This window comes from Artemia franciscana, chromosome 18 (genome assembly GCF_032884065.1).
Source record: "Artemia franciscana chromosome 18, ASM3288406v1, whole genome shotgun sequence".
Classification (NCBI taxonomy): Eukaryota; Metazoa; Arthropoda; class Branchiopoda; order Anostraca; family Artemiidae; genus Artemia; species Artemia franciscana.
In genome coordinates, this window is record NC_088880.1 from 8,243,855 (window position 1) to 8,315,943 (window position 72,089).

The 72,089-nt window shown below is 35.5% G+C and overlaps 2 protein-coding genes across 3 annotated transcripts in view; both read right to left on the reverse strand.

Annotated features, from left to right (window-relative positions):
* Positions 1 to 404: 404 nt before the first annotated feature.
* LOC136038564 (uncharacterized protein CG1161-like) lies at positions 405 to 60,541 on the reverse strand. The gene is made up of 6 exons (XM_065721736.1): positions 60,524 to 60,541; positions 42,487 to 42,645; positions 18,253 to 18,362; positions 7,994 to 8,108; positions 5,391 to 5,534; positions 405 to 673 (listed from the first exon to the last, which is right to left on the reverse strand). The coding sequence occupies exons 1-6, from the start codon at positions 60,524 to 60,526 to the stop codon at positions 503 to 505; spliced, it is 702 nt and encodes a 233-aa protein (XP_065577808.1). The 5' UTR covers positions 60,527 to 60,541; the 3' UTR covers positions 405 to 502.
* A 10,584-nt stretch (positions 60,542 to 71,125) lies between these two features.
* LOC136038565 (zinc finger protein 287-like) overlaps positions 71,126 to 72,089 on the reverse strand; it is an 18,080-nt gene continuing 17,116 nt past the window's right edge. The window contains exon 5 of one of the 2 annotated variants that reach the window (XM_065721738.1): positions 71,126 to 72,089. This exon is cut by the window's right edge and continues 1,271 nt beyond it. The gene's annotated coding sequence lies outside the window, so the exon portion shown is untranslated. The other variant, XM_065721737.1, reaches the window with a different exon arrangement.

A 72,089-nucleotide genomic window follows, 5' to 3' on the forward strand; every position in this document is an offset into this window, starting at 1 on the left:
AGACCTCGTCACAAGTGCCATATGAGCTGTTAGCTCTTGTTTATATTTTTATCAGTTTTATTCTGCACTGGGGACGGTCAAGCGGAGGTCTTGACCGAAATATTTGCATATTTTTTTCAATTTTTTCACTAACTGTTTATTGTCCTCGTTTTCTTCGTTCCTTCGCGTTTTAATGTTTTATCACGATTAGCCAGTGTGGTATCAGAAATTATTTGCTTATCAATTTAGAATATCCATAGCCTGTTTTTCTGTAAAATTACCGAAGGTAACTTTTCTTTCCAAATTCTCATACTTGACGCTTAACTTTTCTCAAAGGATACTGTAAAAGGTATACAGCTTTATGAGTTCATAAATGATGAGTTAAATAGCTTTAAAGCTTTTTTTGTACAACTCACAATGCTGAGTAGACACAGCAAATTTTTAATCATAAACTTCGTTCGAATAACTTCCACATGAATATACAAAATGAAAAGGTACACAAAAAGAAGAAAATTCACTAAAATCAATTTAAAATTGTCTGACGGTCATATATATGTCTTCGTTGCTCCTGGACTTGCCTTCTCCATTTATCCTGCTGGTGTCCAACGCGATTGAGCACTCCACCACTAGTTGTCGTCCGTGGACGAAGGGGAGGAATGGGTCCAGACATCTCGTCCTGCGTACAAAGTTCAAACTACATAAATGATCTCAGTATAAGAAAGCAAATAATGGACGACAACCTTACTGCATTATAAAAAATACGATGAAAAAATAATGAAGAAAACTATGTAAAAGGCAAAACTGCGACAACAATACAAAAACAAATTTCTGTTAAAATCAGGCTAAGACACAAATATATTCTAAGCAAAAGCTTCAATAAACATTCAGTAATAAAAGAGGTAAGGAAACCCAATCCCCATACAGGATAAACTCTGTAATATGGGAAGAGGCTGTAGCCATAATAAGATTAAGCTGCAAACACGTTCTCAACATCCAAAACATGAGTCTCCGCTTTTCCTTAGATCCAGCTTTTTATATAGACTGGCAATGCTTACTCCCCCCCCCCAACCAAAAAAATATTTTTGACTCTAAAAAAGAAAACAGATTGCTTCAAAAAATAGGCTTTTCTTTAACTCATCACAAATGAAGGCAGATAGGCTACTTCATAATACACTGTTTTCTTTATGCAAGCCCCCTATTTACGTTTTATTTTAGGTTTTGCAAGCTCAGTGACTAAGCGGGTGAAAATACCAGAGCTGTGGAGCCGGAGTTTTAGTAAATTTTTGCTGGAGTCAAAATTGGAATCGGTATACTGAACATGTCTGGAGTCAGAGCTGAAGTCGGTTATAACTTATAAAATCTAGTCAATCGAAGCTTTAATGAAGTGTTAAAATTGAAAACGCTCAATTATTTTCAATCTAAAGTGCATGGTATAAGTTACAAAGTACCATTGCAGCAGTGAGGTTCAAACTTTGGTCCTTCAATGTGTTTTCCCTTGCAGAGGCAACTTTAAGCAGAACAATATACATGTTGTATCTTGCTTGGGTCAAAATTACATTGGAGTTTTCAATGTGCAGATTTTAAGAACTAAAGCAGGGAATTGGCCCCTCTTGGGTCTAGTCCTCGAGACCACGCCGAAATAAAACTCGGCAGCAGCCAACGCAATTATTTGGTCAGCAGCAGCACACGTGGTGGAAAAAATTTCTGCGGTGCGTCACCAAAAACTGATCGGCGGCGTGCCGTCAATTGATCGGCATTTGTTCTATTTTTAAAATTTGTTTGCTTGTTTTTTTCTTGGTTACTATGACCAAACCTCGAAAAAAAAAAACGACGAGACATCAATCTTAACTTCTCTCTAACATCCTTTTAATCTAAATGATTAACGAGAGACAGTAAGACCTAAAACTGACTCAAAATTGAATGAATCCAACAAAATAGAGAATTTAAAATTTAACTGAATTTAAATTCTAAGACTAAAATTAAAACAAATTTAATTACACCATATCTGGTGCGAGAAACATCAAGGGAGTCTTATGTATATATCTTCCCCCATGTCTGGATTTTCTGGTCCTGCAGCCTACACTTCACTTCTTTGACTACCTATACCTATTTTCCAATTCCGGATGTCTCTTACTTTCAGCATAATACTAAGAAAAACAATGTTTACGTCCAATTTACCATTGTTTTTTCTTCAATGGCATCGCAAAGAAAACTAAATATGGAGATAAAGAGCAAAGCATCTTTATAGGTCCTACTGGCGGTGCTGATCTCCGTTTCATGCCCCTTCATCAAGGAAGTGCAAAGAGGGCCAGTCATCCTTTGTTTCCGCACACCCTTCCTAAGAATTCTCTGGGTACCCATTTAGAGCTAGTTCGACAATGGCTAAGCACATAAAACGAAATAAATAACACCAATTTACCATTCTTTTTTCTTCAATGGCATCGCAACGAAAACTAGATGTGGAGATACAAAATATAGCATTGAACTTAATAGGTCCTACTGGCGGTGCTAATCTCCCTTTCATGGCCCTTCATCAAGGAAGTGAAAAGAGGGCCAGCCATCCATTGTTTCCGCACACCCTTCCTCTTTACCTTCCCTAGAATTCCCCGGGTACCCATTTAGAGCTGGTTCGACTATGGCTAAGCACACAAAATCAAGTAAAGAACCAAAAACACCAGAATTCGATCCCCTGGCCTGAAACACAAAGTCTAGCGAGCTAATTTTGACCGAACTTCGCAAGAAAATTAGGAGATAGCTAATTGGCTTGGGACTTCTAAAAAACTATATGAATATCGTCCTAATTTTAGAGGTAAGATTGCCGCACTATCCTCTACATTTGCCTCTAAATATAAAGTATCAGAGTCTAAACATAATGGAGCGACGATTATCCACTATTGCATTATTGAACGCAAGTTTTAAGAAAGTTGGGAAAATCAGTGGATTTCCTTTCTTTAGTGCAGGGTTCCGGAAAGTCTAAATTTGCCGAATTCTCGTGGGCGGTTATTCCAATCAATATGGAGAGAGGATTTAACTTCTAGTATCTTTTCAGCTCGAGAAACATATTTAAACTATGCACGTGATTAGACTGTAAAATAAAGTTTTTACTCCCCAAGTAAATTTTATTAGGTTTACTTTGATAGGATCTTCTTTATTACTATTTTCTAAATTTTGTTCGTGTCCTGGCCCAGTGGGTTCCGGCACTATAAAATACGGGGGATTCACCAGCAATAATATCCTCCAAGCAAATCCTAGGCGTGGCTTTGGGTACTACTTGGTTCAGAATTCAGCAGAAAGGTCGGCATCTTTAAACATAACGTGGAACATAACGTTATTTATGGGTGCTCAAACTAAAACCCTCCAACACCACTTTCTATCATTAGCTTTCGACATAAAAAGAGATTTTGTTATCATTGATTTGCTGTAAATTTATCCGACAAATACCTTAGGTCAATAATAGGAGAAGAATGATTTCAAAAGCTTCTGTCTAGAGCTTGTCCAAGCAGTTCTGGAACGGTTATAAATAACAATCCAACATAACTTTGCAGTTTGGCATCTATAAGTAAAATATTTTCTGCCATTTACTTGATAATTAACACAGAATTAAATTATGTTTACACATAGAAAAGTACTGAAAGCTGTCTGTGTTAAAAGTCTTGTGAGGCAAAGCAACATAGTCTTTGTTTTTATACACCATAAATTTATACGAAACGAGAAAATTGGGTTAGGTTGTATGTTCTGTGGTACAGTAATACACTAGCTTGAATATATAGTACATTTTGATTGTATCAGATTAACGACGCTTCTTGACTACTAAGGTCCCTGCGTCGACCCTGTAGTGCATTGCTGCAGCATGATTCGACCTCTGGGTCCTGTATTACCAAGCTAAGGTCAAACCCACTGCGCCACCGCAGGACATAGTGCATTTTAAAGAATCAGCAAAGATTGGGCTTGAAAAAATAGAACAAAACTGGTTTTTAGACGAAGCAGCGTGTTTTGATTTAAAGGAGAGTATTTAAGGTATTAAGGAGTATTAAGGGGGTATTTAAGGTATTAAGGAGTATTAAGGAGGTATTTAAGGTATTAAGGAGGTATTTAAGGAGTGTCCTTTTTTTCTCCCACAACACACTTGTCAGCATTGAGTACACTGATCGATGTCACTGAATAATAAATAAATAAATAAAAAACAGATAAATAGAAAAAAAAAAGAATCCAACCAATCGTACAAAAAAAGAAGAAATAATAAACACTTAAAACGAAACAAAAATTTTCAAAACGCTGTTTTCGTGAAGCTCAACAAGACCAAGTGATACCTCCAAGGCGTCACGCCATTCATATTGTATTCCATACAATACGATCCAACCAATCGTACAAAAAAAGAAAAAAGAAATAATAAAAAAAACACTTAAAACGAAACAAAAATTTTCAAAACACTGTTTTCATGAAGCTCAACAAGACCAAGTGATACCTTCAAGGCGTCACGCCATTCATATTGTATTCCATACAATACGATCCAACCAATCGTACAAAAAAAGAAAAAAGAAATAATAAAAAAAACACTTAAAACGAAACAAAAATTTTCAAAACACTGTTTTCATGAAGCTCAACAAGACCAAGTGATATCTTCAAGGCGTCACGCCATTCATATTGTATTCCATACAATACGATCCAACCAATCGTACAAAAAAAGAAAAAAGAAATAATAAAAAAAACACTTAAAACGAAACAAAAATTTTCAAAACACTGTTTTCATGAAGCTCAACAAGACCAAGTGATACCTTCAAGGCGTCACGCCATTCATATTGTATTCCATACAATACGATCCAACCAATCGTACAAAAAAAGAAAAAAGAAATAATAAAAAAAACACTTAAAACGAAACAAAAATTTTCAAAACGCTGTTTTCGTGAAGCTCAACAAGACCAAGTGATACCTCCAAGGCGTCACGCCATTCATATTGTATTCCACACAATACGATCCAACCAATCGTACAAAAAAAGAAAAAAGAAATAATAAAAAAAACACTTAAAACGAAACAAAAATTTTCAAAACACTGTTTTCATGAAGCTCAACAAGACCAAGTGATACCTTCAAGGCGTCACGCCATTCATATTGTATTCCATACAATATGACTCACCATTAAAGCATTGAAGTCTGGCCGTATGGAAGAATCAAAAAGAGTGTCCGTACGGCTTATATTACTAGATTATAATTAGTTTGACCAGGGTAAGACGGAAAAGATGGATCAGAGATAAAAAGACATTTTATTTGTCCGCATCAGCAAAGCCGAACATATACTGCTGCTACATTTCACGCTACACAAGTAACATAAATCTAGTTTGTGCTTGTCCGGACACAAAAAAGCATAACGAAATAAAAAATAGCAACCAAAACCAAAAATGTGAGTTAATTACATGTAATAAAGGTACCTCCTCATTAGTTTGCTCCTCATAGGCTGTTGTTCTTTGCTTGCCGAGACATAAAGGATCCAAACAGACCAAAAACAGCATATAAATTACCAATAACGATATAATCCAGATAACAATAATGACAACAACCTGTAAAATAAACGTATATAGTCACGTACACGGAACGCGATAAATGATTTAGTTAAATGGTGACACTTCCTCTTCAATATCTGGCACCGTTAATCCAGTCACGGTCTTGTTTGAGGAGCGTGCATTCCTATATGGCAACCTGTTACATCAGTAAGGTAAAAGAGGTGAACAAAAAAAAAAAAAAAAAAAAAAAAAAAAAAAAAAAAATACTGTTCAGCAGTATTGGGCCAAACAATTTTACTTTTTATTGAAGTACGAGAACCAAGTCCTCCAGGGAGTTTGTACTTAAGTATAAGTACCAAATACTTCTCCAAAAGTATTTTTGTTAAAGTACTTCAGAACTTAAGTATTGCGGTTCTAATTACAATCCCCAAGTCACCTCTATAGTATCAATTTGGTTTCCCAGTGCGTACTTAGAAAGACAAAATATGAAAGGTAAACAGGAAGGAATACCACTTACAGTTATCTCACAGAGTTGACTGTCATAAAAGTTCCACGCTGATATTTGTTAGAAAAACTCACAAGGCAATATAGACTGTGATCATGTTATGTGCTAGTTTCCCGAGGTCAAATGCTTGTCCACAGATATCTGATTCTGAACCCTACCAAAAAGGTATTTGGCAAAGACAATAGAAACAGGCAAGTTGTTTCATTGTTCTATATTGTTTTTTTTTTTTAGATTACTGAGAGGAAAATGTAAAGCAGAATCCACTATTCAATTCCACTTGCAAAAATTTTGCATTTCCATCAAAATGTTTTTTTGAATTCACTCGTCCACTATGGGCTTTAGAATATCCTTCAGTCCTCTTCAGTACAATACAATAACTTCTAATTAAAATGGGTTTCAACTAGTCTTGATATTACAATGTTCTTTGATTCTTTATAAATTTTCTCTTCTTTTGGTTAAACAAGTATATAATGAAAAAAGAAATCACCAATGCAACACACACATAAATAAAACATACACCATAAAAAAAAGAGAAACGGAAGACTGGAAGATCAGTACTTGAATGAGGCCTTAACCCTACTCATCCATCCAATTACATAGGTCAAACAGCATCGCCATACACAATCAACCATAAAGGATAATCCATGGACAGGCAGTCGTGTCGTAAGTAAGTATAAGTCGTCATTTACCAAATAAGTAAGTAAGTAAGTAAGACGGTACTAGACCCTTAAGGTCCAAACCGGCGATGCTGGTCTCCGTTTCATGGCCCTTCAGCCAGGAAGTCCAATGGGGGGCTGGGGGCCAACCATCCTGTGCTTTCACACACCATTCCTGCTTACCTTCCCCAGATTTCTCCAGGTACCCATCATTTACCATCATCATAATAATTTCATTTACCATATCATTTACCAAATATTAAAAAACAATAAAAAAGATAAATAATTCAGAGACGACAACCCGACACAAGGGCTCATCAGGAGAATACACACTTGCCTATAGGGTTTCGGCACTTTAATGTACGGCACTATATGTAAAATCTTCATCAAACTTCTAAGATCACAAGTATTCAACCTATTGTCTTTGCAAGGCACCTAGATACCCGTTAACCGATGTCAGTTATAGTATGGACTGACAGATTGAACGCTTGTGATTGAACACTTTCAATAATGTTGGGTAGCTATTTAGCATGATTAGTTATTTTTGCCTATCACCCACATATGGAAGAACCTTTACATTAGCATTATTTTCATCACGTTCAGAATTCTCTGGATTGTTTGCGGTAGTTTCTTTGTCACTATTGTCAAAGTATTCATCACCAGAAAAGTAGCTAGCTCTATCGGTTCTGACAACCTCACTAACAGCTTTGGGATTTAACCTTTCTTGCTTCTTCTACCAAGAAGTCAACAGCAACAACCCTACTCTTGTTTTGACTTTTAAAAGGACAATTTCTAATCAAATGGCATCCTCTGAATTTTACAGACCACCCCTTTCATATACTCAAGGAAAGAAAATAAATAACACGTTGCACGCCTCTTTCATACAGAAAGCAGTATAGGCGTTTCTTCTAATTATACCAGAATTATTAGATTTGTGTGGCGTTTTGATACTCTATTGGAATTGTTTCGAATAACAAGTATAGTTCTAAATTATATTGAACACATCAAACAACAAGCATAATAGTATTATAACACGTGTTAGTACACTGTAAAAAAATAAAGTACATCTAAAATGCTATTGAAACCACAAATGTAGTGTTTTAGATGTGACCATTTTATATAGCATTTTTCTTATCTCAACATTTTTTTTGGTGCGTTTCAGCCGCTTAGTCTTGTTTCATATTATCTTGTTGAAAATTCTACCAGAAAAGAAGACAATATATTTGGGCACTTTCTGTGCTATCTTCCACTTTTTTACTTTTAGCACTGTCTTACTCTTTTAATTTATATGTCAAAATATTTTCACTTTACTATCGAATAAAAAGGCTGTCTAGACTAAGAAATTATTTACAAACCTTAATTGTTGTTGTGTTTCTACTTTCATATCGACACTGACATCTGGGGCAAAATTCTTGCTCCTTACCAACTATATCTTGACCAACTTGAGGTAGCACCACATTAGTGCAGTCACTAAAATAGATTTTAAACAATTACTCCTTTTAATACCAAGTTACAAAACAATGTTAACTTTATGACACCAATTCATAAAGCAAAGAGTATGGAAAACTGGTAAGAAGGGATACCAAATCCATCTCTGAGAAAATAAAACAAGCAAAAAGACACAAAACAATTACCAAAAAATGTTATCTTTATGATAACAATTACCAAAGGAAAGAGTATGGGAGACTAGTAAGAAAGGAAACTAAATCCGCCTCTGAGAGAAATAAAAAACAAAACAAAAAAATTAACAATGTCACCTTTATGATAAAAGTTACCACTGAAAAGAGTACACAAAACACACATACGATACAATTACCAAAGCAAAGAGTATGGAAACTTGGTAAAAAAGGAAACTAAATCCATCTTGGAGAAAAAAGTTGTTATGATTTTGTCAGTCTTTCTATAGAGGAGAAATCTCTGCTCTACTAGAGATTTTCGATATGTTTTGTTGTGCTACAGTTTTGCAGTAATGTGGAAGTTTATTAAGATGTGAGTTTTATTTATTTGTCTTTTTCTATCCTGTTGTGTTGTTTTTTCTTTTTATTTAGATGATTTAACTAAAAAAAAACTTTTTGTCTTTTTCTTTTCCTTTTTACCCGTTCATAAAGTCTCTCAAACATGGATTCGAATTTCCTTTTTTTTATTAATGTTTTTTTTCACTGTTTCATTTTAATTAAACCCGCTTTTCTCTCAAAATTTTTGAGGAAAAAAAACATATAAGACACCAAACAATTACCGAACAATATTATCTTTATGATACCAATTACTAAAGCAAAGAGTATACGAAACAGGTAATTAAGGACACCAAATCCATCTCTAAGAAAAAAAACTGCCAAAAACACAAATACCAAATATTTACCAAACAATGTTATCTTTATGATAACAATTACCAAAGCAAAGAGTATAGGAAACAGGTAAGAAAGGAAACAATTTCCATCATTGGGAGACGGATTCTCTCCATCATAGGCAGCAAAATAGCGCTTCCTAAGCAGCGCGATGTGGACACAATGTATTATTATTCATTCTTTAATTATTTTTTTTCTCTGAAAGGGGCTCATTCGATTGAAAATTAAAAGTTTCAAAGCCATTTTTAATGGTCATAAGTTTTTTGGGGGCAACCCCCCAAAGAACTAGAATTGGAAGTTTAAGTTGACTTTTAAAGAGTTAAATTGATCATGGGTCAGATCCCCCCCGCCCATGTCGTATTTTCCCCAGTCCGAAAAAAGTTCAAAGATCACATTAAAAGGCCTTTGGGGTTGACACGACCTCCCATGGTAAGGAGGCGAAAACTGTAAGTTATGCCCCGGGGGCAAATAAGGTTTTTAAAGAAAGGTCGGCCGTGTAAACTTTAGGAGGTGGTTCATTTGATTTGAATGTTTACTTCTAGTTCCCGTTTAAGAATCAAAAGTCCAGGAGGGCAACTGTACCCTTCCCTCTCTGACATCCTCTTTTCCCCAAACACGTCTGATCGAAACGGTGAGATGGTCATTTTGTTCACAATAATCCAAAGGGCAAATAAAAATGTCTTAAGGGTCGACACAACTCCCTCCCCCCCCCAGATCCCAGGGGCAATGGTTTCAAGTTATGCCCTTGGCCTATAAGGTTTTATGGAATGATGGGTCATATAAACTTCCGATCGGATGAGCTCATTTGACTGGACGTCGGAAATTTCTTTTGCCTTTTTTAATAGTCAAAAGTGAATAGAGGACAGCCAGCACATCCCCCCCAAACATAATATTTCCCAAGACAGATCCAATGATAATTTTGAGTCATTTAGTTCAGTATTGTTGAAACGTCCAGTAATTATGTCTTTGGAGATATCGACTTACCCACCCCTCAGGGCAAAGGCTGTAAGTTAGGCAATTCATTCATGTTTACATATAGTATATGCTATTGAGAAAGGTATGCGTGTCTGAACTCTACTGAAGAAGTGCATTCAGGCGGGCCTTCAAGAGAATGTCGAGGGGGTGTTAAACTAAATCAAAAGACGTTTTGTGCATGTACATTGTCAAAAGAGCGACCGTATTTCAAGAATTGTTTTGGGTGTTAAATTAGAACTTTCAGAAAATACTTAAAGGGAAAGATCATCTGACCAAAGGGCAATATCTGCATGTTACTACAAATACTACTATCGCTGCTTCATTTACTGCTTCTACTTCTATTATAACTATAATAGTATAATTATAACTATATTATTATATAATTATAATATATATTATATAATTTATTAATTATATTATAATAATTATTATTATATTAATTATTATTAATTATATATAATTATATATTATAGAATTATAACTATACTTGTTATTCGAAACAATTCCAATATGGTATCAAAACGCCACACACATCTAATAATTCTGGTATAATTAGAAGAAACGCCTCTACTACTTTCTGTATGAAAGAGGCGTGCAACGTGTTATTTATTTTCTTTTCATACTTCTATTATAACTAATTGTAAGGCTAAGAGCATTGAGATGAAAATTACAAGAAACATACACAGTATCAAAAGAACATATCAGCAATGTTATAGCAATTACTAATTGTATTAAGCTGAAACTTCCAGGAATTGACGAGAGGAATATTCTGCTGACCAAAAGGCAATACATTAATACGAATGCTGCAACTAGGACTACAGCTATTACTATTAATACTACTACTAGTAATATCAATACTACTACTGTGACCAATATTATACATATTCCTAAGAGTGTGAAGGTGAAATTTTCAAAGAATTATGAGGAGGGAAGGTGAACTGAATCACAACACGCCCGTCTGTGTGCAAGTTTTCAAAAGACCATAAAGGCAATTTACTGCTACTACTTCTATTATAACTAATTGTAAGCATAGAGCATTGCGATGAAAATTGCAAGAAGTATAACATACACAGTATCAAAAGAACATATCAGCAATGTTATAGCAATTACTAATTGTATTAAGCTGAAACTTCCAGGAATTGACGAGAGGAATATTCTGCTGACCAAAAGGCAATACATTAATACGAATGCTGCAACTAGGACTACAGCTATTACTATTAATACTACTACTAGTAATATCAATACTACTACTGTGACCAATATTATACATATTCCTAAGAGTGTGAAGGTGAAATTTTCAAAGAATTATGAGGAGGGAAGGTGAACTGAATCACAACACGCCCGTCTGTGTGCAAGTTATCAAAAGACCATAAAGGCAATTTACTGCTACTACTTCTATTATAACTAATTGTAAGCATAGAGCATTGCGATGAAAATTGCAAGAAGTATAACATACACAGTATCAAAAGAACATATCAGCAATGTTATAGCAATTACTAATTGTATTAAGCTGAAACTTCCAGGAATTGACGAGAGGAATATTCTGCTGACCAAAAGGCAATACATTAATACGAATGCTGCAACTAGGACTACAGCTATTACTATTAATACTACTACTAGTAATATCAATACTACTACTGTGACCAATATTATACATATTCCTAAGAGTGTGAAGGTGAAATTTTCAAAGAATTATGAGGAGGGAAGGTGAACTGAATCACAACACGCCCGTCTGTGTGCAAGTTATCAAAAGACCATAAAGGCAATTTACTGCTACTACTTCTATTATAACTAATTGTAAGCTTAGAGCATTGCGATGAAAATTGCAAGAAGTATAACATACACAGTATCAAAAGAACATATCAGCAATGTCATAGCAATTACTAATTGTATTAAGCTGAAACTTCCAGGAATAGACGAGAGGGATATTCTGCTGACCAAAAGGCAATACATTAATACGAATGCTGCAACTAGGACTACAGCTATTACTATTAATACTACTACTAGTAATATCAATACTACTACTGTGACCAATATTATACATATTCCTAAGAGTGTGAAGGTGAAATTTTCAAAGAATTATGAGGAGGGAAGGTGAACTGAATCACAACACGCCCGTCTGTGTGCAAGTTATCAAAAGACCATAAAGGCAATTTACTGCTACTACTTCTATTATAACTAATTGTAAGCATAGAGCATTGCGATGAAAATTGCAAGAAGTATAACATACACAGTATCAAAAGAACATATCAGCAATGTTATAGCAATTACTAATTGTATTAAGCTGAAACTTCCAGGAATTGACGAGAGGAATATTCTGCTGACCAAAAGGCAATACATTAATACGAATGCTGCAACTAGGACTACAGCTATTACTATTAATACTACTACTAGTAATATCAATACTACTATTGTGACCAATATTATACATATTCCTAAGAGTGTGAAGGTGAAATTTTCAAAGAATTATGAGGAGGGAAGGTGAACTGAATCACAACACGCCCGTCTGTGTGCAAGTTATCAAAAGACCATAAAGGCAATTTACTGCTACTACTTCTATTATAACTAATTGTAAGCATAGAGCATTGCGATGAAAATTGCAAGAAGTATAACATACACAGTATCAAAAGAACATATCAGCAATGTTATAGCAATTACTAATTGTATTAAGCTGAAACTTCCAGGAATTGACGAGAGGAATATTCTGCTGACCAAAAGGCAATACATTAATACGAATGCTCCAACTAGGACTACAGCTATTACTATTAATACTACTACTAGTAATATCAATACTACTACTGTGACCAATATTATACATATTCCTAAGAGTGTGAAGGTGAAATTTTCAAAGAATTATGAGGAGGGAAGGTGAACTGAATCACAACACGCCCGTCTGTGTGCAAGTTATCAAAAGACCATAAAGGCAATTTACTGCTACTACTTCTATTATAACTAATTGTAAGCTTAGAGCATTGCGATGAAAATTGCAAGAAGTATAACATACACAGTATCAAAAGAACATATCAGCAATGTTATAGCAATTACTAATTGTATTAAGCTGAAACTTCCAGGAATTGACGAGAGGAATATTCTGCTGACCAAAAGGCAATACATTAATACGAATGCTGCAACTAGGACTACAGCTATTACTATTAATACTACTACTAGTAATATCAATACTACTACTGTGACCAATATTATACATATTCCTAAGAGTGTGAAGGTGAAATTTTCAAAGAATTATGAGGAGGGAAGGTGAACTGAATCACAACACGCCCGTCTGTGTGCAAGTTATCAAAAGACCATAAAGGCAATTTACTGCTACTACTTCTATTATAACTAATTGTAAGCTTAGAGCATTGCGATGAAAATTGCAAGAAGTATAACATACACAGTATCAAAAGAACATATCAGCAATGTCATAGCAATTACTAATTGTATTAAGTTGAAACTTCCAGGAATAGACGAGAGGGATATTCTGCTGACCAAAAGGCAATACATTAATACGAATGCTGCAACTAGGACTACAGCTATTACTATTAATACTACTACTAGTAATATCAATACTACTACTGTGACCAATATTATACATATTCCTAAGAGTGTGAAGGTGAAATTTTCAAAGAATTATGAGGAGGGAAGGTGAACTGAATCACAACACGCCCGTCTGTGTGCAAGTTATCAAAAGACCATAAAGGCAATTTACTGCTACTACTTCTATTATAACTAATTGTAAGCATAGAGCATTGCGATGAAAATTGCAAGAAGTATAACATACACAGTATCAAAAGAACATATCAGCAATGTTATAGCAATTACTAATTGTATTAAGCTGAAACTTCCAGGAATTGACGAGAGGAATATTCTGCTGACCAAAAGGCAATACATTAATACGAATGCTGCAACTAGGACTACAGCTATTACTATTAATACTACTACTAGTAATATCAATACTACTATTGTGACCAATATTATACATATTCCTAAGAGTGTGAAGGTGAAATTCTCAAAGAATTATGAGGAGGGAAGGTGAACTGAATCACAACACGCCCGTCTGTGTGCAAGTTATCAAAAGACCATAAAGGCAATTTACTGCTACTACTTCTATTATAACTAATTGTAAGCATAGAGCATTGCGATGAAAATTGCAAGAAGTATAACATACACAGTATCAAAAGAACATATCAGCAATGTTATAGCAATTACTAATTGTATTAAGCTGAAACTTCCAGGAATTGACGAGAGGAATATTCTGCTGACCAAAAGGCAATACATTAATACGAATGCTGCAACTAGGACTACAGCTATTACTATTAATACTACTACTAGTAATATCAATACTACTACTGTGACCAATATTATACATATTCCTAAGAGTGTGAAGGTGAAATTTTCAAAGAATTATGAGGAGGGAAGGTGAACTGAATCCCAACACGCCGTCTAAGTGCAAGTTATCAAAAGAGCATAACAGCAATATCTCAGGAACAATTTGGTGTGTGAAGTTGAAACTAACAGGGCTTGTTGTGGGGGATGTTGGATTAACCAAAAGAAAATATTTAACTGTATACAATATATTTTATGTTAGTCTATTTTAGTTTTTTTTTTGTTTTTTTTTTCTACGCTGAAGATGCCTTGTTAGATACGGGCGAAATATTCGTTTGACTTATGTTGTTTTTCTTCGTTTTCATTTACTGGCCATAGACACGTTTGTCGTCCTTATATTCATTTCTTTGTGGTTTTTGTCATGGCTGGCCAATTCGGCTTTAGATCTTTTATAAGAAATTATTTTCATCCTAATGCCACTGCTTCTACTCTTACTACTACTACTACTATTATTACTACTACTGCTGCTGCTGTTAAAACCAAGGGTATTAAGACGAACATGCTTGGATATATTGAAACTGCAAAGAACTAAATCGAAATACACTATGCACAGTCCAAAGTTATAATTGTCTCCTCGAACCAAACTTATGTTTTGGCTTAATTCGTAAAGTAGGTTTCTCTATAGCGGCGTCCTATATTTCCAAAGAAAAATTCATAGTTATTTTTATTTTAGTTTTCAGTTCAGCATCGCTAAACTTATTATGTAAACTACAAAAATATTTATAGTGTCTAACCAATAATACTAATTTTTTAATTCAAACTAGAAAATACCTGAAAATTTGACAGTACATAGTAAAGAGAAAAAACTCTAAAAATAATGGCAAAAAATATGTAAACTAGAAGATACTTTGCTATTATGTAAACTACATAAGTATTTGAATGGTCTAAGTAACGAATTTTGAATCATGTTTAAAACTAGAAAATTTTCTACAATTTTCAACTAAGTTTTAATTTATTCTAGCTCATAAGCTACTCACTACAGTAAAATAAACTCATTAAAAAATTTAATAATACAAATCATGGTAAACGAACTTTCAGATCAGCTGGGTGATTTAGGAAGTGGTGCTGGTAGAGGAGGAGGAAGTGGTGGAAGTATCCGCGAAGCTGGTGGATCTTTCGGGAAAAGAGCAGCTGCCCAAGAGGAACAATATTTCCGGAAGCTACAACACGAACAATTGGCAAAGTTAAAGCAGCAGCTTGATGCAGAAAAAATTAATATATTTAAAAATATTTTATAATTAACGAAAATAACACGAGTTATTGCTAGTTAGTTTTAGACTAATCAGGGTTGCAGCGGTAGCTAGCAACGTCGTAAGAGATCATGTCCCATAGTAAAAACTATAATACCCCATAACTCTTAAAAATAGGGCCAGATCAAAACACAAACCTGGGTTGCAGCAGCAGTAGCAACTTAGTAAGAGACTATCACGCCCAATACTAAGAAATGTAATTGCCCATAACTCCTGAATATAGTGTCCAAAAACAGTATCTAGCAACCTAGTAAGATATGATCACGCCCATAGTAAAAAATGAAATAGCCCATAACTCTTAAAAATAGGGCCAGATCAAAACACAAACCTAGGTTGCAGCAGCAGTAGCAACGTAGTAAGAGACTATCACGCCCAATACTAAGAAATGTAATTGCCCATAACTCCTGAATTTAGTGTCCAAAAACAGTATCTAGCAGCCTAGTAAGATATGATCACACCCATAGTAAAAAATGAAATAGCCCATAACTCTTAAAAATACGGCCAGATCAAAACACAAACCTGGGTTGCAGCAGCAGTAGCAACGTAGTAAGAGACTATCACGCCCAATACTAAGAAATGTAATTGCCCATAACTCCTGAATATAGTGTCCAAAAACAGTATCTAGCAACCTAGTAAGATATGATCACACCCATAGTAAAAAATGAAATAGCCCATAACTCTTAAAAATAGGGCCAGATCAAAACACAAACCTGGGTTGCAGCAGCAGTAGCAACTTAGTAAGAGACTATCACGCCCAATACTAAGAAATGTAATTGCCCATAACTCCTGAATATAGTGTCCAAAAACAGTATCTAGCAACCTAGTAAGATATGATCACGCCCATAGTAAAAAATGAAATAGCCCATAACTTCTAAAACTATAATCAGCCATGCAAAATGAATTCCATTGATGATCTTTTTCAGAGTTGGATAAACAAACTTGTGGAAATAATCAAAGTATGAAAAGACATTAAATTACGTAAAGAGAAAAAACTGATAATTGCAAAAATATTTTTTATACTTTTACAAGGGATTACAACCTTCATTTGGGAGATATGAGATAAAATTACAGCAAGTCCAATTTCTAACAATGATTTCTGCTAAGCTTAAAACTTTTGGTTTTCTTCTTTAAGGTTTTTGATTTGTTGTTATCCCTTGATGAAATATAAAAAAAAAAATTTGCAATTACTGGTGTTTTTGCTGTTTATGCAATTTAAGGTCTTTTCATACTGAATCAGTTCAAAGATATTTGATTATTGAAGTTAGTCCAATTTCTAACAACGCTATGTACTATGCTTCAAACTTTGGTTTTCTTTTCTGAGGTTTTTGAATTTTTGTACAAATATTTTTGCAATTACCAGTTTTTGGCTCTTTATGCAATTTAATGGGTTTTTTTAGTGCTGTCTTTTCAAAACATTAATTATTGAAGCTTCCTCGATTTCTAACAATGATATGTGCTAAGCTTGGAATTTTTGGTTTTCTTTTTAAGATTTTAGAATTATTGTAATTCCCTGTCAAAATATTGAACCATCTTTTGCAATAATTGCACTTTTTTTGGCCTTCCTACTGACATTATATAACTGGTTGCATTCAAACCTGTAAGTTTAATCATGTAGCATGTGGAATTTATCTAACAAAAAAACTAACTTTTAAAATTTTCTGACATTTTTCTAGTTTGAATTAAAGGATTAAAATCATTGCTCAGGTGCCATAAATATTTTTGCAGTTTACGTAATAACTACAGCATTTCTGAACTGAATTAAAAAAAATCAGCTATTTTTCATGTATTAAAAAGACATTGCTTATATTTTTAAGAAAAGAAGTTTGGCAATGATGCTTTTCTGACAACGATTTCTACTAAGCTTCAAATTTTGGTTTCTATGATTTCTGAATTGTTGTAATCCGTTATTAAATATATAAAAATAATTTTGCAACTATCAGTTTTTTCTCTTTATGAAATTTAATGTCTTTTTATACTGAAGTTATTTAAAGGTGTTTGATTATTACTGCAAGTTTGATTTCTAACAATGGTTTCTACTAAGCTTCAAACTTTTTGTTCTCTTTTTTAAGGTTTTTTAATTATTGTAATTCCTTGTCAAAATATATAAAAATATTTTTGCAATTACCAGTTTGTTACTCTTTAAGCAATTTAATATAAGCTTCTCCATCCATCAAAATCTCAAAAATCTTCAATGGAGAGTATACAACTTTTCACTACTGTACGTTACTTCTAATGTGTGCATAATCAACTCAGCATTAAATGACATACAGAAAGAAACCCTTTTACAATGCCCTGCCCAAGTGGCCAATGCTTGGATACTAGATGGGAGGGAACATCTTTGAAAGACTTGTAGCTACAAGCTTTTTAGAGGTTACCAGACAGAAACACCATTTTTGCAAAATGTTCTAGCTAGCATGGGAGGAACTAAGTCTAAATGAGCATATTACCTCAAATATTTATGAAGAGGGTATCAGTGATTTCACAGCAGGATATGGAGGTGCTGAAGACAAAAACTTGCGCGTTTTTTTTTTTTTACCATGGATTGTTATAATATACAAGAACTATCTTCAGATCAGTGTAGGGGAGAGGTATGGTTTCACTCCTTATGCAAGCATCCTTGAGATATTTAAAACAAAAAAGTACAAAAGCTTGAGGCTTTACCACTTAGTTGGAGGAACATTCCCAATAAACAATTTCCTATTGGATGTTGTGCCATTAACAACTGATGTATCAGGACATACACATTTGCATCTTACATCTTCATACTGAGCCTGTAAAAAACAAACTTATAACTAATTCTAGCTATCCTTACTTGGTTTACTATTAGTTAAATATAAGCATATAGTCAAAAAAAAAAAATCTTACAATTACAATTACACCACACTATGATTCCATTGACAATTGAAACGAAAATATATTGATAACGAATACAATTGTTAACACAACAATGAAAAATAAAAACTTTTAATACAAAATAGAACTAGAAGTCCCTATATTTTGGCATCACATCCAGAAGCCTTTATCAATAAAAAGAAAAACCAGCAAAACAAAAGATAAAGAAAAACAACAAATTTTATGAAAAAGAAAACAGCAAATGCTATAAAAAACAACAAGGAACAAAACAAAGGAAAAATCACATTCAAACAAAATCCAATGGTAAAAAAAACACAGCAAAGATCATTGCCAAACAAAGTAAGATGTCTGCTGTATCTGTACTGTGCATCTGAATTATCTTCTAATACGGAAATATTTCAACAAGTTCCAATGGCACATGAACCAGAGCACAAATAATAATCAAACAAAGCAAGATTTATTATTTGTGCTTTGGTTTCTTTGCTGTTGGATTTTGTTTAAATAAGATATTTATTTCTTTTTTGTATAATGTTTGTTCTTTTTCTGTATGTGTTTCGTTCAGTTTTGATGTTTTCTGTTGGTAAAGGCTTCCAGATGTGAAGCGAAAATATTAAAAATTTTGTTAAAATTTTGCAACAATTTTTTTTCACCATACTAAAAACTTGACCCTGTTGTTAATATATTTTCCTTTTACTTAGTCTAATCTGTCTTTTCTTACAATTCACAACATAAATTTAGAAATTAAAATGAAATAAAAAAACTATCAAACTAAGAATGCTGTCAACCAAAAGCAAAATAAAGACTAAAATATCATTTAGCTCATATAAGAAACTTTACTGAAGATTTGGAAAATTTACATAACTAGATAAAGACAAACAAGATAAAGAAAACATCCAGATAAACTAGATAATGAAACTCGTCTAAACGCATGGAAAGACTGATGAAATTAAACAGGAATTTTCAGCTAACAAACTGTGTTAACAGGATGCACAACTAAGTGGATATATCTGATTCACATCATCTGATTGATAGCCTGGAAGGTCATGGGGATGGCCTGTGTTTACCCCCCCTCCCCCTGCAGAGTATAAAAATAGAAAATGATGGAGTATAAAAAACAAAAAGATGAAAAAAAGTTCCCATGAAAAAGACCATGTCAATAAAAAATTAGCAAAAATTAATGTAAAAAACTTTTCCCACAAAGCAAGTTTCTCAAAGAAGAGTAAAGAGCTCCATTAAGCCAAAAATGAGTAGAAATAAATTCAAATAATTTTCCAAGCTGAAAACTATCACATATCATCGCCAATAAATAAATAAAACTAAAAGCAAAAAGGAATTACAATAAATAGCTGAGCCAAACTCAAAACAAGCAAAAGTTACCTTGATAGGACTGACAACCCCCATGCCTTTTCAGGACCAGAATATAATTTACACTTTACTGAAAATAGAATGCATATTAAATGATTTCACTTTTGATTTTAATCAACAAAGAAGTATTAAGACTTTAGGGAATAATTTTCAGAATATTTATATTAAACTGACAATCTACAGTTATCATTATTTTTTTAGTAAAGTGCTAATTATGTTCTGGTCTGGAGAAGACATGAGGGCTGTAAGCCCTACTCCTTTTAATTTTTGCTCATTTTGAGTTTGACTAAATTATATATTGTAATTTCTGTTCATTTTTAGATTAGCAATGCAACGAGCCCCTTCCAAAGTTTTTACAATCCCCCTTTCAATAAAAACCTTATATGCCCCCAGGGCATACCATACAACCCTTGCACTGAGGGCTCTGGGTAAGGGGTTCATCCTCAAAGACATAATTTCCAGACCTTTCAAGTATGCTGAACAAAATGGCTATCTCAAAATTTTGATTGGATGTGTTTGGGTAAACAGTGGGCATAGAAGGGGTGTTAATTGCCCCACAATCACTTTCAACAATTAAAAAGGGCACAAGCCCTTCAAATTTCCAATCAAATAAGCCCTTTTTGATGTTTCTACGACAAATTTTTCAATATGAAATGTGCTGGTTTAACAAAAAAAAGAAAGAAAAAAAAGATATATTATACCTCCATTGCTCTTTACTTAGGCAGCACTATTGACCTGCCTATGATCCAAGGCATATTACTAAGACCAAATCTTAATCATAGTCAATGCAATTACATTGACACAGTAGAAAGCTACATATTTCCTACATATCTTTTCCACAGACTCATATCACCAGATGGTTGTACAAATTACATAGTTAAAGAAACTTGGCCAAAGACTAACACTGGATGGGACACTGAAAATTCTAGCACCCTGTTAGAGCTGAAACCAATTAGAGGGCAACTTGACACCTCCTCAGTGCCTGAGCAACGCCATACAAAATTGGATCATAATTTGTTATTTTAACTGGGAGGGCCAGAAGATTAAAAAAATGTATGTGTGAAGGCAATAGCATAAGGGTGGCTAGTGGACAAAATTTGCAAATAACCTACTCAAGGCCTTTCCATTTTTCTATTATACTGTACAATATAAAAACGGGAAGGCTAAATCTTGGTGAAATCAGTCATGTAACAAATTTTAAATTTGTGTGGTTGAAGAGCCTTTGTAGAATGTGAGCCCTTACCCCATCAGCTCCCCACCTTAAAACTGTTTGCCAAAATGGTTTTTCAAGCGTCTTTGATCTTCTTGATCACAAATCTGGGACAACATGTGCTGAAGACATCCAGAATCAAAACTTGTCATGTGCACATTCCATAGGCCATCCAACTTTGTAAATAGACATGTGTTTTGTCTTTGACTAAGAATCATTGAGAAATTGACAATCTTTAAAAGAATCCTCCTCAATAGTTAATTTTTTTTTATTAAAATGATTAAAATTGCTGCAAAACTGTCCTAGTTCCAAGCACACTAAGTTTAAATGAAAAAGAAATTATTTCCATCAAAATTGGTTTACAAAGAATTATGTGCTTGCTGATTGCAGACATGAATTTTTCCTTATAGATGTACAAATTCAGAAAATACCAAGTACATCTTTAACAAATGGTAGACATAATATCAAAGTCATCACTGTAGAGCCAAAAAGGATCTAATCCTTCTATTGCTTTACTAATAACTCACTGTAACACAAAGCCACCTGAGAACATGGCTATGCACTCTCCCCTCCCATCACAACCTACAAAACTTCCATCTTTAAACCCTTCTTAGAAAGTTCCAAATTTCCTCAAATAATTTCTTATGATATTTTTCTACACTATCTGGGACAACCTGCTTTTTGTTTGGCCCTGGATAGTTGGACAAAAGGGATAATCTTAGGCAATCTACCATCCTTCATCCACAGAAGATGCCCTAGCCATCTCAATCTTTCTCTCATTATAGCCCTAGAAAGCAGGATGGACTACATTTTTTATACAGCTTACTGTTTGGAGAATCTGGAAAAAAAAGTCAGGTTATGGCTTGAAATCCTAGTAAGACCGCAGAAACTATGTTTTCAAAAAGTAGAGCAACACAAAGAGATAAACCCAAAAGTTAAGTTAAAACACATTATGTCAAAATTTATATAGGTTTACCCTTCCTTCTGTGCAATCTGCTAATGTAAAGAAAGCATTGGGCTTTACAGTTACTACAAACAATGCTGATCCCTGTTTCATGACTCATCAGCCAGGAAGTGCCATGAGAGGTTGAGGGTCAGCCATTCCATACTTTTGCACACTCTTATTGTTTACTTTCAAAGATCTCTCCAGGTACTTATTTAGAGATGGATAAACACTAGCTGAGCCTGAGCTTACAGGGTCACACCACTCCCCCCTATTCCAAACCAAATAACCTGAAACACCAGGACTTGAACCCCTGTCCTCATGGGCAAAGGATTTCAAGTCTAGCATGCTAACCACTTGGCTTTGGCAGCTTGCAAATAAGTAAAGCATAGGAAAAGTAGCTCAAGAACAGCTTCCTGGGGTAGTTTTTGGAGGAGGTATCAAACAGACATTGAAGATATTTGTATTCTATAAATTGTAAAAATAACATCTAATCACACTTAGTACTAAGCCTGCATATTTGAATAAACAGATAAAGCTACTTCATTTGCTCCTGAATGCAATCTGCCTAGCTGAATCTGCCAATCCTAACTAACCCATTCCCCACCATCCGCCAATCCCAGCTATCTATGTCATGTGAACCATTAGCAGCCTACTCTCCACATATATAACATATATTTTTAATCAAACTATTTGTTTAGTATTAGGCCATCATGAAAAAAGAGTGAAATGTCAAAAAGTGATCATGATGCCAAGAAAGAACATATAATAAGGAATCTAGTGGTATTATTTTCCCTTTATTAGCATGTTTTCTTTAGGGGTGGTAAACCACTATAGTAACAGTGATTCCTCATTTTATGTGCATCCCAAATATTATAGTTGGTTTTTTGACAAGGGAACACCTCTGCTCTTGATTGTCCCATAAACAGCCCTAATAATAAATTTGTTTGTTAACTGAATATTGTGATACATGGTTGGTTCCTTGTTGAAAGAAGGTTCTGCATTCTAAACATGATGATATCTAGTTTTGTCTGTGATTCATTATAAAATTGTACAAAACAGATTATTTGAATTGAAAATTGGAAGCCAATGAAGAAAACATAATAATCCCATTAATAGAAAGTTCCATCAGATTACAAATCCTCACCCCTCTTGGAGGTAAATCAATAGACTAATAATTTGAATTTCTAATCCTGAATGATTTTAATGACCACATTGTTAAATGTGTTTTGATTGCCAAGAAGAACACTTGCTATTCCAGATGGTGATGTTCCTGGCATGGTTTCACAAAGGGCCCCTTCCTCATCACTTGCTTCTTGTACTTCTCATTCAAATTCAACAGCTCTTATGTTAGAGCAGTCTTTCTTAAGGATTGTCACAAAAAAGTTGAACTTCATTATAAATAACAAGGAACAAGGAAGGGGATATCCTCTTGGGCACAGAATAGTTTCTGTTTATTTCAAGTTACAATGTAGCAACCTAATTTCAGTTGAAAAAATACTTTTTTATTTAGTTTCTGATTGTTTTTCAAATTGTTGCAAGGACATTTCTCACAATCTGTGAAATTCCTACACTATAAATTCCAATAACAAACACTTTATGTAAATTGTGAACAAATTGCATAACTTACAACCCATTCCCTAGGACTGTAGGTGGTCATGATACCCCTAGAGGCACAATTATTGGATTTTTCAAGAATTCTGAATCAAATGGAGATCTCAAAAGTTTGATTCAATTGGTTCAGTATAATAGCCCCTTGAAAAAAAAACAAAAAAACAAACAAACAAGTAAGAAAACCAACAAAAACATAGACATTAACAATTTTTCTTCTGGCAAAAACATAAACTTCCATATTTTGTAAATAGAAACCAGAAACCACTACAACAAGATTATTTAACAAGCTGAATCTGATGATTTAATTTTCATAAATGTCACTTGAGTTTTTGGGAGTGCTTTGCCTCATCTTCTAAAACTGGTCAAACTTTCTCAGGCTTGTAGCTTTTGATGTCTAGGATTGAATAAAATGAATTTTATACAATTGGAATCAGCAGAAAAAGCCAATTCTTTTGAAGTATTAACCATTATCAGAATTCTTGCTATTTTTAAGTTTCAGTTACTAGTGGGGTGAGTTGTTTTTACTTACAGTTCATGTGGGAGAAAAATGAAAAAAAAATTGCAGGAAACTGTCAAAAGAAACAAAATATTATGCAAAGATATAGACTAAAAACTCTTTCCTTCATGACCAAAAAAATGGAAACTGCAAAGAACAAGAAGAAGAAACTGTCAAGAGTCATGAGAAAGAACAAAAAGTTGTGAACAGCAACAGCAACGCTTAAAGAAATTTATAATAAAAGTTCTTGTGATATTTACCCAGATTTATCAGCAGTCAGTTGAACCAATCTTATACCAAACCATCTTCTAGACAACACTATAGTGTTTTTTTGTGGATGGTGAAGTCCTCCCTTTGAACGAGTGGCAGACAGTCTGGTTTTATATTATCAATTTTTCCCTTCTTTTTTTTTGATTGTATTAAAGCTTATTCCAATAGGCAATGCATAGAACACCACCTAAAAAAATCCCCCCTGACCCTACCCCAAGTACCACTGAAAACATTCAACCCCTTGGCTGGTCAAGTCAACTTTCTCAAAGCTCACATGAGGGGTCATTGAATAATACAATGGTGGAAGTCGGGGCGTATGTCACAATACAGGATGAGACTGAAAATGAATTTCAGGAGGTCCTATCAAGAAACTCAAAAAAAAGGAAAAAGATTTCACCAATCAAAAATAATACCCCTTCCCATAATCCAACATTCCCCTCACAAAACCTTGGAATTTACTTAAAAATCACTCCAGATACCCCCTTTGAGATAAAAAAGGTAGCTCTTTTGAGGGTTGCAATCTTTAAAATGTTAAAATCAATGTTTTCATTAAACATTAACCGTGATGGATCTCTGCTAATAGCCCTTCAAGATTCTAAATCAGCAGACATATTACAGAATTCAAAATCTCTTCTTAACATACCAATAAAATCTGTTCTCTGGTCCCCAAACCAAAACCCAACTAAAATAGTAGTGTATAACATCCCTCCAGAAATTCCTATTCAGGATCTAAAAGAAGGACTCTCTGACAGAACTGGTAACCCAATCCCAGTAGCTGATGTAACCCAATTGGGTAAACCAGATGCCAATGGCCAAAAGTTAAGCAAGTCTTTCTTATTCACACTAAGAGAAGAAAATAATAACCTGGATCAGATATTCCTATTTGGACAAAGGAAACCCCACAAGCCCTACAAGCCAAAACCTATCCAATGCCAAAAATGTCTAAGACTAGGACACACAAAAAACACATGCAGTGAAACATTACATGAATGCAATTCTTGTAAAAACTCCCACCCCACTGGAATGATAAATTGTAAAAACAATCAGCCAAAATGTATCAACTGCAATGGTCCCCACGATTCTACTAATAAAACTTTATGCCCTGTATATAAAAAACGAGCACTAACACTCCAAATAGCAACAGAAAAAAACATACCTTACCCTTTTGCAGCAATGGAAGCAAATGCAGCTCAATCACACCTGACCAAAAACTTTATGAAACCACCCAACCCTCTCACCCACAGACCAACCATTCTACCAAAAGCATCAAGCACCCCCAATAAGACTCCTTCCTCAAAGCAACCAAGCTCACATTCCTATAAGAGAGGTTCACCCTGGACAAACCTTCCAGCCTCTACAAGTAATGATAGAATATCAGAATGGCCACCTCTCCCGAGTAGAAATGAATCAGAAGTATTAACGGGTATTAATCAAATTATCAACAAAAAGCCAGATGAATATCCAAATGAATTAACACCTAACATGTGCCTATTTATACTAAATTCTAATGCAGTACAGTCAATGAACCTAAAACAACCACAAAAAGCAAAAATAATAAGCGAATTGGCAAAGTTGTACCTACCCAATCACATGCATATCCAAGCAAAAAAAGATCTTGCTCTGCTCCTAGCAAAGCTAAAGATTGATACACAGCAAAATGAAAATTAAAACAACAAAGCAGCATATTTCAATACTTCAGTGGAATGTAAGATCACTTTCAGAAAATAAGTTAAATGAACTTTTATCTTTTATGAATAAAAATTCCATTGATATTGCTTGCCTTCAAGAAACCCATTTGACTAATAACCAACAAACAAAGTTTCCAGGATATACTATCCTGAGAAAGGATAGGTCTTCTCAGAGAAAAGGAGGTGGCGTAGCTATAATTTTAAATAATAATATTAAATTTTGCGGTATTAATTTCCCAGATTTTTCAAATGATGTTGATGTTATTGGCATCAATGTTTGGATAAATAATACAAAAACATACATATTAAGTCTTTATAACCCCAATGGCCAGACTACAGATGCCATGGATTTTTTCACTTATATTACTAATTCTAATATGCTAAAAAACATAATCATCTGCGGGGATTTTAATGCCCACAGTCTTCTGTGGGGGGATAAGCCAGCAAATAAAGCTGGTAAGCTCATTGAAAGATTGATTTCAAATAATGCCGATTTAGCAATTGCTACCCCTCCTAATCTAAATACATATTTTAACCCCAAAAGTGGTAAATTTTCAACTATTGACCTACAAATTGTTTCAATAAATATACTAAATAAAATTTATATTAAGAAAATTGAAAATCTATGCACTGACCATTTTGCAATAGTATCCTCTTTAAATGAACCAGCCAACATTCTCCCACATATCCCTAAATATGTCAACACCAAAGCAAATTGGACCATGTTTAGAAATAAGCTTAATGAAGACGTCCTAAGTTTAACCCAGAAATCTCATACCTCAGTTGTAACTGCTGACACGTGTGCTGAAGCTATGACATCAATATTAACAAATGCAGCTAATCAAGCTATCCCCAGAACTTCACCTAGGAAAACCATCCCTAAACACACCCCTAAAGCATGGTGGACAAAAGATTGCCAAATTATGTGGAGAATAAAAAATGCAACTAGGAGAGCATACCTAAGAAAACCATCCCCTGACACATATTTAAGTAAATTACAAGCAGAGGCTAACCTCAAGAGAACAATAACTAATGCCAAATATAATTATTGGAATAATTTTGCAAATAATCTTTCCAGAGAAACATCTGAGCCAAGAATACATAGACTTATAAGCAAAATCTGTGGGAAAAAAACATCCTCCAACCCTCTTATGTATGAACTAATACATGAGAATTCCCACTATGATAACGACACTGATAAGGCAAAATTATTTGCCTCCCTTTTCTCAAAGAAGCTAACATCAAAAAACCAAAATATCACCACACAAATCATGACAAATCCTATTTACCAGCCCCGACCAGGTTCAGAATATATAAACCATCCCTTCTCGATACATGAATTGAATAATGCAATTCAGCATATCAAGGCCAATGCTACAAGTAGCTATGATAATATACACCCTATATGGATAAAGAATCTTTCCCCTTTGTACAAACAGGAGCTCCTAAATTGCTATAACCATGCATGGGCTACATCCACATTCCCTAATATCTGGAAATGTTCATCTCTTATACCAATTTTAAAGAAAAATAAACCTAAACATGACCCTCAGTCATATAGACCCATAATGATTACCCCAGTGCTGGGAAAATTAATGGAGAAAATGATTTACCATCGGCTGCTTTGGTTTGTTGAGAAGAATAATCTGATACCTCATACTCAAACTGGCTTCAGGAAACACCACTCATCAACAGATGCTTTCATAGTGTTAACAAATGCAATAAATGAATCCCTATCAAAAATAATGTCTTAACTGCTGCATTCCTAGATTTTGAAGGAGCTTATGATAATGTTGACCACCAGATTCTATTAGTTAAACTTACAAACCTTGGACTACCCCCCAAACTTGTATCCTTCATAAAATCCTTTATAGAAAACCGAAGTTTCATTGTTTGTGTAGGTTCAGCCTCTTCACCCAAAACTCCAATAACCAAAGGCCTTCCACAGGGTGCAGTCCTGAGCTGCCTCCTATTTTCACTTTTTCTGTGGGACATGAACCTCCCACATACCAATCTACAGTACGCTGACGATCTGGTATTATGGGCAACTGGCAATACCTTCGAGATTACGCATTCAAAGTTGCAAAATGCACTTTTCCAATTTGAAAAGTTCTCCCAAAAGTCCATTTTACCTACTGCACCCACAAAGTCAAAAATTATCCAATTCCACCATAAGCGAAATCATTATGATGCTAGGCTAACATTAAATGGAATACTTATCCCAGAGGACAATCAAATTAATTACCTAGGGCTCATACTTGACCAAAAACTAAATTTCCACCTCCACATCACAAATACAATAAAAAAGTGCTATAGAAAAACAAGAATAATTAAAAGGCTACTAGCCACACCTTGGGGCTGTAATGAGAAAACACTAATCCAATTTTATAAATCATATATAAGGCCCCATATTGATTATGGCCTCATAGTGTATGGTGCTTGTGCTAAGACCCACATGCAAAAAATCGAAACGACACAAAATGATATAATTCGTCTTATATTTGGTCTTAGGAAACCAACAAAAACTAAGTTTCTGCTTACTGAGAGTGGACTATCACCAATAAATGAAAGAAGAAGATCTCTACTAATTAAGTACCTTACAAAAATTGAAGCCAATGATTCTCATACCCTGCATAACTGGTTAAGAAATCCATCTATGTTTAGAGGCGTTGCAAATGAATATGCAAATATCCAGAAGAAGTTCCCAGTGCCAGTAAAATCTATTGCACCCACATTCCCCCAAACCCCCCCTTGGAGTTGGTCAACCCCCATAATAAAGACTGACTTCTCAAAGTGGACCAAAGAACTTACCCCCATTTCTTTTATTCAGAAAAAATTTGCCGAACTAAATAATGTTGCTTATAAAAATTATTTCCAAATTTTTGTAGATGGGTCCAAAATGAATGAGAAAGTGGCAAGCGGAGCTTTCTTCCCAACCCATAATATCGCTTTAGGAGAGAGATTACAAGATAATTCATCTGTAATGTCTGCCAAGCTAAACGCCATAATCATGGCACTAGATTTCCTCATGGTTAATGAATATATGAAAGTTAATATTAAAAATATTATAATATATTCTGATTCTTTGTCAAGCCTAGAGCTTCTTTCGTCAGCTTCTCAAAATAAGATGGATATTGACACATTTCTTTGTCTTAGGATTATTGATATTTTTGCTACAAAAGGTATTTTAACTCATATACAGTATATTCCAAGCCACTCAGGTATAATAGGTAACCATAAGGCAGATGAAATAGCCAAAAATGCTTTAAATATTGACCAGCCAAGTGGGAGACCAATCCCCATTAGAGATATTTACCGCTGGAGATTTACAGAGGTACTGATAATTAATAAGAATCCTACCCCATCACCTTTCCCAAGTAAGCACCTTTCCAAGATTTATCATAGGATTCGGTCAGGTTCAAATGGGCTAAATTTTCAGGCATTTTCATATCAGATTCCTAATTCAAGTGGCGAAGTTCCCTCGTCCCCCCTTTGCAGGTCATGTAATCTTAAGAATGAAACAATAGATCACTGCCTATTTGAATGTAATATGCTGACGTCTGCACAGTATACCCTGCGACGTAAAATGTTAGAATGCTTCAAACACCACAAAATTCCACCAACAGCCAAGAGTCTTGCTGACCATACTCTCCCGCAGAGCACAGAGATCAATATATACTCTCTTATAATTCAACTGCTGGTATCAAAAGATATACTTCAAGAAATCTGAGCAGATACAAATCATACAAGACAAACCAGCTCCATAGCTCTGTCGATCTCACAGAGTGAGCCAAAAGGAAAAGGGCTAAATAGTATCAACTGAAAAGCCCGTCTGCTGAATAAGAAGAAGAAGAACCCCATAGAGCTGACTGCTTAGCAGAAGTTTAGGGCTGTAAGGAGCAAAGTTTGAGCCCTAGCAAGAGAGGTGACAGAGAAGTATGAGGAAGTTATCACAGTAAATTAAACAACAAACCCAAAGAAGTTCTGGAACTATACCTCAGACACACAGTTACAGAGCTGGTTAGTAATAGAGTCTCATCAAATGACACGCACAAAAAATGGATGCCTTTAGCCATCAATTTACCTTAGTATTCACTTGTCCTGACAAACCCCCCTCCTGAATCCATCTCATTACAAAATAAGCTATTAAATGTCTACTATAATAGTCCACAAGGCTGAGCTTGACTACAAACTTAAGCATAACTATGGAGGCAGCATATTCAGCTGAAAATTGAAATTTCTAGCATCTTTGATGTGAGTCAAGAGAGATTGGAGGCCAACCAGCCCACCCTTCCCCCTGAATACATCCAATCAAAATCAGGAGATAGGCAATTTGTTCAAAATAATCTCAAGGTCAAATAACTATGCTTCCAGCATTGACAAAACCCCCTACAGCCCTTAGGGCAAGAGTTCTAGGTCATGCAAGTATATATAAGGTTTTTTATTAGAAAAAGGGGCAAGTTTGATCATGGGTCTCCAAATGGCTAAAAGTTTTAAGGTGACACTTCAAGAAAATTTTGAGAGGGATGCCAAACACAATCAAAACCAACTATCTGTCTTCAGGTTATGAGAAGAGAATACCAGCAATATCTAAAGAATTGCAGAAGATATTTAGTTGAAACTTTCAAGGTAGGCCTATGTTGAGGAGACATTGGAGAGAAATTGCAGGACCAGTCCCCTCCCTCCTTTCCATTTTTAGGTGTCTCTATGCTCACAACTGATAAAAATTTTGAAATTGTCATTTGTTCAAACTAGTCAAAAGGTCTAGTAGCTATACCTCCAGGGATACCATACCCCCACAGTCCCAGGACAATGATAGTAAATTATGCAATTTGCCCTTGTTTACAGGCAGGGTTTATCATAAGCAAAACAGGAAATGCTTGATTGTGGTTTTATCTGATGAAAATCTTAAAAAGCCATTTCATTCAAAATAGTTGTAATGTCTAATAGCTATGTTCTAGGGATGCTATGTTCCTATAGCCCAAGACAAAGGAATGTAGATTATGCAATTTGTCTACTTTTTACATACAGGATTTATTTTTTGGAAAGCAAAGATTTTTATTGAAAATGTAACTTTACCCCCTTTCCCTTAATGTAAAAATATATATTGATCCTGTGTACATCCAAAAAGGCCAAGGGTTTGGAGGTGAAATTCCAGGAAATGTTGAGAGGTATGTGTAATCTATTATTTTGAGAAACAGTCCAATAAATTTGAAAAAAAGAGACTCACACAGAATCCAGTGCATATATTTTTGCATTAGAGTGAAGGGGGTATAAGTTACATTTTAGCTTTTTTAATTAATTCTACAAATTTATTTTCACAGAAACATTTTGCAATTAAGAATAAGGAAAATACTATTTACCATTCCTGCATCAGCTACAAATGACACTTTTTTTTACTAGTCAGTTTTTTAGAAACAGTTTTTTTTTAATATTTCTCTACTATAGGCTGTTTGAGTCCATTAAGGCCTTGAAATGTAATTTCCTCCAGAAGTGCTTATTAAATTGCAGAAGTGCATAACACATGGTATAGCCTAGATGATATATTTGCTTGTATCCTAGCTAAATTATGTTATAAACTGCAAATTTACCCCATTGCTTAGCTATATCATTAGTAGTCAGCAATTTGTAAGGTCAAGACCCTTTAAAAGTGGAAGTTGATGAGGATGAACTTCAAAATACCTGGCTAAAATAGGCTAGCCTATATTTTAGGCACTGCATTCCTTTGTTAAAGTTTTATTCACCTTACCTCATTGCTTTTCTAGATAGCAAGAAACCTCTAAACTAGAATAAAATTTGAGTTTATTGACTTTTGGCTATGTTGGAAAGGGGTTATGTTAAGAAAATGAAACTTTCAGGGATGGGTCTAAAGGCTAAAGTATGTCATGGGAAGGTATTTTGAAATACCTATCTCTACTCCCTCTCCCTCTAGAGGTCCTGAACTTTGATGACCTTTAAAAATATGTGTGTTATAAAAGTGTACCCTAGCAAAATAGATCTTCTGTTTAAATGAAGTACAACAAAATTGTTTTCAGCTTCACAACTTTGCTTAATCCCAATTTATAAGGTTTTAAAGATATGCAAATACATTTCCTGAATTTTGAAAAAAAGATTGATATGGCTCAGAATTCTACTTAAATAAACAGGATCTGCATCTTCAGAACTAAAGGCAGAGAAAAAGAAACTGGTAACTGAATTTTAAATAAAATATTGTTTTGTCAAAATTTTAATAGGTATAGATCTGTTATGCATGCAAATTTCAGAGCCTCTAGAGGGAGAAGGAGTGGAGGTGGTTACTTCAAAATACCTTCTGGGGATATACTTTAGCCTTTAGATCCATCCCTGAAGGTATCATTTTCCTAACCTATCACCTTTCTGAGATAGCTAAAATTCAATAAAGTAGAATTTTACCCCAAATAATGCCCTAATTTTTATTTCATTAGCATATTTCCTTTAAAAGTAGGCGAGTAAAACATCAATTTTGTGTCCTAAAAAACCCTGTAAGTAGCATAGGCTATCTGTTTCATAACTTTTAACTAGATTTCAAGGTAAGATTCACTAAAAACTAAATTAAATAGTACATACATCAGCTGCAAAGGGGCAAATTATCATAAAAGTTACTAAGATACAACATAGAAAATTTGACATCTTCTCATTTTTTTTCGATTTCTTCAAAAGATCTTGAATGTATTAGTTTCAGTGTTGCCGGAAGTTTCTGTTAAAAAGGTGCTGTTTTTGTGGAAAAAAGGCGTCTAGTAAGGCTATTTACCCTTTGATCACTTTTGTCTTTTAAAAATAGAATTATACCTTTCAGTTTCCCATCAAACGAATCTCCTCCATGGTTGTTGAAATAATCTCTTCAGTAAAAATCTTGGTGAAGGTTCCTATTACCTGAACAATTGCTTTGGGTCATGAATCAATTATTAGTAGATGCATTTTGAGTTTTTGAACATCTTTTCTCTCTCGCAAATTTACCGCAAACTCGACGTTATTATATATTTGCACATTAGGGGGGGGGGTAAACCATAGAATATATTAAATATAGCAATGGTTAGTTTACGTATTTAATATATGCTATGCTTTATCCCCACCCCCCTGATGTGCAAATATATAGCCCAAATTAGTTTCTAAACTATTACAGATTCGCGATTTCAAATATCCGATCAACGAAAACGGAAATGATTCCAATTCTATATGTGTAAATACAGGATATTTGGGCCGGAATAGCTCCATAGCGTTAAGTTTGTGGTAGTTTTGCAAGAGAGTAAAAATGTTCAAAAAGTCAAAATGCATCTATACCCTACCGTTTGTACATTTCTTTGTTCGTTTAATTTCCAAGTAAATAATAAATATCTGAAAAGTTTAAAAATAGAGTTCTAGACGTTTGTTTTCTATCCTACTCTTGCTAGTACAAAAACCACATCCTTTAATCCAAGGTTTTTGCTCATTGCTTCCTTTTTTGAAAAACGATTTTTCTTGCAACCACAAAATATAAAAATACCTTTAATCATTGGCCTTCATTTCTTTTTGAAACTGTCCGAGTTAAAGACTCGGTTAAATAGACTAGTTTCTGTTTTGATAGGCAGGCCAGCCCGCTTGAAGGTTTTTCAAGAACTTCTAGCGAAAACCAAGTGTTCTTTACTCCTGTGAAGAGACTTCAGACTCACCAAAGGCAACAGGTGTTCTTGTGGAAATAAAATCTCGAAATTAGATAGTTCCTGGTTCAAAGAATCATCCTTATCCTTCGTTCCGTTAGTGTCAAAAGAGCATGTACAAAATTTGATTTTAAAAGTCATTTTCTTAGGTGTTTTGATCGTTTAGCTACAGCATTACGAAAAATTTGGTATATCAAGCAAAATAAAACATGATTGCCCCAACAATTAGCATATTTGGGGGTAGCCTGGTACAGGGAATCGCTAGATGATTCATTCACTCCTGCACAGCGGGAGCAACGCTTAGGGTTATTACAAGTGACCGTCTGATGATTGGCAGTTATAGCAAACTATAGAACTCTATAAGTTATAGAACTCGGAAAATCTCATAATCAGCTTTCACGCCAAGCTTCAGCAATAGCATTTTCGAATAACAGTTTAGCAGTAAAAGATTTTCCAATTCGCCTTGCATCCTGAATATCGCTACAATCAATAGGATGCTGACGTTAAAAGCATTTGATAAACCTTTCATAATACCGAAAGATTTTGTTTCATTTACTTTGACGTCACAGTTGCTTAGGAAAGAAGATGTTCCATTGGAATGGAATACATGATTAAAGCAATGAAACGTAATGCAGCTAAATATGGAAATAAACTCTTATCATTGCTGATTTTAATGGTAAAATGCTTTATCTGTTTGCACCTATGAGTTCTGATTCTAAAGCATTCGAATTTGAAAAGAAATTTAAAATATTAGATAAAAGTATGATTTTAAAGGCTATTGAAAGGCAAAATGAAGATAATAAAAATTAATTAGATATTGATAACGGACTGTCCACTAAATATTAAATCATATTAAATTGTTACACTTATCAGTAGCATACGAAAAATGGAATATAATTAAACTCTTATCTACAAAATTCATCAAATTCTTATTTCACAAGACCTATTTTGATCATAATGGTCAGAATGAGAAATTGTAGAAACGTTGGTAATCGTCATTTAAAATGGTGTGAACTCAATCAAAAACGGGATAAATTAATGCAATGATCTAGGTAGGGCCTAGAACCCGTGTTCTTATTGTGAAAAAGCATAAAAGTGAGACCAAATTTGATTTCCAAGGACCTGTTTTCATTTTGGATGCAGGGATGGAAAACGTTCAAAATGTGCAATATTTGATGTTAAAGATGATGTAAAATGAAATGAAAATGATGTAATTTGAATGGGGTGATCTAGGTAAGGCAGAATCAACAATTACAATACTATTATCGCCAGTATGGACTCCTTTGAGCTTCTTCAAAAACCTTGATATAGACAAGCATTTATTACACATATTATATTTATGCCAAGTTTGTGACAATCAAGAAAATTTGTATCGCTACTTTCCCAGGATGATAACAAAATTTTTAAAGAAACTAAACAAAAAAATACATACAAAAAAACCCCAACTAATCAGACGTATAGCTAATGAGCAGTGAGAATAAAGACCATAAACCAATAATCTAAACTACGATCTTCCTCATAACAATCAAATAAAAATCATCCTAAACTCAATCGCATTCTCTTTGATGTCTATAAAAATTTCTCGAGTTAAAAAAGTTTTTCTACACATATCAAGTTTGAAATGTTTCTCACTTGTATGCAGTCTTTCATGTGTATTCAAATAGCACACTTTCAAAAAATCTTCTCACAAACAGAGCATTAATTGGCTACTAACCTGTACGCACTCTTTGGTGCCTGCCCATGCTATCAGGTTAGGAACTACCCGCTTTTCAAATGCCTCACGTTTAAACTGTTTCATTAAACTTTATGCACTCTTTTGTGAATGTTCAAACGGTACGATATGAAACACAATCTTGTCAAATGCATCACATTTAGTAGTTTCTAACCTGTATGCAGTCTTCGATGCCTCTTCAAATTGGACAATTGAGAAAAGGTTTTGTCACAAACATCACACTTAAACGGTTTCTCACCCGTATGCATTCTTTTGTGCGTGTTCAGATTTGATGTGTGAGAAAAGGTCTTGTCACATACATAACATTTAAACGGTTTTTCACCTGTGTGTAGTCTCTGATGTGTGTTCAAATTTGCCGAGTGAGAAAAGGTCTTATCACATATATCACATTTAAACGGTTTTTCACCTGTATGCACTCTTTGGTGCAGGTTAGAATGTTCAGCTTGAGAAAAGGTTTTGTCACATACGTCACATTTAAACGGTTTCTCACCTCTATGCAGTCTTTGGTGCCTCTTCAAATTTCGTGCTTCAGAATAGATCTTGTCACATACCTCGCATTTATATATTTTTTTCTCTTTATGCTGTCTGTGACGTCTTTCCAATTTTGTGTGCATTCTACTTTGAAGGTGACTTTTCAAACTTTTTTTCTGATTATATAAGCCATTTGCTTCAGATTCCAATGAACACAAATTTGAGGGGACGCTTGTACATGGATCCTTTGAATTAACTAGTGAGGTATTTGCTCGTAAGTGTAGTTCAGACACGTGTGGAAAAAAGTAACCTACAATTTTTAAAATTCTATAAGATTAAAAAAAACATTTCTTTTGATAGGTTTTAACAACTAATTTTATTTTTGATCTTTCTTCTCTCGCTCCTGTAGATAATTATGTTAGCTTTTAAAATTAGTTATTTTGATGTAAGTAAAGAGCGTAAATGAAACCTTAAATAATCAAAAGGAACATCATGTGATATATCCAACGACAATTGGAGGAAAGGCAATCCTTTTCTCAACTAAATGAGGAAGAAATGAATGCGCATCATTTGTCGAAGTTGAAAAGTTTTTGGGTAAAAGCAAAGCTGCATACTATGTAACCCAGGTAAACGAGATTTTTATATGTGGTAGAAAACTTAGTTGTATTGGGAATCAGAAGTTTAAGTGTCCTTTTTAAGAGTAACTAATGATGACAATGTAACCGGCCCATTGCACGTTTTCCCTAAATGTATTCAGTCAAAATTCTGAGATAAATATACCTCCCACAGCCCCTCCGGACAAGGGCTGTAAATTATAAAAGTTGCTCATTGTTAATATCCAAGGTACACAAATAGTTACACAAATAGACAACTAAGTTGCACAAATAGACAACTGCTAACATATAAGGTTTTTATTATTAATAAAAGATGACATTTTTGATCTTGGATCTCCAACAAAGCTTAAATTACTAAGGAAAATCATCGAGGAAATGTTGAAACGGATGCCGAAGATATTCAAAACAAAATAGGATATAAGCAATATCTAAAGAACAGATGAGGGTATAAGGTTAAAAATTATCAAAGTATGTTTTTGGTATGCTGAAAAAAGATTGGAGGGTAACCTGATCTCTTCCCCTCTCCTTGTCTTTTTTGGCACCCTTTTACCCTACAATTATCGAAATTTGTGAGAAATTACCAAGCATGAAGCCTAATTTCAGCTATTTATTCCATGATCCGAAAAAGATATAGTCCCGATGCTTGCTAAAGACAAGTCGCTTGTTTGTCTTGTAAGAACAGGGAAGGATTTGATATTATTACGCAAGCGATTATCTACTTAATCCGAATGAATGGAATTTCATCTGCATGCATATAGACAAAGCTCAAGGCGACCGTGCTATGAGTAATCTTATTATTCTCAAGAACAGCTACCTTTACCATTTAAGCAGCCTTCACCAAGACATAAGGACTTCGGGGGCTCGCTACCAAGAAAGGTGATATCCTCATATGATGACAGATTAAAAAATAATGCATTTAATTTAGTTTCTGTGAGAATTTCTGTGATTTTTATTTTGTTAATTTTCTTATAAATAAAAACAGATGTTTAAATTTAACTGTTTTGCTAATTATATCTTCAAAACTTGAGGTCTTATCCCAAATTGTCTTTCATCAAATAGACAAGATATTTATACAGCCCAATCCATTCCATTCAAATGTATAGACAAAGGTTATTTTGAAACAATGGACAATGTACAATCAAATAGACAAAGGCTATTTTAATGACAAAAATAGATTATTTTTTAGTTACTTTAGTTACAAAGGTCCTTTACTTGTTAGCAGCTACCGCTGTAACAATGATAAAATTTGGCGATAAGTTTTCTCTTGTAACTTTCACTAAATAGATAAGATACCCAATCAGCCTAGTTCATTACGCTTAGATTTGCCCCCTTTTAACAAAACTAACTTAAATACACCAAAGTTTTTGATGAAAGTAAAAAAGCGAAGTGAAAACATAGAACTAACGAAAATTACAGCTTTTTAGCTTATGCAATGTATACCGGTAATATTTCCCTGCGTTAAATGAATTCTGTAAAGCCAGTCTTTTACTGAAAACTGGAATTATTAAAAAATTTTTGGGGCCTTCAAGCTACTTAAGGACTATTCTTTTTCTAATCGTGTCTGTTTTTCATTTTTCGGTAAAATGCTAAACACTACAGAAATATTCTTCCGTCAATTTAGGGAAATATGAAGATTCAGTGAATCTGGACCTATTTTAAACATATATATTTGTTGTATAGACTGCTGCTTGTTGAATATTTTGTTATATAAACTGTTTTTTCAAAACATTTTGTATTGATTTTCGACTTGGCTCATCACTTTCATCAGGAAACTGCTCTTTCAATTATTTTAAACGACAGCAAAGATGCCTGTGCTTTTAACAGCAAGATGTTGAGGAAGGAAGGAAATAAAGTGTGATCAAAAGTCGCAAAGAAACCCTTGTAATACATGTTGATCAGAGTAACATAGGCCAAGCAATAACTGAACTTGTTTAAACCCTTCTAAACTACAGAAGGTTTGCGGGTAGTTTTACTACAAACATTCTATTTGAGCAAATTAACAAAATCAAGGAGGCACACTCGTGCCTCTATAAAGAGGCGACACACGACAATGTTAAGCGATCTTCGGTTCCAGTGGTCGCAGACGGATGGGGAGGGATGCATTTCGTAGCCCGAGCTCCAACTAAGAAACCTGCAAAATTTCATCCCCCTCCAACTTTTTCTTCATGGGGAAAATCTGACCGAAAGTTTCGACCTGTCAACCCAAGCCCCCCTTTAACGTTGTCCGATCGGGCTGAAATTCACAAGTTAAGGTCCCCTAGGGCCCAGGAGCTTATCCGCGAAATTTCAGCTTGATCCGATAACTCCTTCCCTGTTTTCCAGAAACCACGCATAGCCACTTAAAATTCATTTACTTTTTTTTCGCCACGCCTACAGGTCACATCCGACATCGGATCTGGGTGTACGAAGACTCATTCGATGCGGAATTCTCCGAGTAAGTGCCCATGAAAGTTTCGTAGGAAAATCTTAACCCCCCGAAAGTTTCGACCCTCCAACCCTTCCCACCCCTTTTAACGTTGTCCGATCGGGCTGAAATTCACAAGTTAAGGTCCCCTACGGCCCAGGAGCTTATCCGCGAAATTTCAGCTTGATCCGATAACTCCTTCCCTGTTTTCCAGAAACCACCCATTAGCTATTTAAATTAACGGATTTCTCTCCATAAGAGCCCATGTTAATTTGAAATTTTTAAAAGGTATTGAGAAGTTATATTTACACACATGCAAGTTATTAGCTCAGTTGGTAGAGCGTGAGACTTTTAATCCTCTGGTCAAGGGTTCAAGTCCCTTAAGGGCGATTTTTTTTCACAACATCAAAAAAATTTTGATAACACCTGGACAGCTTATCATTTGAGAGATAACAGAATATTAGCTTCTTATGAGCAAAAGAAACATTTCGGTCATTCTATCTATTTTTTTTCTATTTTATACAATGATTTAAAAGCGGGGGTGGGTTCCTCTCCTAATTCCTGTACGAGGAGTACAGGAACTATTAAATTACATCCACCATGGATTGTAGAAAAACGTACAGAATTAATATGAAAAAAAATTAAACCTGTACAAAAGAGTCTTTAAAAGCGGGGGGTTTGCCTCTCCTAATAGTCTTCTTATAGTCCTAATAGTCTAATAGTCCCATGTTAATTTTTGAAATTCTTAAAAGTTACGAATATCAACATTCAAGTACATCAAAATAATCAGCTCGGCACGGCGAGAATGACTGCAAGCATCATAAAAATCCAGCTCCATTCCAGAAAAATTTTTGATAACACCTGGACAGCTTATCATTTGAGAGATAACAGAATATTAGCTTCTTATGAGCAAAAGAAACATTTCGGTCATTCTATCTATTTTTTTTTCTATTTTATACAATGATTTAAAAGCGGGGGGGGGCGGCAGCCACCCAAGTTCCTCTCCTAATTCCTGTACGAGGAGTACAGGAATTATTAAATTACATCCACCATGGATTGTAGAAAAACGTACAGAAATAATATGAAAAAAACTTCGTTTTCTTAAAGAGTTAAAGAGGCTGCGTCCCAAAGTCGAACCTTAAAACGTACAGGAATTAGAGGAGGCAGTTGGGGGGCTGCCGCCCCCCAAACCCCCAGCTTTTAAAGACTCTTTTGTACAGGTTTTTTGTTTTTTTGCTAACCCCCAGCTCTTGGCTTCGGAAAGGCCCTCTTTTAATTAACAAAAAATTGAAATGAATGAATAATGGAATAACTTCGAAAAATGTTAAACACAAGAGGACAGGAGAACCATTGCGCCGAAACTAGTAATTAGTAACAATGAAGTCCCCCCCAAAAAAAACCTGTACAAAAGAGTCTTTAAAAGCTGGGGGTTTGGGGGGCGGCAGCCCCCCAACTGCCTCCTCTAATTCCTGTACGTTTTAAGGTTCGACTTTGGGACGCAGCCTCTTTAACTCTTTAAGAAAACGAAGTTTTTTTCATATTATTAAAACTAAGACAACTAATTTAAATTTAAAATTAGTTTAAAACACAGTAAAAACACTAACATTTTAACATCATTAAATTGCATACTAAGGCATTAACAAATAAATCATTTAAGGTTCGCATTTAAGTTAATTAGCATTAAATTTGAAGTAAAGAAATATTAATATATGTACCTAATTAAGAACTTACCCTAAGTATATACCATCAGTTGTTCGATACAAAAAATTAATTGTTACCTAGACCATTAAAAAGAAGTTCAAGGAGTGGGCACCTTCAGTGTCATAGAACAAAAACAGAAAAATTTAAATTTAAAGACAAAGACCTGTGAGTTACAATTCACCGTTATGTTTCCGGTATCTTTTGTTAGTTAGTTTGCCTGTTACTTTCCTATTACACCCACGTCCTTCTCCCCCAAACGAACTCTGTCAAAAACTGAGATAGGTAAACCTCCCTCAACCTCTCAGAGAAAAAGGCTCAAGTTATAAAAATCGCCTACTGTTAATATCCACGGTTTTAATAAAATAAGCAGCGTCAAAAATTCTGGATGGGGTTCATTTGATAGGGAATCGAAAGTTATAGCGCCCCTTTGAGAGTCAAAAGGCGACTAATCGAAGGGCAAACCCCCCACCCTCCAGGCTTTTTCGCCCCAATGCATCTTATAAAAATTTGGCGTGTGAAACAAAGAAAAAAAGGATAGAATATATGAAAAATAAAATCAAATACATGATACAAAGGGAGGAATTTGTCAGCCAGTAGCAAACTATGAAAACAAAAACAAGCAAATATTTCGAGAAGGACCTCCACCAAGTCGTCCTCATTGCTCAGAAAAACTAAAACAAAAAACAAAGACAAAATCTAACCTTTTGATCTGAACTCTACAAGACGACTCTTTTAATACGTAAATCAAAGCTATGAAGCCTCAGCAAAAACTGAAGTTGTTAAACCCTTCCACACTAAACAAGGACTGCCAGTAGTTTTACTACAAATATTTTATTTAAGTAATTTAATAAAATTAAACTAAATAAAATTTAAAATTATTTTCAAATTAAAACAAAATAAAATCAACCTTATTCTTACATCTTCATATTGCATATTAAGGCATTAACAAATAAATCATTTCAGGTTTACAGTCAATTCCTATTAAATTTAGATTTAAACTGATATTAATTTCTACACCCTAATTAAGAACATTCCCTAACTATATACCATTAGTTGTTCAGTATAAAAACTCGTTGTTACCTACACCATTAAAAAGAATTTCATGGGGTGGCACCTTCACTGTCATAAAAAAAGAGAAATTTTAAGAGAAAGCGCCTATAAGTAACAGTTTATTATTATGTTTTCATCATCTTTGAAATGAGAAGTTGGCATCTATAAGGCGTTTTTCATTAAGGTATTAGAAACGTTTGCACATTAGTTTTCCTTTTATTTGATCAAAAGAATTGGGAAAACAGTTCTCAAAGACATACAAGAGAGTTTAAAAAAGAATTTGTTCTTAAGACTATGGTTATCTTTAGAAATGAGGATCAAAGAATTCTAGTAGTAGTATGATCATGAAAAGCGAAAACAAGTTCTAGGGTGTAACATTCAGATATTACATTCATTTTTTTATATTTCGTTTTAGTAAACTAATACTCGGTAGTAAAAATTTTTGGTAGGCACTTCAGGTCATAACAGCTGATTTTCTCCGTATTTCAACTTAAATTTCAAATAAAAAAATTGACTTAATTAATTGATAAACTCTTGATCTTTATAGATATATACACTATACATGTGAATTGTAAAAACTACATAAAGATACAATGTTAAGGCTTATTATCAAACTTTTTGAAAAACAATATTCAACAAGCTAATTTCAATTTAAAATTTGAAAACGTTGATAGAAAACCCCAAAAACGGTTTTGACAAACACTTACTCAGTGGAATAAGATAAAACAAAAGTTTCATCTTATGATTAAATCCCTTTGTCCTATTTTTGTCCCAATAAAATCTTATCTGATACATTTCATTCTTCAAAAACAAAATCCTTGAAATGTACCTTGATTGTCAGAGCATATGGGTTCCAGGTCCAATTCCTGGGTGCCGTTTTCAAGTTTACATGGTACTGAAATACTAGTTGGAACATCTTCACATTTGACAAAAAGATAGTTTGGAATGTCAAAGGCCTTCTCATTGTCACCTGATAGAGCATCTTCGACTTCTTGAACAAAATTTAAATTAAAAGGACATAGTAAAAATTCAACAATAAAACTTACTAAACGAATCCTTAAACAATTGTAAGAAAAAAAATACCAATCAATTGGGGTTCTCGTTAAGCAGCTGAATCCAGTTAACTTTATCCCTCCCCAACGCGTGTTATAACTAGATAACTTTAGAAACAGGAGCTAAGAGCACATATGGCACTTGTGACGAGGTCGGAAGAGCCAAGAGCTCTAGCATGAATTCTAAGGCATGAGCTCTAGCAAAATTCTAAGAATAAATAGATTAATTTAAAAGGAAAGTCAGAGGCTTAATGCCGATAACGATTTAAAATAAGAGCTCTGAGACATAAGGTCCTTCTAAATATCAAAATTCATTAAGATCCGATCACCCACTCGTATGTTAAAAATACCTCCTTTTGTTCTAATTTTTCCTCTCCTTTCAACCCCCCTCCTCCCCAGATGGTCAAATCGGGGAAAATAAATTTATCAGGTCAATTTGTGCAGCTCCCTGACATATCTTCCAATTTCATCATCCTACCACATCCAGAAGCACCAAACTTGCCAAAGCACTGGACCCCACTAACTCCCCCAAAGAGAACAGATCCAATCCGATTACGTCAATCACGTATCTACAACATTTGGTTATTCTACCCAACAAGTTTCATCTCGATCTCTCCACTCTAGGCGCTTTCCAAGATTTCTGGGTTCCCCCTCGAACTCCCCCCAATGTCGCCAGATTTGCTCGGGATTTGAAATAAGAGCTCTGAGACACGAGTTCCTTCTAAATGCCAAATTTCATTATGATCTGGTCAACCGTTCTTAAGTTAGAAAGACCTCCATTTTTATAATTTTTCCGAATTAACACCCCCCCCCCCCCAACTCTCCCAAAAAGAGCAGATCTCTTCCAACTATGTAAATTACGTATCTAGAACTTGTGCTTATTCTTCCCATCAAGTTTCATCCCGATCTCTCCACTCTAAGTGTTTTCCAAGATTTTCGGTTTCCAAGATTTCTGTATCCCCCCTTCAACCCCCTATGTCCCCGAATCCGATTCAAAATGAAAATGGAGCATCTGGGACATAAGATCTTTCTATATATCAAGTTTCATTAAGATCCGATCTCCCATTCGTAAGATAAAGAAACCTAAATTTTCACGTTTTCCAGTTACCCCTCCAACTCCCCCAAATATCACCAGATCTGGTCGTGATTTAAAATATACGTGATCTGAAGCACAAGATACTTCTAAATATCAAATTTCATTAAGATCTGATTACCCGTTCGTAAGTTACAAATGCCTCATATTTTCTAATTTTTCTCAATTAAATTTAAAAATCCGATCCTTTCACTCCAAGCCTTTTCCAAGATTTCCGGTCCCCCTAACTCCCCCAATGACACTGGATCCAGTCGGGATTTAAAATAAGAGATCTGAGTTACGGAGTCCTTCAAAATATGAAATTTCATTAAGATCCGATCACTCTTTCATGGGTTAAAAATACCTCATTTTTTATAATTTTTCACGATTGATCCTCTCCCGACTCCCCCAATGTGAGCGGATCCGTTCTGGTTATGTCAATCACGTATTTAGGATATGTGCTCATTTTTCCCACCAATTTTTATCCCTCCACTCTTTGCCTTTTCCGAGATTTCCGCCCCCCCCCCCCGACTCCCCCCAATAACACTGGACCCGGTCGGGATTTAAAATAAGAGATCTGAGTTACGAAGTCCTTCTAAATATGAAATTTCACTAAGATCCGATCACTCCTTCATAAGTTAAAAATACCTCATTTTTTCTAATTTTTCAGAATTGACTCCCCCCCCCCAAAGAGAGCAGGTCCTTTCCAGTCATTTAATCACGTATCTAGGACTTGTGCTCAGTTTTTCCACCAATTTTCAGCCCGATCCCTCCACTCTAAGTGTCTTCAAAGATTTTAGGTTTCTTCTCCAACTCCCCTCAATGTCACCAAATCCGGTCAGGATTTAAAATAAGAGCTCTAAGACACGATATCCTTCTAAATATCAAATTTCATTAAGATGCGATCACCCGTTCGTAAGTGAAAAATACCGCCTTTTTTCTAACTTTTCCGACTTAACTGTCCCTCCACTCCCGCCAGATGGTCGAATCGGGGATACGACTATTTGTAATTCAATCTGCTCTGTTCCCTGATACGCCTCCCAAATTTCATCGTCCTAGCTTATCTGGAAGTGCCCAAACTAGCAAAACCGGAACAGACAGAATTTGCGATTGCTATATGTCACTTGGTTAATACCAAGTGTCATCAAAACAAGTTTTTCAAAAAAAGTAAAGAACTTCATTAAACCAAAAATTAGTAGAAATAAAATCCTCCAAGCTAAAACTAGCTCAAATCATAATCAATAGCTACATCTACGTTGCATGGGCAATGTGAGGTGTTGCGGCAACCTTTGTTCGGCTTCACCGAGTAAAGTGTTGCGAGAGCGATACTTTGGTTTTGTTTCCTCGCTTCGATTAAACGCTGAAGTTGTTAATCTCTAAGGATCTTAAGATAAATACTAGGTACACCAACTCGCAAAAGTTGCAAACCCCTCTTTGCAACTAACCAAAGTTGCAAGGCCAAAAATTGTAGCCCAACAGCCGATTATTACTTACAAGTTCCCTACATGTCTTACCACTGGAACCAAATTGGTCTTACCATCAACTACACCGGAAACAAATAATAGGTACACCAACTGGCAAAAGTTGCGAAACCCTCATTGCCGAAGATGATTATGATCTAACAGACAACTGTTGCTTAAAACTCCCGTATATGTCTCACAATTGGTATTGGCCTGTTTTTGGTTTCAGTGTGCAACTTACTACTGACGCTGTCAACCCCTTTGAACCTTCAAACAAGTATATATTATGAAGGCATTTTTATACCAAAAAATGAATGGCATATACTTTGATCAGCTCATTAAGAGCTATCGACTGCCATCGAAAAAAATATCTATCTGTCTTAGTTCAAAAGTTGACTTTTTTGCTGTAAGCCAAGTTTCTAGCGTCATCACTTATATCTGATACCATTTCTGTATCGGTCTATTTTTGGTTTCAGTGTGTTGTCAACCCGTTTTTATTTTGGTACTACTGAAGTTGTCAACCCGTTTAAACTTTCAAACTGATATATCTCAAGAAGGAATTTTTCTACCAAAATATGGATGACATTTGCTTTGATCAGGTCATCAAGAGTGACCGACTGCCGTCGAAAAAGAAGATCTATCTGTCCTAGGAAATTACAACAGATAACTGAGTTTAACTAAAAAAAAAAAAAAAAAAAAAAAAAAAAAAAAAAAAAAAAAAAAAAAAAAAAAAAAAACATGAGTAGGGCTGAGCCGCCGTGCGATGCTACTTGATAGTTTTTATGCTCTAGCAAAATTTTTGGCAGATTTTGTCTGGACAGTGCTAACACTATCCCCGAATTTTTGGGGATGTTCCAAAAACATCTGTCTTCTAGAAAAGAAAACGGTTCCCCAAAAACCCTCTTTCATTCAGGGTTGCCACCTCCAGTCATTTATCACTAGTCACTATCCACCCCTAGCAGCTATCACTTTCACTTAACTTGACATTTCTTTTTCACTCCTTTCCAAAGTTTCTTCTCAATTCACACATCAAAATCAGACATAGATAAATGAATTACTGACTTTTTTATGGCACTTGGTATTAACCAAGTGACATATAGCAATCGCCAATTCTGTCTGTCTGTCGGTCCCGGTTTTGCTACTTTAGGCACTTCCAGGTAAGCTAGGACGATGAAATTTGGCAAGCGTATCAGGGACCGGACCAGATCAAATTAGAAATAGTCGTTTTCCCGATTTGACCGTGTGGGGGGAGTGGAGGGCCGGTTAATTCGCAAAAAATAGAAAAAATGAAGTATTTTTAACTTATGAGCGGGTGATTGGATCTTAATGAAAGTTGATGTTTGGAATGATATTGTGTCTCAGAGCTCTTATTTTAAATCCCGACCGGATCTAATGACATTGGGGGGAGTTGGAGGGGGAAAACCTAAAGTCCCGGCTTTGCTACTTTAGGCACTTCCAGGTAAGCTAGGACGATGAAATTTGGCAAGCATATCAGGGACCGGACCAGATTAACTCAAAAATAGTCGTTTTCCCGATTTGACCATCTGGGGGGAGGGAGATGGGGGCCGGTTAATTTGGAAAAAATGAAGTATTTTTAACTTATGAGCGGGTGATTGGATCTTAATGAAATTTGATGTTTGGAATGATATTGTGTCTCAGAGCTCTTATTTTAAATCCCGACCGGATTTGATGACATTGGGGGAAGTTGGAGGTGGGGGAAGCCTAAAATCTTGGAAAACACTTAGAGCGGAGGGATTGGGATGAAACTTGATGGAAAAAATAAGCGCAGGTCCCAAATACATGATTGACATAATTGGAACTGATTCGCTCTCTTTGGAGTAATTGGGGGGGGGGGAGTAATTCTTAAAAATTAGAAAAAAATTAGGTATTTTCAACTTACGAACGGGTGATCGGATCTCAATGAAATTTGATGTTTCGAAGGATATCGTGTCATAGAGCTCTTATTTTAAATCCCGACCGGATCTGGTGACGGGGCGGGGAGTTGGGAAACCTAAAACTTGGAAAACACTTAGAGTGGAGGAATCGGGATGAAACATGGTGGGAAAAATAAACACAAGTCCTAGATAGATGAATGACATAAACGGAACGGATCCGCTCTCTTTGGGGTAGTTGGGGGGGGGGACGGGTATTTCTGAAAAATAAAAAAATGAGGTATTTTCAACTTACGAACGGGTGATCGGATCTCAATGAAATTTGATATTTAGAAGGATATCGTGGCTCAGAGCTCTTATTTTAAACCCGACCGGATCTGGTGACATTGGGGGGAGTTGGGAGGGGGAAACCTAAAACTTGGAAAACACTTAGAGTGGAGGGATCGGGATGAAACTTGGTGGGAAAAAAACACGAGTCCTAGATACATGATTGACATAACCAGAACAGATCCACTCTCTTTGGGGTAGTTGGGGGGGGGGGGTTAATTCTGAAAAATTAGAAAAAATGAGGTATTTTAACTTGCGAACGGGTGATTGAATCTCCATGAAATTTGATATTTTGAAGGATATCGTGTCTCAAAGCTCTTATTTTAAATCCTGACCGGATCTGGTGACATTGGGGGAAGTTTGGGGTGGGGAAACCTAAAATGATGGAAAACGCTTAGATTGGAGGGATTGGGATGAAACTTGGTTGGAAAAATAAGCAGAAGTCTTGCATACGTGATTTACATAATTGGAACGGATCCAATAAATTGCGGCGGGGGGGGGGGTAATTCTGAAAAATAACAAAAAATTACGTATTTTTAACTTACGAAGGAGTAATCGGATCTTCATGAAACTTCATATTTAGAAAGACCTCGTAACTCAGATATCTTATTTTAAATCTCAACCGGATCAAGCATAATTGGGGGGGATAGTTGGGGGGACCGGAAATCTTAGAAAATACTTAAAACGGTGAGATCAGGATGAAACTGGATGGGAAGAATAGAAACCTGTCTAGGATACGTGACTGACATAACTGGACCGGATCTGCTCTCTTTGGTGGAATTGGGGGGGGGGGTAATTTTGAAAATTGAGGTATTTGTAACTTACGAAAGGGTGACCAGATCTTAATGAAATTTGATATTTAGAAGGATCTTTTGCTTTAAAGTTCTAATTTCAAATTCCGACCAGATCCTGTGACATTCGGGAGAGTTGGAGGGGGAAACCGGAATTCTTGGAAGACATGAAAATTAGGGTATTTATATCTTACGAATAGATGATCGGATCGTGATGAAATTTGATTTTTAGAAGGAATTCATGTCTCAGAGCTCTTATTTCAAATACCGACCAGATCTTTTGACATTGGGGGGGAGTTGGAGGGGGAAATCTTGGAAAAACACTTGGAGTGGAGGAATCGGGATGAACCTTGGTGGATAGAATAAACAAATGTCCTTGATACGTGATTGACAGAATCGTACTGGATTCGCTCTCTTTGGGGGAGTTGGGGGGAGGGGTTCAGTGATTTGGCGAGTTCGGTGCTTCTGGACGTGCTAGGGCGATGAAAATTTGTAGGCGTGTCAGGGAGCTGCACAATTTGACTTGATAAAGTTGTTTTCCCGGATTCGACCATCTGGGGGGCAAAAGGGAGAGGAAAAATTGGAAAAAATTAGGTATTTATAACTTACGAGTGGGTGATCGGATCTTAATGAATTTTGATATTTAGAAGGACTTTGTGACTCAGAGCTCTTATTTTAAATCTTGACCGGCATTAAGCCTCTTATTTTCCTTTTTAAATCAATCTATTGATTCATAGAATTTTGTTAGAGCTCATACCATATGATCTCTTGGCTCTTAGCTCTTCTCGCCTCGTCACAAGTGCCATATGAACTCTTAGCTCTTGTTTTCATATGCTAGTAAAAGCATTACGTTTATAAGATTCTACCATTTCATCAAAGATTCTCTTGTGACTTGTGGTAAAGAAATTTATTTGAACACGTTTACTTTCAGTGTAATTTTGGGCATCGATGAAAAGAGGGTTATGTTAGACAGCTGGACCTTAAGTTTTTTTTTTTTTTTCTTTTGCTATTCTGTTTGATTTTCAAAAGGTTTGAAAATATAAGAGAATTAGATTGAAAAATGATTCTATAATGAAAAAGAGATGTTTTATATGAAAATTATAATATCAATGCATGGTACCTATGCAGAGAAGAGGGAGGGGATTTTATAACTAATTTGGAGACATTTTCATTATCGAGCTATAAATTATAAGAATCCCATCCCGTGCATTACGAATTTGTCTTCTCAGCCAGGCTCTGGACAGTTTGTAACTTATTTTATTATTAAAATGAACCTGAACCACATGCGATTTACTCAGAAATTTAATGGTCCCTCTAAGATGATACCTTGTTTTCTGCAATTTAGATTTAATCAGATGCTCTTTTTTTTTGGGAATAATATATTACTCTTAAATACATAATAATTGGATGCGTGATAGATTAAAGGTATTGATGTTTTCCCAAGAACCTTCACCGTTTAATTTTTTTTTTTAATTTTGCTTCATCTGGTAAGTACAAATTTAGTACTTTTCTTTATTCCATGAAAATTTTTCTGAATATAACATTTTATCTTTAAATATATTCCGCTCCTCCTCTCCTCGCCATTGCTATCCCGGTGCACTCTCCCTGAAATGTTTTGGTGGGCGTCCATGCATGATTGAATGGTAATTACATGATTTTATAGTCTAGGAAAAGGTAAAGGATATGGCATTAGACTTTACAGTCCCTACCGGCGGTGCTGATCTCCGTTTCTTGGCCCTTCAGCCAGGAAGTGCAATGGGGGGTTGGGGGCCAACCATCCTGTGCTTTCGCACACCCTTCCTATTTACCTTCCTAAGATTTCTCCAGGTACCCATTTAGAGCTGGGTAGACTCTAGCAAAGCTCATAGATTCACGCCACTCCTGTCCTGTTGCTGTCACTTATCCTGGCAGCATACCTAGTTCAACTCTGCTGCCGAGTTCACCAGCTCATCTCCCCCCCCCCAAAGAAATAATTCATTAAAAAGTTTACATTGATACCTTTAGGCATAGTTGTGTTGGCTTTGCTAGTAGTAGTATCAAACAGTTCTTGCTCACAAAAACCAAAATACGAGGATAATATCTTTTTGGAACTGTCGTGGTTGGAGGAGTGGGCAAGGTGCGATTAAAATTTTTTTATTTGAATCGGGCACGGATATTCTTGGGGTTTGTGAAACATTTTTAGATGAAAACTCGGCAAATAAAATTAATATTAGCGATTTCCAATTCTTTCATGTAAGCAGAAATAAAAAAAGCAAGGTGGTTAAGCAATACTAGTTAAAAATTATATTCCGGCGCGACTGAGAGAAGAATTTCTATATCTGAATACTGAGATGGTTTTTGAAAGCTGTATTGTTGAATGTTTTTTTTTTTTTACCAAATAATGAAAATTTTTAATTGCTGTAATTTATCGTACTCCCTCATCTAGCATGGCAGACTTTTTTGACAAATTTAAAAATCTGTTAAGCGTGATATCAAATCTTCGAATGCCATTTTTTATCCTTGGGGACTTCAATATTGACTTAATGGGATGCCTCCCATCAAGCCTGCAAAGGATTGACCGACATGTCCTTCATTTTTTAGAATGTAACCTTTCACATGGTATGAGCCCAGTATGTTTTATTCCGACACGAATTACAAATTCATCTTTTTCACTGATTGATAACATTTTTGCAACTTATACATGTGAGGCTACATTCGTGGTTATGGAAGATACGTCTGATCATTGTATTTTAATGTCTGACTTTAGAGTGCAAAAGATAGTCAATAAAGAAAACACTATGAAAAGGAGAAATTTTTCAAAAGTAAACATGAATGAACTGAAATCTAGTCTAAGCGATATAGATTGGAGTGAAGTTACTAACGAGAATGATTCAAATACATCTTTGGACGTATTTTATCGAATTCTGAACGAAAAACTGAATCTTCATTGCCCATTTAGAGCTACATACCGGAAAAGAAACTCGCCCAAAAAACCTTGGATAAGTTTATCGCTTTTAAAATCTATCAAGGAGAAAAATCTACTCTATAAGATAAAAATGAAATACCCCTCAGCTCAAAATGTACAGCGATTCAAAAATTATAAAAATTTGCTGGTTAAAATTCTTAGAACAAGTGAACAAATTTATTATGAAAATTCAGTTAAAAAATGGGATTAACCTCGGACTACGTGGAAATTAATCAAGGAAAAAATTGGAAATAATACTAAGACATCACATCCTGAAGTGATTATAAATGAAAGTGGTGTTGAATTGAAGGGGAAGGATGTTGTTACAGATTATTTTTGTAATTACTTTTCCCATTTTAGTGCTACTTCTGATCTGAAATCCCCTGAATCTTTAATTGGTTCATATAAAGATTATTTACCGTCATCCGAAAATTCTAGTATGTTCCTGGCCCCTGTTACTTTCGGTGAATTCCAAAAGGTGATTACGAATTTAAAACGTGGGAATTCCCTAGGTCTAGATAGGCTCTCCACAAATATTCTGAAAGAACTTGCTTGTGTAATCCATGTTCCATTGCTTCATATTTTAAACGCATCTATATCATCAGGGATCTTTTCAGAAGTATGGAAATCTGCACGAGTTATTCCAATTCATAAAAAAGGTGATAAGACAGATGTAGGCAACTACCACCCAATAGCTATTCTTTCTCCAATATCTAAGGTTCTAGAAAAAATTATTCAAGAAAGAATTGTATCCTATTTTAATAAAAGAAATTTATTTACTAAAAATCAGTTTGGATTCAGGTCGGGTCATTCCACTGAACAAGCTATTGCTGCGCTAATCTTAGAGATTAATGATTCACTAAATGATGATAATTATGTGTCTGCTCTCTTCTATGATATAAAAAAGGCATTTGATACGCTAAACCATGAAATCTTGATGGAAAAAATTAATAACACAGGTATTAGAGGTAAAGGCCTAGATCTAATAAAATCTTACCTGCATGATCGAAAAATTCAGGTAGAAATAAATGGACATCTATCATTCCATATCGTTATTGATGATGTTGGAGTCCCCCAGGGATCAGTATTGAGGCCATTACTATTTTTGATTTATATAAATGACCTCCCAAGGGGTTTAACCCAAGATAATAGCTTAGCAGTAATTTTTGCAGATGATACGGCTGTGACAGTAAAAGCTAAAACCCCATCTTTGTTGGTTGAGAAAATGGTGAAAGCAATGAAATCTTTGAATAAACTGCCTAGCTCCGAACTTTTCTAAAACTGAATTCATGATTTTCGGGTGGTCACAATGGGTGATAAAATAAAATTACCATAGATGAGTTAATTATAAATCAAAGTAGGATAAAAAGAGTACATTCATTTCGTTACCTTGGGGTTATTCTCGATGAGCTTTTATCTTTCCGTAAGCATTCTGATTATTTGAGACTGAAACTTGCCCATCACTTGGGTTGTCTTTACAGATTGGAACAGGTGTCTCCTTTCTCCATCCTTAAAATTTTATACCACTCTCTAATTGAATCATATCTTAATTATTGCCCCATAGTTTATCTCAACACATTTATGGTCCATCCATCTGCAACCTCTTCAGATAATTCAAAATAAGGCAATTAGAATTCTGGGCGCTTTTGTTCATCGCCCTGCGAGACTTAAAAAATCCGTCAGAAACCCAAACTTTATATATTTTTCTCAATATACTTAATCTCAAACAATTGAAGGACGTGCATACAGTAATGTGGTATTATGATATCCAATCCTCAGCAAATTATTTCCATGATTTGGGTATAATTGGGACTCCCACTTCTCCTGCCCACTGCATCCGCTCCAAGAAGTATCGCCTTCCGCCAATTAATCAGAAAAAGCTATATTCTCAATCAAATACCAGATTCCTCATATTGCAAATAAACTTAACTTAGTAGAAATGTCCCAAAGTTTCACAAGTCGATTTTGTTTGAAAAAACATATTTCAAAAATAATTCTTTGCCTGGATGTCGAGATTGATTAATAATAGATTTTAGTATGTATTTTGCTGTGGTGGCCTCCTCTATGATCTCCTACCTTGTATGTTTTTTTTCTCTCGTATGTTTTTTTTTGTCTTAGTTTTTTCTCTCTCCTTTAAAAATTATTAGTATGACGAGACGTTGTTTTTTTTTTTTATTCATTTGTGCTGCCCCAGCCTTACGAGCTCTGCTCTCTGTTGGGGCATAATATTGTTTCTGTATATTTTAATTTGAATTAATAAATTTTGATTGATTGAAACGAACTGTAGTAAGGAGCGACCCGGTTCAATAGTAAACGAAACTCTAAAAAAAGGAATTTTGATACTAAAAGATACATTAAAAGAATCGGATTTTCATGCTGATTTTAAATATGTAAGTTTCATCAAATTTAGTCATTGTCATCAAAAGTTTAACAAGTTTACTGTTTATACTGTATATAAGTAAAAAAAAGTTTACTGTTTAATAAAGTAGAATTGAGAGAAAGAGTCAAACTTTAGCGTAAAGAGCGGGGCGTTGAGAAGGGAACAGCCCTTTTCATACGCGGAGTAACTTCTGTTCGTTTTAAGTTTTAATGTCGCTTCTTACTTTCAGTTAAAAAAACAATTTTTTTTTAAATTAATTAATATTAATAGTGGTGGTACTAGTAGCATCAGTAGTTTTAACATATTGAACTTACAAGTAGTTGAAATAGAAGTAGTAGTAGTAAATATAACAGTGATAATAGCATTAGTAGTAGCGTGTTTGTATTGCCTTTCAGTCAGATGATCTTCCCTTTTTATCATTCTCTGGAAGTCCTAACTTAAAACCCAAATCAACTCTTGAGATACGCTCTTTGACAATGAACATGCACATATCATCTTTTGACTTAGTTCAAATTTACCCTCAATACTGTAAATCAGTGGTTCCCTACCAATTTTGGGCCATGCCCCATCTAGCCATTTCTAAAATCCTCACTCCCCCTAGTGATTTTTAAATTTGGTATTGAAAATTTTAATTGTATTCACCTGAAGGAAGTTGACCACAGTGGTGCCAATCAGGAGGGAGGGGCACACCCCCTAGGTTTGGAAAAGACCCTTTTACTTCTATTCAACAGCTATTTTGTATTTTAGCTAAGTGCTATATTGAACTAGCGAGACTGAATGACAGGTCGCTTATATTTTTCACCCCGTGTTTTTGTTTTTTCAGAGCCACTAAATAGCACTGTCAATGTTTAATGACTTTTTGTAGAAATGTTTCCTCTATTCTCAACTTAGAGAATCCTAAATATTCCGGTAGTAGACAACCCTGTCTTGAAATGTACCCGTAATCAAACATTGAGTAAAAAGTGAGAACAAACTTTGGAGTTTATTACTGTCAGAATCTGAAAAAAAGAAGAAACTTCCGTACAAGAAACTGGCAATAATGTCGATGCTCAAAGTGCTGGGCTACTGGACATGATTTCCCTTACCTGCGACAATCTTTCAGAAACAAGCTGAACAATAAATGACCCACGTCAATATGAAAGAGTGGTTTGTATTCCCCAGCCCATTGCAGCTTCCCGTAGCAGTCGAGAATCTCTCTCAAGTATCTTTACAACCCGTACCGATCAACCAGTTCAACGTATTCTTGAAAGATATTCGGCTTCCACTTCTAATGGAAGGGAATTCAGTACACATTACTTTAAGACTTACAAATGCATTGAATATTCATAAAACTTAGACCGTGCTTTGTTTTGCAATCTGCCATTTATTGAGTGAGGCATTAAGGGCTGGGGAAACTGCTTGAAAAGGGCTTTGACTGGGAAAGAGTTTTGTTAGTGAGAAGACAGTTCTGGTCTATTGAAGCAACATGAGGGTAGTAAAAGAAAAAGGAATTGTGTGTCAGCATGGAAGTAATTTAAGATAGTTAGCAATGATACTTCGAGATGTGTAGCGAATAGCTTAAGTCAGTCCAGATCTCAAGAGGTTCAAGAAAATATAGAACATGTAAAGTAGAAGGCTTGTAGCAGTTTAAAAGCCTGTAGGGCTTAAACTTCTAGGAGCAGGCAGCTTGAGTACATGCACTTTTCACATATCAATCAAAACTGTATTATGTATTTAACTGTAACTGAAGTTGTATTACGTATTTTTTTTTTTTTTAATTGGTTTATTGTTGTAAAAATGTGAAAAATGAGTGAAAAAGTTCAGTTGGAAGCCGAAAGGAGCTCGTTTAGGATCCGGGTGTTTTCTTTAAGAAGAAGCAGAAGTAGATTTTTCGCGTTATTTGCTTTTGTGACTGTCAGGGTTTTCCTTCAAGGTGTTCTAATGAATAAGAAACATCCACAAACTGGGATATTCCACTGAACTGATGGAGCAAATATTTAAAGGCGACAAAAAGCTGAAGGTCAATGTACAGTGCCAATTTGGTCACTATTGCAGTTATCAGTATCAAAACAATGCAAATACACAGATAAAAAAATGCCTTGTGGCAAGATATTATTTCAAAGTAAAATCAGCTAGTTACTACGCTATGCTTGTTGCAAGACCAAAGACATTTCTAGAAAAGAAGGATTAGCGGTCCTACCCAGGCACATATCAAATGGAAAAGGAATGGAGCAATGGAGAAAAGGAATGGAGGAATGGAAAAGGATTGGCTGCTCTCACATGCAAATATTAGACACCAAAAGCTCATCCACCTCGATTTGCAAAACTATAAAAAAGTTTTTGAAGATTTGATGCTGTGTGTTGGCCAAGGTCATGACGATTCGTTATGAGTGGGGAATCTAAGGGAGTTCAAAGAAAGCTTAGGGGAAGGTGCCTCATGCAATTTTTTTCCACACTGTCATGCCATGCCACACTGCCCATAAATTACATTCAATTTTGACTGATTATCCAAAAACATCAGCGAACCTTTGGATTTTTCTATATTGTGAAAAGACTTTACGTATTTATATCAAGCAGCAACACTTGACATGAAATTTTTGCGGAATTCCAGTGTATTAACAAGCAAAAAATTTTGGAGCTTGAGAGGACCATCCAAACATGTTGGTCTTATGCAAGCCACTCTAATTCCAAGATGGAGGCCAGATTTGATTGTATTGTTGCTGTGCTAGCTGCAGTCTCTGATAGTTCTGATAATGAGGCAGCGTGTCAAGCAAAGCGACTCATGGAAAAAATCAACTCGGTATCTTTTTTCTCAACTTTGCATAAAATGGAAAAAGTGTTAGTCACTGTATTTTGTTAGTCAGAACAAATTAAGACAGAAAGATGGCTGATTTAAAAGGGATTACACTGATTTCTGGGACATACAAGACACTCTAAAAACTGTGAAATGATAACAAATAAAAGATTCAACAAAAACAAAGCCAAATTCTTAGCTTTACACAATATCAAGGAATCAAAGTCTCCAGAATCCAAAACCAGTGCTCAGAACAAGAGAAGTCAAGCCATTTCCACTTGTTTCAAAGACTTGTTCAAATTCAACAACTAGTAAATGCAACATCAGTCAGTCAGTTTTATCAAACTCCAGCAAATTTCTGTACTTCAAGGTCATAGACCATTTCACAAGCAAAGCAAACTTACGATTCATACAAAATATGCCTCTGATCGGCACTTTGTCAGCCTTCTCCCTTTCAAGCTCTGATTTTCTCGAATTTTCAAAAGTTGAGAGCGAAATGTAAACCAAGTGATGTTGATGTTGATGCCCTAGTCGTTATGCCCTAGAAGCCCAGCTTTCTCTTCCAAAGTTACATCTTTCAAAATGTGACACTTTTAAAATGGATCTTCTTCAAGCTATTGAAATTTGATCTGACCTCTTAAATGCCTATTCTGCACTGCTAAAACTGATGGAACTAGTTGCTACTTTACCTCTGGCAACTGCCAGTAGAGAACAATTTTTCTTGGCATTAGAGCGTGTAAAGGATTATCTGCAATTGAAAATGGTTAATGACAGACAAAGTAATCCCATGTTCACGGCTGTCGATAAAGAGGAGACACTGGATATGGATAAGTCAAAGACTCATCTAAACAGCAAAGTCACAGTTACCCCCTATTTTATGTATGCTTGATCAATCATATTTTGTTGTTTGTATTTTCATAAAAAAATTGAAAAATATTCTTGCTCCCCACCTAAATTTTCATGAAATGGCACCACTAAATGGCAACCAACTTGTTTTTTTGGAGTGGGTTTTCCTCTAGGCATATTTTAAACTAATAAAACGTATTGACTGAACACATCACCTTTTATACAATGAACACCATAATTGCAGTACTATCATGCGTCTTTTTCGCTCTTTAAATGCATCTGAGTGTAATGTCAGTCACAAGAAAAAGGTGTTTCAAAATTGAGCCTCTAAAGTATAGTCAGCTGAAGAGTGCACGTCCTACCCATGACCCACCAAAAACGTTGCATTGCCCCACAAGTGGGTCATGCACCCCACGTTAGAAAACATGGCTGTAAATGGAGAAGTGTGGTAGTAGTAGTAGTAGGATTGGTAGTGGTGGTAAGTATAGTAGTAGTGGTATCATGCAAATATTGTTTTTTTGATCATCTCCCTTGTCCTTTCCTCAAAATCCAAAAAAAGAAAAGCATAAACTGAGCCACTCAATAGTCCTTAGGTATTTCCGTTTGTATTTGACTGCAAATAATCCAGATGAACTTTTGCTTGGCTTCCATACTTATTTAATTTTTTTTCATAAAAATCATTCTTAATAGTAATAACACTTTTTTGCCAGTGACTTTTATTTTTGAAAAAAGTTCCTGATTTGAGTGTTACCCATGCCTTTTTAACTGCATGTAACTACAAGGAAATTGCATGCCGTGAACTAGCGTGTGTATAAAGTAAGTTCATATAAAGGCAAGCAAATAGTCTTATTTATATTCCTTAATTATGAGAAAGAAAGACAGATATAAACATAATCCAATTGAAGCTGAATTATTGGACCCAGTGATAGACTCTTACAAGTAATTCTAATGTTAATGCTATCACTGATTGCCAGATATCAAATGCAGAATATATTGATACAATTCTGGAAAGAGTCCAGTCCATTATATTGATACACTTAGGCAGAATTCCACAGAGATAAAAACTGACTTGAGTACAGTAATAATTTGTGTTACACTGATAGAAAACAAACATATTATGCTGGAGACTCTTTTGGTTAGTTCAACATCCCCAACAACAAATCCTGTTGTACTTAACTTGAAACACTGAACCATTCCTAAGATATGGCTGTTATTCTCTTTTGACAATATGTATACAGATGGTGTGTTGTGATTCAGTTCAGATTCCCAGCTCAAAATTCCTTGAAAATTTAACCTTAATACCCTAAGACATAATTACATAGTAGTAGTATTGGTATCACTAGCAGTAGTATTAATAGTAATAGCAGTAGGGTAAAGGCACCAATGATTTGACAGCGCAATTTTTGACATCAAAAACAGGTAACATTTTTGTTCTGTCAAATTTGTAGGTGAAAATCTTCCAATTTAAGAAAATCGGAATTTTTTACCCTTTTCTGATGAAACTTCAAACTTCTAATCAAACAGCTAGATTTGTAGATATTTTTTCTAAATACTGAAACCCTTTTCAAACCAAAAGTCTTTAAATTAAGCCTTCTAGAGTGGAAAGTGTTTTTTTTACAAAAATGGTCAAATCACCAGTACCTTTAACCAAGTAATAGTAGCAGCAGTATATTTGGTGTATTACCTTTGGTTAGTTGAACATTCTTCTTATTAAGTCCAGGAAGTTCCGACTTAATACAATTAGTCATTGCTATGAAATTGCTGATTTCTCCTTTTAATACCCTGTATGTTCCATATACTTCTTGAAATTTTCCTCTCAATGCTCTTAGGCTTACAAGTAATAGTTTAAGTAGCAGCAGAAGTAAATGTAAAAGTTATGGTAGTATTAATGGTAGCATACACATATTGCCTTTAGGTCAGATGATCTTCTCCTTTAAGCTATCTCTGAAAGTTCCAACTTAATGCCCCAATCAATTCTTGGTAAATTGTCAATGCATACTGAATTTTTTAATTTAGTTCAAATTTCCCCTCAATATTGTAAATGGAGTAGTGTGGTAGCAGCAGTAGTGGTGTTAGTAACAGTAGTAGTTGTAGCATGCAAATATTGCCTTTTGGATTATCTCCTCCATCATTTCTTGAGACGTCCAAATTAATATACTCCCAAATTCATGAGTTACAACATTTTTGACAATCTGTGTATGTATAATGTGTTTGGATTTAGTTCAACAATCCCCTCAACATTCTATGAAAGGCTCACCTAAATGGCCTTCATCTTTTTGGAAAGTTAAGTTCAAACAAGCATACCTTTTTCAATTATATATACTATATGTAAACAATGAGTGAATTGCCTAACTTACAGCCCTTTTTATGAAAACTGTTGGGAGGTTGACTTCTTTTAAGATATTATTACTGGACCTTTCAACAATGCTGAGCAAAAAGACTCTCTTCGAATTTTCATTGGATGTGTTTTGGGGAATGAAATGGCTTGGGGGCAGGCCTCTACTGACTTATGATATGTTAAAAAAGGCACTGAAACTTTTGACATCTAATTGAGTGAGCCCCATCTGAAATTTATAGAAACAGCTGTTCCATAAAAACCGTATATACCCAAAGATAACCCTTGCCCCTGGGCTTTGTCTACCCTGAAGACTTTGGACTATTATGAACAAAATGGCTATCTCACAATTTTGATTAAGACGCATTTGGGAAAAAGAGAGTGCCATGAAGGGGAGGGAGGAGGCTAGTTCCCTCTATTGCTTTTATGCTTGAACTGGAAGTAAATCTGTAAGTTTCCAGTTAAATGAGCCTCCTCAAAGTTCACATGACCACCCCAGGACATAACTTACAACACCTGTCCCCAGACTCTGGATGTTGTGTCAACCCTTGAAGGCCTTGTTATGTGATATTTGGATTATCTCTTGAACAAATAGCTATCTTAAAACAACTATTGGATGCATTTGGAAAAAATAGGATATTAGGGGGGAGGTTAGATGCCCTAAAAATACTTTGACACTGAAAAAAAGGCTTTAGAATTTCTGATTTTCAATCAAATGAGCCCCCTCTGGAGTTATGCACCTGCCCTTTCCATAAAAACCTTATATGCCCTGGAAAAAAACTTACAACCCTTACTCTCAGGGATCTGGGGAGGCTGCTTGTCCTTCAATCACTTTTCATTACTGAAGAGGCACTAGAACTTTAAATTACTAATGAAATGGGACCCCTTAAAAATACTAAGAAAACTCCTTCTATATAGAATACCCTGGTAAAAAAAATATACATTATGCTACACATGTGGGCACATTGTACCCACATTTAACTGTATAACTTACCATTTTTAATGAAAGATTCCTCAGAAACTGGAAAATGTTCAGCCATTTTTAGTCTTTCCGGGAAGTCCACAAAAGATCTTGGAATGGAACTTAATGCAAATTAGGAGAAGTATGATACTATCATCAAAACTAGGATATGGCACTAAGATTTTAGTCAGGAAAATAGAAGCAATAGACCCTAAAAATAGAAAATCTATACTGATTAATGACTTCTAACCACTGAAAAGCACCATTTTACCTTAATAGTTGAGAGTACAGGCTCTCAACTATTCCAACAACAACAAAACACAACAACAACAACAAATCCATGTGATTGTATAAATTTGAACCCTGGATATATATGTATTAAACTGTGAGATAAAACTGTTTTTCTTTTTTTTTTGCATTTTCCCAGGTCTTGTGATACCCTAGGTTTTGATTTAAGGGACCTACCTCAGTGCTGTGATTGATATATTTAGACTTTTGGGCAATTTATTTTATTTTCAATTCTCCAGGGAATTGCACATCTTCCCGTTCTTCCTTTTTTGCCTTTACAGTGTTGCCGGTCCAAATTTGTGAAGTATCTGTTTATTTTTTTATAAAGCCACAGACTACGTAAGCTGAATCGTTTATTTTCTGCATTTGGGGTAACCTGTGCAGAAGAGAGTGATAACAAACACGAAGAGCCGTATTGGTACCGGCGGGATATTCATCCTTAAACTGCTGGGGATAGGCGATTTGAGTATCCTCGCTTCCCACAGGTCCCCCAAGTTCTGAAAACCCCGTGATAAATTGATATCTGTTGGCTGAAAAGCTTTTTTTTTTCCCCGCATTTTTTCCAGCGATTTTTTTTCTCATATCGTGCCGCCACCTAGCGAAATTAAGGCCACATCAAGTAGAAGACCAAAAAGGACTCATGTAAGTCCGAAAAAAGGATCCGACAATTGTCTTGCCTGCAATATTGCATTAGAAAATGATTCTTATGCCATTCTTTGTGATGGGTGTGACAAGTGGATATGTGCCAAGTGTCTAGACATGCCTGAACCTGAATATCTGCTTGTCACTAAAATCTCCCGACGTGTAGATATTTGTATCAAGTGCCCAGCATGTAAATATAGATCAACATCTGTTAACACTCAAAATGCTAGTGTTGAGAATATCGTAAAAGCTACAATAGATAGCATGAAAAATGAGATTATTGATAAAATCCCATCTCAAGCGGCCTTTCAAGAAATTGTCCAAGCATCTTTAAAAGACTTGGAAACATCATTAAAAGCTGAAATCTCACAAACTGTCAGTGAGATAAAATCACAAGTGTCAGCACTGGAAACCCGGGTGTCCGAAAAATGCTCACTCTCTGAAATGCGTTCCGAAGTCCAGACGGTAGTTCTCCAAGAGACAACAAGCATCAAAGCCAATCTCACCCAGCATCTTGATAGTGAGATCCAGCGCCACTTTTCTGAAGAAAGGGACAGACAACGTAGAGCCCTTAACATTGTTGCGTTCGGGATCCCTCCGCAACCCAATGACCAACTATTCATCAAATCTTATATTGATCAAAAGTATAAGCTCAGAGACGTTCACATCAATAATGTGAGAAGACTTCCAATCCCTACTAATTCTCTGCCATCTGCACGCCCTCCTCCTGTCCTTTTTACTGTCCCAAGCCTGGACATCAAAAGGTCAATCATAAACCGCTCCCGCGAGCTACACGAGGATATACAATTTCGTGGTGACGCATCCAAGACAGAGAGAAACAGGAGGAAGGCTTTAGTTGAGGAGTTGAAAAGAAGAATAAGCTCAGGTGAGCCCAACCTCATGATCTTCAAGGGTCAAATCGTTCCAAAAAACGAGGCTGCTCATCGCAGTTGGGAAGCGCCACCCCGGTCCCCTCCAAAGCAATCCATGATGGAAACCTAGTTATATCATCGCATCCTCATGTAAATAGTTTTGTTTCCCCAGTGCTTCGTTTTGATAAATCGTCAGTTGATATTTCTTGTGAAGCTTCATCCAATCCTTCTCCAAATATTTCCCATGTCGATTTAAGAGCTATTTCTGCTAATGTTAATTCAAATGCTATATCTAATAATTCGCTCGTGTCATGTCAGAATTATGCAGATTCAAGTTTTTCAAGTACTATTGTAACTGCGGAGGCTTCCCAGGAAGAAGAAGAAGACTTGAGCTTTGTTTCTGTTGAGGAAGAAAGTGATTCTGGTGAAAATAACAACAGACAAACCATACTGGACAGAAGCCAACCAGAACCAGCAACCGTAAGTTCTGACTTTAGTGTATGTGTTACTAATGTTGACCAGTTGCCCAACAAAATTGATGAACTAAAAACCCTAATTGACTCAAAAAAGTTCGATGTGATCTTACTGACTGAAGTCTGCCCTAAAAACAGTAGTAACAAACTTCACGATTCCCATGTGAAAATCCCAGGTTACCAAGTTCTCTCAAATCTGTCGTCCCAGGGTTGCAAAAGAGGAACACTAGCCCTCGCTAAAGCAGGATATAATACAAAGATAATTGATGTTCCTCTCCTTTGCCCCTTTGTTGAGGCAGTTTGCTTTGATCTATGTGTGCCAGGGAGCCATGAGTCAGAGACAGTCAGAATCGGATGCATCTACAGAAGTCCCTCAGCCCCATCCCAAGTTGTAACCAAACGGTTTTGGATGTGGTGCCACTCCAACCGAACAAGACAAGCAACAGCCTTTCCTAAATTGCCTCAGTGAATTGTTCCTACACCAGATAGTTGACCAACCAACTAGATACAGATTGTTTCAGTGCCCAACAACACTTGACCTGGTTATCTTGAATGACAAAAGCTTAGTTCAAAGTATTGATTACTCACCACCCCTTGGTAAAAGCAATCACCTAACTGTAGAGCTCATGCTGAAAGTGAAGGTACTTAAGAACAAGCTAGTCAAAAAAGTGTTTGTCGACTACATTGCTATTCGAAATGAATTATCCACTACAGACTGGCCGAATGTACTAAGTGGCACAGTTGACAAACAATGGACCAAATTCAAGGGTGTTTTGCTGAAAGCTCAGGATGCCCACACAAAGACCAGTTTCAAACCAAAACCTAGATCCCTCCCCTACATGACAAAAGACATCAAAAGAGAGATAAACAGGAAAAAGAGGTCATGGAAAAAGTTCAGGCAGTCAGGAGACCTGCAGCAACACACAAAATTCACCAAGGCACGAAACAAGCTGAGAAACCTCACCAGAAAACTCTACGAAAATCTGGAGTCCAATCTTGCCAAAGAAAGTAAGACAAATCCTAAAAAATTCTGGAATTATGTCTCTAGCGAGAACCACTCCCGCCGAACTATCTCCAGACTGGTGAAACCCTGTGGCACTACCGTAACCAACATAACTGATGTAGCAAATGAACTAAATAGGCACTTTGCTTCAGTTTTCACTTGTGAACCGGAAGGCCCCCTGCCAAACTGCCCGGGCTATGAAGCCCCCACAACGATGGAGCAAGTCAGCATCGACCCCCCCAACATCCTCAAACAGCTTCAAAATCTTGACACAAATAAATCGGCTGGACCAGATCACTTACACCCAAGACTGCTGAAGGAACTGGCAACCATCATCGCAGGACCACTGTCTGACCTATTCCAAAAGTCTATTAACGCCAAATCTGTCCCATCTGATTGGAAAACTGCTTTTGTGACCCCAATATTCAAAAAAGGCAGCAGACTTAAAGCAGAAAACTACAGACCTATAAGTCTCACATCAGTAGTTGCAAAAATCCTTGAAAGAGTGGTCAATGATGCAATACTGGAACATCTGAAAGTCAACAATATCCTATCCCCTAATCAGCATGGGTTTCAACCAGGAAAGTCAGTTGAAACAAACTTACTGGAAACATATGACATCATTACAGATTTGCTTGACAAAGGATTGCCAGTGGACCTAGTTTTACTAGACTTTGCTAAGGCCTTTGATAAAGTCCCACACAAAAGGCTAAGAGAAAAGCTTACTGCTGCCCAGTTACACCCCAACCTGGTTGATTGGCTTACGGACTTCCTGTCAGGACGAACCCAGAGTGTCAGGCTATTTGGTGTTGGAGGTGAAAAGGTCTTTTCCGAGCCCTGTGATGTCATCAGTGGAGTACTGCAGGGAACTGTTCTTGGTCCTACACTGTTCAACATCTACATCAACAATATATTCAGTGAGGTGGAAAACAACTTGTCTCTCTATGCTGTCAACTCAAAGCTATTTGGAGCAGTGAATGTAAAATCCCTGCATACAGATGTCCAGAAAATCCAGCTGTGGGCAGACAAATGGCTCTTATCATTCAATATAAGCAAGTGCAGCACGCTACACTTTGGATCCTCAAACCCATGCGCCCAATACCATATGCATGAACATGCCTCCAACTCCAATTCACCCATCAAGACCAGCACAGAGGAACACGACCTTAGGGTCATCATTGACAGCCTTCTCAAGTTCCATGCCAACACCATCAAGAGCGTGTCCCATGCCAACACAAACTTAGGTCTGATCAAAAGAACAGTTACCAGCAGATCCCCACTAGTTTTCCTGAAACTTTACAAGGCACTAGTCAGACCCATTTTGGATTTTGGCATGTGCGCTGCCTTCCCAACATACATAGGAGATGTCAGGCTAATTGAGGGAGTCCAGAGGAGAGCAACCAAGGCCATCACAAACCTTGGAGACAAACCTTATCAAGATCATTTACGGGCTCTCAACCTCCCTACCCTTGTGTACAGGCGCAACTGTAGCGACATGATGATGACCCGCAAATTGCTGAACTCATCATATGCCAAGATCCTGCCCATCCACCCAGGCCCACCACAGTGCACCAGAGGACACTCAAAGAAGCTGTTCAAGCAGTCAGTCAGAACCAGGGCCAGAAAGAGTTTCTTCACCAACAGAGTCATCAACCCCTGGAATGAACTGTGCAAAGCAACAGTCTCAGCCCCCACCCCCAAAGCATTCAAGAAGGCACTGGATAAAGAGTGGGCTGCGAAAGACTGGAAGTATGAGTGGGACATTCCATCCTGCTCATACCAGCTATGAGACATCACTGATTCAACTCAGGAGCATTCAACAGATCTACAGATCTTAATTTGCTCCGAAGTGCAAATTAAGGTAATTAAGGTAACTCCTTCTGCAGTCAAAGGCATTAGAAATCTGATTAGTTTTTTTTTTTTTTTTTTTGAGGGGGCCTATGGGAAATATATAATTTGTTCTAGGCTACATGCTGCTATGTTACTTTAAGATTCTGCTAAGATTTTAAAATATGTTTAACATTTTCAGGTTTTAATGTTCTTTTCAGATTCATAGTGATTCTTTCCAAAGAACCCTAGGCTAATAGTACACTGAAATTGCTAGCTACAATGCATCCATAGTCCCATCTAATTTTCTCATTTAGCTTTAGGCTAGGCCTACATAAAAGCCAAACCAAAGAATAGATGAAATTCTTGCTTATAATTTGCAGCAACTAGGCTATCATGAATTGTTTTTCCTTTTCTTTCTTGCATTTCTATCTGTTTTAGAATCAGTTTTAGTCAATAATTACATTGCTTTTATTTAGTAGGCTAGCTAAGCCCAGGGCTATATTAGACCATTAGAGGGAAGGGAATTAATAGTCCAAATTGAAAATAAATTTGTCTCTCTTTTTATTCTAGCATGTCACCTACTAAAGAGAAGCTATTCTAGACCTTTACCTATTTTGCTGAATTAGGGAAGGAAGGAGCAAAAATGAAAAATAAGAGAAGATTGTATTTGAACAACTAATTCAATGAAGATCAATCACTTTTTATAATAGTGTTTCCTTCAAGGTAGACAAGTCCTTATGCAAGATTGTTCAAAGCTATTTCTTATGCCTAATTTGTACCAAACTATAAAATAATAATAACTGAATTACCTGTTCAGAAAAAACTGTTAGCCTTGTTAAAAGTTTTATTTTAGCAAGTTTTAGCCATTAGTTTGATGTTTTAGCATATTTAATTAGATTTAGGCTAAAATTAGTGTTCCCAAAAGGGTGAGACAAAAATGCACCAAGCCTAACAACCAGGGCTGCCATATTTATTTTTTTTTGTTACAAGTGGTATTGTATTAATTGTCAAATCTTTATCTAGAGTTTTAAATATATAATCTTTTCCAAATCAGTTCAAAAAGGAGTAAACTTAACCTTATCCTATTATCTTGGGAGTATGACCTTTTTATGATGTCATGAAAGATATAGAAACATTTGATCAAATTAATGCTATCACTATGAATTTGTGCCTGGGCAGCAAACAAGGCAAGTTTACATTTATAAAAGTTTTAGGGACAATCAATTCCAACAATAAATTGGAAATAGACTTTTCATACAACATCATTATTGTAATTGGCTCTATATGTAATTGGCTTTATTGGCTAAGCATTTTATTTACTCAATATGTAAGCCATTCAACCAGCTTCAATCTAGTATTTTTGTCATATTTGTTGGTGCCTTTTTAAGCCAAATGAATTATTCTGAAGGAAGGATATCTCTGGAAGTTTGTAATCTTGTCTGAGGTAAGATACCCCTCCTGTAGGCCTACTCCTAAAATGGGAGCAACTGCTTATGCATACAGCTTTGGTAACCTGCATGGGTAAAATTCTAGTTAATTGACTTCTTGCTATCTCAGATAGGGTTTAGGTTAGGAAAATGAAACTTTTAGGGATGGGTCTACAGGCTAAAGTATGACCTGGGAAGGTATTTTAAAGTACCCACCTCCACACCTTCTCCCTCTAGAGGACCCTGAAATTTGCCTACATGACAGGTCTATACCTATTGTAATTTTGACAATTGCTTTTCTTCTGCCTTTAGTTCTAAAAATGCAATTCCTGTTATTTGTTAGAATTTTTAGCCATATCAATGTTTTTTTTCAAAATTTAGGAAATGTATTTGCATATCTTTAAAACCTTATAAAATGAAATTGAGCAAAGTTATGAAGCTGAAAACAATTTTGTTGTACTTCAATTAAGCAGAAGATCTATTCTACAAGGTTTCACTTTTATGACACACATATTTTTAAAGGTCATCAACGGTCAGGGGTAGTATTTAGGAGTGGTGGTAGTATTTAAAATACCTTCCCGGGACATACTTTAGTCTGTAGATTCATCCCTGAAAGTTTCATTTTCCTAACCTAAACCCTTTCTGAGATAGCAAGAAATCAATTAACTAGAATTTTACCAACTGCATGCTGTTTAACTTTTACTATTAAGTACGTACCAGTTGGCTAAATCAAATACTCAATCAAGAACCCAATTAAGTTAAAATATTCAGCGTGCATTTTGATTTGAAATCCCCGCCTATGGCTATTTTCTTCATGTGATATTAAATTTAAGTATCGTCATGGCATCTGTCCTGTGTTCTGCGTTGTTTGTGCACTACTGCCATTGCTAGGTAGCGCTATTCCCTTCCATTAATTTATTGCTTTTTTGGAGGTACAAAATTAAAAGTTTACTTTTCTTTTATTACCATCTAAAAAACAAGACTTAGATGACAAAAATATGTCATTTTTTAGAAAATGTGTCATTTTTAATTGAAAAATGTATAATTTTCGTCAATTTTGTCATCATTTTGACTGAATGTGTCATTGTGTCACGCAACATCAAATTGTGTCATTTTGATACAAAATATGTGAATTTGGCAGCCCAGCTAACAACACAAAAAATACGCTAGTTTTTTACCCAAGAATGCCAACATGGTCAGTGCCTAAAAAGCTAAAACTACCCAACTTTGCTAGTTCCCCAACAATTTCGGTGATACAGTTAAAAAGAAAATTTCCATGTGACAAGCGCATGGTTCGCTAATTGTAGTTGGAAAATTTTGTAGATTTTTTTTCTCCTTGTTGTGTCTCGCCATTTCGAATTTAGCACCAATCTTTCAAAACTAATAGGGTAAAAAAGTACAAAAAAATACGGCATTGGACTTTACAGTCCCTACCGGCGGTGTTGATCTCTGTTTCTTGGCTCTTCAGCTAGGAAGTGTAACAGGGGACTGATGGCCAACCATCCTGTGCTTTCGCATACCATTCCTGTTTACCTTCCCCAGATTTCTCCACGGCATCAATTAAGAGCTGGGAACACTCTTACTGAACTAACAGAGTCACACGACTAACCCCTATCCCAAAGCAAATAATTGGGTACACTGAGATTCGAACCCTCACCCTCTCGGACAAAGGATCCTTAATCCAGCGCACCAATCCACTTGGCCAAGACGGACGGTAAAAAGGTGGTCCTGTTTTCGATAATTAAACCTCTCTATCTCTGTGGTTACGCTAAGTTCGAAAAGAGAAAGGTGTTCTGTATTTAATCTATTCATTCATTTCTCTATGCAATTCTAAACCCAAACGTGTACGACGGAAGAAAGACCTTGAAAAAAGGCAACACCATGAAAAATAATCTAAGATATTAAAATAGTCTTAATAATAAGATATTAAACAATCTTAAATAATAAGTTAAAATAATCTTAAATAATTAAAATAGTCTTAAATAATTAAGATTAAAATAATCTTAATTGTAAGATACTGAAATAATCTTAGTTAGCTTTGGTAAAAGCATCCTATTTCAAAGTTTTGATTTAATTCAGTTCGTCAAGAAAAAACCTCTTTCAACGTTTGCATTACTAATGAGGAAAAGTACGCAAAGACCACACCCACTTTGCTACATCTTCAAACACTGGTTTCTCAAAAGCTTCATGAAACTGAAACGACCTGGCCTCGGAATTCAGAGGAGTCTTTTGGAAGTTCTTCACCATGATGTTCATTCCAGTCCACTTCAAGAAAGTGTCTCCGTTGATTCTCAATATCACCTAGTTAAATAATTGGAAAAACACTAATATGTAGCTCTGAGAATTTTGATCTATTCTGCGACAAATATATTGTTGGAGAGAGAATTATCAGATTTATAAGAGAGTCAATGGTAGCATTGGGCGATAATTCGAGTAGACGATATTTTTAGTTTCTATGTTCGACACATTGATTTCAATATTTCTTATTATAGTTTTGCTCAGATTAACTTTAGGGGTTGGTGAAATTAAATAGCAAACCAATTCAATAACAAAAAGAGTATTTTGCACAATTTTTTTTCCAAATTTTGAATAAAACACAGAAAAACTTTTATTACATGAACAAATAATACGAAAACCCTGATTTGGAGCTCCTCAGGCTCAGAATAGAGAAAAAAAGCTACTGGTTAATTTTAGCAATTCAAATCAACAACTTCAAATGTTTTACAAGTTTTTCCGACACACATTTACTGCACTCACTTGATATAGTACTATAAAAAATTATAGTAAAGAGCGGGGGCTACGAAGGCGGCAGCTTACATCATTTACGGAATAACTTCTGTATTTGATTAAGTTTTATTGTCAATATTTACTTTCAATTCAAATGGATTACCTTGAATGTTTAGTTGTCTTTGGGAATCAAAAGAATGTTCGTGACAAATATAAAGGCCAAAATAAAAAAAAAATCTCACAGTAGCTTTAGCAATAGTAATAATAGCAACATGCATGTAGTGTTTTTTTGGTCAATTGGTAATCCTCCTCATCATTGCATGAAAGTTCCAACTCAATACCTTAAAATGCCCCTAAAATACACACTTGAAACGCTTGTTTTCTTTCACCTAGTTTACCTTCATTTTACTTATATTAAATAAAAAAAAATAAGTTTTTTCAACTGAGAGTAAGGAGAAACGCTAAAACTTCAGACAAACAGAAGTTATTACGAATACGAGAGGGTTCGCCCCTCCACAATACCTCGCCATTTACGCTAAACTATTTTTAGTACTTTCAAAAAGGCTAATTATTCGAATTAAATAGCCGTTGTGACTCAGGGGCCATTCTTAAATAATTGGAACGAAATTCGAACTGTAGTGTAGTCAGCGAGGTATGGAAGAGGGCTGTCCTGTGGTGGCGCAGTGGATTCGACCTTAGCTTGGTATTACGGGACCCAGAGATCGAATCACGCTGCAGGAATGCACTGCAGGGCCGACGCAGGGACCATAGTAGTCAAGAAGCGTCGTTAATTCTTAAATAATACGGAAGAGGGGGTGAACCCCCTCACATACGTAATAACTTCAGTTTGTTTTAAGTTTTAATGTTGCTCCTTACTTTGAAAAAACTTTTTTTTATATTTAATTTCTTGTTGTTTTTTACATAACACTGGGAAAACTGGTGCCGCCATCAAGGAAAACTCCCTTCCTCCAAACAAAATTCCACCACTGATAGATTCTCCCACATAACCCCCTCCCACCCGCAACAGAAAAAATCCCCCCTGTAAACTTCCTAATAATCAATGCTATATGTGAACACTGGGCAAAGTTCATAACTTGCAGCCCTTCCCCCAGGGACTGTTGGGGATTAAATAATCCTAAGAGCATAATTACTAGATTTTTCGACTATGCTGAACAAAATGGCTATCTCGAAATTTTGATTTGGAGAGCGTGGGGGGGGGCTAGTTGCCCTTTAATTTTTGGTCACTTAAAAAGGACACTAGATCTTTTTGATTTCTATTCGAATAGGCCCTCTCGTGACATTCTAGGATCCCTGGGTTGATAATGATCACACCTGAAAAAACAGCAAAAAAAAAACAAAAAAAAACAAAAAACAAATAAGCACTTATCCAGGAGCTTGAAACCTCTATAATAGGATTCTCTAATACGCTGAATTTGATGATTTGATTTTCATGGGGATCCTATAGCTTCTAGGTGGTGTTTCCCCTTTTTTCGAAAACATTGCAACTTTTCTCAGGCTCGTAAGTTTTGATGCATCTATCGGTATCAAAATTACATTTTTTAGAGTTTTGATTACTATTGAGCCAAGTCGCTCCTTACTTACAGTTCTTTAGTACGAACTGTTTGATTATTTAGTTGTTTTTTTCTCATTAGCTCAAGATGTCTCTCTCTCCCTTCAAACTACATCATCACAGGCCAAGTAGAGGTCTGAAGGCCCCAAATAGGCCCCCTTTAACATTATTCCTCGGATATTTGTCCCTTGTGGCAATAAAAAGGCGCCATTTATGAATTTTATTCAAATGTATCAATTAGGGTAGTGAGTAATACGCAATTCGCTAATTTTGCATGTAAGGATTCGTAAATAAACATTTCAAGAAAGGTAGGCCTGGTATACATTCTTGAGCTTAGGATCTCACGACTATTCTCATCAAGATTATTTTATTTTTTTCAAAATATACTTGAGGACACTTTTTCAAATTATGCGAATGACTAATACCACAGAAAAACATCTTCCTTTGAAAAAAAGTGACAGTGGTATGCCTTGTTAGAACTTGGAATGTAGGTTTAGGTAACTTATATAAGAAATAATTTAAAGATCCATAGGGCCAAAACAATTCTAGACAAATCAATGAACTATATAAATAATATTTAAGACCCAACGTCTGATTCAGGCTCTAGAAAAAAAAATACACAAACCGTCTTTTAAACGGTTTTTCACCTGTCTCGTCTCTTTGGAATTCATTTAAAATCATGATATAGATAGCAATTTCTTTTCTACAACACATTTGTATCAAATCTTTAACAATCATGCAATTTTCTAAGACCCCTTTTCACAGGA

What these genes read in the sequence shown, in the direction of transcription:
- LOC136038564 (XM_065721736.1), bottom strand. An exon ending in CATATGCTCTGACAATCAAG is followed by an intron (nt 18,363 to 42,486) that starts GTACATTTCAAG and finishes TGTTTTTTACAG; the next exon opens with GCTCAGTATGAAGATGTAAG. An exon ending in GAAACACAACAACAATTAAG is followed by an intron (nt 5,535 to 7,993) that starts GTTTGTAAATAA and finishes TTTATTTTACAG; the next exon opens with GTTGTTGTCATTATTGTTAT.